At 37.3% G+C, this 72,089-nt stretch overlaps 3 protein-coding genes across 5 annotated transcripts in view; 2 read left to right on the top strand and 1 right to left on the bottom strand.

Annotated features, from left to right (window-relative positions):
* Positions 1 to 12,733: 12,733 nt before the first annotated feature.
* Positions 12,734 to 31,844, top strand: LOC135208638 (uncharacterized). Its single transcript, XM_064241023.1, has 7 exons — positions 12,734 to 12,780; positions 24,670 to 24,966; positions 25,347 to 26,265; positions 26,513 to 26,826; positions 27,148 to 27,760; positions 28,500 to 28,792; positions 29,392 to 31,844. The coding sequence occupies exons 1-7, from the start codon at positions 12,769 to 12,771 to the stop codon at positions 30,379 to 30,381; spliced, it is 3,438 nt and encodes a 1,145-aa protein (XP_064097093.1). The 5' UTR covers positions 12,734 to 12,768; the 3' UTR covers positions 30,382 to 31,844.
* LOC135208639 (fumarate hydratase, mitochondrial-like) lies at positions 31,367 to 51,415 on the bottom strand. Of its 3 annotated transcripts, XM_064241024.1 has the most exons (13): positions 51,252 to 51,407; positions 43,383 to 43,415; positions 43,087 to 43,107; positions 42,399 to 42,449; positions 40,373 to 40,507; positions 39,136 to 39,300; positions 35,202 to 35,327; positions 34,863 to 35,018; positions 34,289 to 34,465; positions 32,930 to 33,149; positions 32,369 to 32,513; positions 32,107 to 32,254; positions 31,367 to 31,981 (listed from the first exon to the last, which is right to left on the bottom strand). In XM_064241024.1, the coding sequence occupies exons 1-13, from the start codon at positions 51,345 to 51,347 to the stop codon at positions 31,850 to 31,852; spliced, it is 1,605 nt and encodes a 534-aa protein (XP_064097094.1). In that variant the 5' UTR covers positions 51,348 to 51,407; the 3' UTR covers positions 31,367 to 31,849. The 3 variants fall into 3 exon arrangements, with proteins under 3 accessions (XP_064097094.1, XP_064097095.1, XP_064097096.1); XM_064241025.1 differs by lacking the exons at positions 42,399 to 42,449; positions 43,087 to 43,107; XM_064241026.1 differs by lacking the exons at positions 42,399 to 42,449; positions 43,087 to 43,107; positions 43,383 to 43,415 and having other exon boundaries at positions 51,252 to 51,415.
* A 7,261-nt stretch (positions 51,416 to 58,676) lies between these two features.
* The window catches only part of LOC135208636 (DNA replication complex GINS protein PSF3-like), a 22,921-nt gene continuing 9,508 nt past the window's right edge, over positions 58,677 to 72,089 (top strand). The window contains exons 1-2 of the mRNA XM_064241022.1: positions 58,677 to 58,850; positions 61,430 to 61,574. Coding sequence (XP_064097092.1) covers positions 58,745 to 58,850; positions 61,430 to 61,574 — 251 coding nt within the window. The 5' untranslated portion in view covers positions 58,677 to 58,744. The remainder of the gene's footprint in view (positions 58,851 to 61,429; positions 61,575 to 72,089) is intronic.

The raw sequence follows: 72,089 nt of genomic DNA, 5'->3' as shown, positions 1-72,089 counted from the left end.
GATCGCCCCACATACTTGCAATAGCTTCGTCTCCGACTGCTTCCCCTACTCTCTGTGATAGCTTTTTAGTTTTGGGATTTAAAGACTGGATATCTTTCCAAAGACGAGGATAATCACCAGATTCTAAGTTTCTAGACATTGCATCGGCTCTTAGTTGTTTTTCATATAACCTGCAGTGCTTAAGAGCAAGTTTGAACTGCGCTCTCGCCTGTCTCATTAGCAATGCCGTGTGCCCTTCCCTGGGGCTACCATTTTGCCCTCACAGTAAAAACATTTCTCGTGAGTATGTATACAGATCTTTAACCAAGTCATTCCATCCAGGAATATTACGAGAATTACCTTGACGAAATCTGTAGGCAGTCCTGCCCGAAGCAAGCAAAGCGGAGATTATGTTCGAATAGAATTCATTCAGATCCCTCTTGTGGTGGTCATTTCTACAATTTGTGTTAGTAAAAAGTAAGGCGTCTGCCGGTTGAACTATTGACCGCAACCTGGTTTCCGTGGTCGCTCTAAAGTATCTGGTTTTCTCTTGGTTTTTAAAATCCCAGTTTACGCGGTGGGCGATCAGTTAGGGGGTTCACGGTAGGGGAGGGATGGGGTACTGAATGACACCTGTAATGGGATGTGATCGTAGCCCGTTGCAAGGTCATAGCGAATATTGCAGGTCATAATAGAATCATGAAGTTGTGGGGATGTGATGCAGTGGTCCAAACCAGGAAGTTGTAATAGCGTCCGCTCTATTATGTACATATGAATAAGAGGAGGGAGGGCAGGGAGGAGCATAACAAAATCGCCTTCTAATTTTGGAGAGCATGATTTTGACAGAAGCGAGTAAGTTCATTATAAAATTGTTTTGTGGGGTGTGAATTAAGGTCCCCTATTATACAAATATGATCAGCTGGAGAGTCATGAATAATACTGTGTAACTCCCTAGGATCATGCAGTAATGATCAAAATTATTGTTATTTTCCCATGGCATATAAACATTGATAATTAGGATTTTAGAGTTCCCTATTGTCACTTGAATCCCCAGCAATCTGTCACTCCTGTAGGTCATCACCTTTATCGTATTGTCTAACGATTTGTGCCACAGGAAAGAAAGGCCTCCTTTCGGGCGACCGGCTAGGATTTGGTCTGTAACTTGCATCGATGAAGTCGAGAAGGTTCTGAAGTCTTCATGAATTGAATCGCATATGGCAAGGTCATGTGGCCAGAGGAGCGTTTCTTGCAATGCAATGATGCCTTTGAAATTTTTACAGAACATGTTTAGGAGAGGAATGTTCCGCTTGAGGCCAAAGATATTCCAAGAGATTATGTTTAATGTATCCATGGCTACTCACGAAGATGGGAGATGAATGCGCTGATCATTTGGGTGGATGGGGGGTTGGGGGGTTGCCAGGGGGAGTGGGCAGTCACTCGCCGTGGGCGGTTGGCTGGCACTTGCGGTGGAAATGACCCTCGTTGGAGTGTCAGTAAGTTCCCCTGGGGGTGGTTGGTCCGGATTAGTCTGTATCTTGAAACTAATATATTAGGACCGAAATTCTTCGCCTTTAAGAACGTCGAGGTGTTGAAATAGGCAGGTAATCCTGTAAGACACTTTATGTTTAATCCTGCATGGGAGTTCGTGGAGATGAGTGGGTCAGAGCCAGTGAGAAACTTGACTCTCTCCACTATGGCATCTAGCGTCACCGATGAGCGCAGATTGTGAATTACTATGTGACATCTCTTCTCATGTGTCGGGCGAGGTGAAACACGAATGTTGGGCTCCGGTCCGGCGGCCAAACGGAGGTTCTTCTCTTCTTTCTGCTTGTTTGTATCTGCCAGCCGCCAGACCCCTCATGATCAGTTTTCATCTGCATCTACGATGGGGTTGGGGGGGAGAGATAGGGTGGGGAGGATTACGAGGGCTAGTAATCATCACCGGAGATATATCTTCCACCGGAGGTACTGGGGAGGGAGAAGCGGTTGGGGGATCAACAGTCCCCTCGGAACGGGGGCACTTCCGTTTGCCTGGGAGGCGAGGAACAAAAACTGGATGCTGCATTCGTAGTAGTCTGGTGGCTATCAGTGCGATTGTCTATCGATCCCTCACTCCTTTGATCGCATCCCAGATCCGTGTGAGATTATTTGTTTCCACAGTTTTAAGACTGTCTAGGGATTCCTGTAGTCCTTTGATCACGTCCCAGATTCTTGATAATTTATCATTTGTCTCCTCAATTTTTTCTGAGTTTGTTTTTTCCAATTATATCTGAGAGAGATTTTGCTGTTTTTAGTTTGCAAAAAAAAAAAAAAAAAAACTTTCATGCAATGCAACATATAATGCAACATATAAAAAAAGACCTTCGGAGAAAATCTCAGGACTTAAGAGAGGGTTGAGGAAGTGCTCCCAATAGAAAAATGCCTCGGTTGTTTTACGCTCCGGGAGTATATCAACAATGTCATTGAGCGGTAGGGGTAAAGGGAGGTGGGAGGGGGTTTGATTTCCGTGCTCCTTTACTCTAACCTTCCACCTGGTCGAAATCTAAACGACGGGAAATGCTACTCTCTCTCTCTCTCTCTCTCTCTCTTGGTAGCCTTAAAGATTAGTATTATTATTAAAATTGATCTCTTATCCCTTTGAAAGATAAGTATTAATGTTGAAATGGATCTTCTTTTTTTCGTAAGGATTAGCTTTAATATTGAAATGTCTGTCTTTGTAAAATAGTATTATCACCGAATTCTCTCTCTCTCTCTCTCTCTCTCTCTCTCTCTCTCTCTCTCTCTCTCTCTCTCTCTCTCTCTCTGACAGAAAAAAATAAGGAAAACAAAGAACAAGATAAAAGTATGGATGCAGAGATACTCATTGATACTACATATGAGGCATAAAGCAGCATACCTACGAAGAAATAAATTACGATATGACAACAGAAAAGCAAATCCCGAAGAGGCTCTACCCAGATCTATACAATGACGGGAAAGAGGAAAAAATAGACAAGAAAGACAAAATCTGCAACCTTTTGAAAAGAGGGAATTGCAGATTTGGAGAAAGATGTTACTACAAACATCCTAAGATATGTCAAAACTATGAAATATATGGTAAATGTGCATACTTAGATGGATATGGGGATGATGATTGCAGAGATCTGCATCCAAAAAATATGTAAAAAAAAACCTAAAGAGGAAAAGGATGTAAGTTCGACAAAAAATGCAAATATATGCACCCTGTAGCCATGAATCATAATCAAATAAATAACCAACCAAGTAATAAAATCCAAAATAAGAAAGAAACAAATAAAGAGAGAAATCAAGAATATCAGGTAAAAGAGAAAAGCAAACCACCAATGATATGCAGAGGTGTCAGCAAAAAATTTCAAAGCATCAGCTCCGAAATTCTACTCAAGAGATAATAACTGTATTTATTATGCAAGAGGATTATTGCAGAAACGGAGGAAACAAAATTGCAGATTCAGACACAAAATGAATAATTATGATGAAGGAAGATCAAAATATTATGGAAAAGTTGGATTTTTTAATGTCAGAATTTCTGGAAATGAAAAAAAGAACAACATACCAGAACAGGAAAGAGACATGGGAAAATCCTTATTACTACCAGTATTAAATGAAGGAGAAAACACGCAAACCATCATAGTGATGAATGCGCAGGGTTTAGTTACGAGTAACTCAAAAAGAAAAATAGAGTACTTAGAAGAACTAACCCAAAATGAAAAGAAAATAGATATAATGAATATAAGTGAAACCTGGTATTCCCAGAGACTGGGAATGATGATCAAATAAAAGGGTTCCAAACTTATAGATCAGATAGAAAAAAAAAAAATAGAAATCAAGGGGGACCGCAATATATGGGAAAGACAAAAAACAAGGAAAAATATATGAGAAATATAGTAACTCAGAATGTGAACTAATAGCGGTAGAATTTGAATCTGAAAAATTGATGAACATGAAATATAGACCTCCTAATACAAAGAGTTTGACTTAATAATTGAAAAAATTGGATGATATATGTAGAAATCACAAGGACTGGACTATTCTCCTATCTGGTGACTTCAACTTTCCTTTCGTAGAATGGAAAGAACGAATAGGAGATTGTGGTTGTACTTATACATATAAAAAAGAGAGTAATAGTAGTGCAGAAGATAAGAGGCAATTTGAAAAGCTATTAGATATGCTACTAGAATACAACATTCAACAAATAAATCACCTGCCAACAAGAAAGGAAAATACTTTAGACCTAGTATTTGTGAACGAGATGAATTATGTTAAGAAATAATAGTTTATAATGCGAATATTTCAGACCATAATGTCATAGAATTAACAGTTCATTCCAAAGCAAGTGAAAATAGAGATAAGCAAGAAATGAAAAAGTGGGAAGGATATGGAAAATACAACTTCTACAGTAAGAAAATATAAAATGGTCAGAAATTAATGAAGACTTTAAACAAAGATTGGGATAACATTTTCGTAAGTGATGACATAAGGGTAAATACGGAGATATTATATATATTGGAGAAAATAGTGGAAAAATATATACCGAAGAAGAAAAGTAAACATCATTCATGCATACCAACAGACAGAAGGATCTTGTTCCAGAAAATCAGAAAGTGGAAAAAAGGTCTTGCAAAAGAAAAAAATGCATGGAAAGTTATAGAACTAAAAAGTAAGATAGAAAATGCAGAACAAAAGATTATACAATCAAAAGAAAATGAAAAACGGGACTTGGAAGAAAAAACCCTATTAAATATCAAGCAAAAACCCCAAGCTATTATACTCATATGCGAAGAAGATGAATAAAAGAAGAATAGAAATAGGCCCTCTGAGAATTGAAGGGAGATTAACGAATGAAAAAAAGGAAATTTGCAACATACTGGCAGAACGATATAAGAGAGAATTCACCCCTAGAATAGATAATGAAGATAATGATATAGAAGTAAGGGATGAAAATAGTGAATATTTAGCTGACATAGATATTAATGAAGCTGATATTGTGCAGGCTATTAATGAATTAAAAATGGAGCTGCTGCAGGGCCTGATGGAATTCCTGCTATTTTGTTAAAGAAAGTAGTTCATTCTATCGCAAAGCCACTTGCAATATTATTAAGACAAAGTGTAGATACAGGCAAGATTTATGATGACAGAAATTAGCATATATTACCCCTACTTTCAAAAGTGGATCAGACTAGAGGCAAGTAATTATAGGCCTGTGAGTCTAACATCACATATTATGAAAGTGTATGAAAGGGTAATGAAGAAAAATATTATGAAACATTTAATAAAAAATAATTTGTTTAATAAAGGACAACATGGTTTCGTACCCGGAAAAAGTACACAAACCCAACTGTTAGTCCACCGTGAGAACATATTCAAAAATATGAAAAGCGGAAATGAAACAGATGTGGTTTATTTAGACTTTGCAAAAGCTTTTGATAAAGTAGACCATAATATATTAGCGAAGAAAATTAGAAAACACAATATCGTGGATAAAGTAGGAAGATGGTTAAAAGAATTTTTACACAACAGAAAACAGATAGTTATTGCAAACGACGAGAAATCGGATGAAGTCAAGGTAATATCCGGTGTGCCGCAAGGTACGGTGTTAGCTGCAATACTGTTTGTTATTATGATTGAAGACATAGACAATAATGTGAAGGATTCGGTAGTGAGTAGTTTCGCAGATGACACAAGAATAAGTAGAGAAATTACTTGTGATGAAGATAGGAACGCTCTACAAAGAGACCTTAACAAAGTATATGATTGGGCAGAGGTAAATAGGATGGTATTTAACTCTGATAAATTTGAATCAATAAATTATGGAGACAGAGAAAGAAAGCTATATGCATATAAGGGACCTAATAATGAGACCATCACAAATAAGGAAGCAGTTAAAGACCTTGGTGTGATGATGAATAGGAACATGTTATGCAATGATCAAATAGCAACTCTGTTGGCAAAATGTAAAGCAAAAATGGGAATGTTGTTACGGCACTTCAAAACAAGAAAAGCTGAAGACATGATTATGCTTTATAAAACATATGTTCGTAGTCCACTTGAATATTGCAATATGATATGGTACCCACACTATCAAAAGGATATTGCACAAATAGAGAGTGTACAAAGGTCCTTTACAGCTAGAATAGAAGAAGTTAAGGACCTAGACTACTGGGAAAGACTACAATTCTTAAAATTATATAGTCTAGAAAGGAGAAGAGAACGCTACATGATAATTCAGGCATGGAAACAGATAGAAGGAATAGCAGAAAATATCATGGAACTAAAAATATCAGAAAGAGCAAGCAGAGGTAGATTAATAGTGCCCAAAACTATACAGGAAAATAAGAAAAGCAGCACAGGACATTAATCCACTTACGCACCAGCATCGATAATGCAGCGTCTATTCAATGCGTTGCCAGCTCATCTGAGGAATATATCAGGAGTGAGCGTAGATGTGTTTAAGAATAAGCTCGACAAATATCTAAACTGCATCCCAGACCATCCAAGATTGGAAGATGCAAAATATACCGGAAGATGTACTAGCAACTCTCTGGTAGACATTAGAGGTGCCTCACACTGAGGGACCTGGGGCAACCCGAACAAGATGTAAGGTCTGTAAGGTAAGGTAAGGTCTCGGGTACCTTAAAGATTAGTATTATTATTAAAATTGATCTCTTATCCCTTTGAAAGATAAGTAGTAATAATGTTGAAATGGATCTTCATCCTTTTTTTCGTAAGGATTAGCATTAATATTGAAATGTCTCTATCTTTGAAAAATAGTATTATCACCGAATTCTCTCTCTCTCTCTCTCTCTCTCTCTCTCTCTCTCTCTCTCTCTCTCTCTCTCTCTCTCTCTCTCTCTCTCTCTCTCTCTCTCTGCTTGATAGTATAAAATTTCTTTACAAGTACTTGTATTCTAGTTTCAGCCACTACATGTTGAAGATCATACAGTAGTTTTTTCTTTTTGAAAAGATTTCACATGTAGACCTTTTAATACTGTACACTGGGATAGTTGTTTAAATTTCGCACAGCTCTCCTCTTCATGTACAAATAACTTTTATGTTCAATTTACTCGTCCCTGTTTGAAGCATGTATTTAAGGTGCTTTATATATGCTCTTCTTTGGTGGGATTGAATCCAAAGCCATCTCAACTCATCCCAAGATCCTCTGCAAAGTGGCTTCTCCCTCTTTTTCTACAGGTACTGTTTAAGTCAGTGTTCAATTGAGTTCGATAGGAAGGATTCCTCTCCTATCAGGTAGCCTCATAACACCCGTTTGGCCACCTTTTCCACATGGTCCAGTAAATCTTACAGCCTTTCTTTCTTTAAGAGCATGTTTCTCGGTAGCTGCCTTCATACTTAAGCCCATATTTATGCTGTCCTTTTCATTTTTATTTTATTCCGGCTTCGTTTGTTAAGCCCATTAATGCCCGGCCACCTTCGGTCTTGCAAACGTCAAGATCTACATACTTCTCTTTTTAAACTTTGGCAAACGAGACAGTCCATCTACAAAGAGAATATTCTTCTCTCTTGTCATCTGTTTTTCTGTACAGTACTTAGCAAAAGCTTCGTCTCTTACGTATGTATGAAGTCTTTGATTGGAAAATAAATTAAATTTGTTCAGGAATCGATGATGACAGGATTTAAAAAAAAAATGCATTTCTGTTCCAAATCACAAGTAACCTTTTAAAGTTGGTTTTCAAAAATTCCATATTCATTGTTCTTCACTGATATTATCATGTTCATGGCAACATAACGCCTGGGGCGAAAGGTCATATTGTTCTTATGAAGATCCGTCTCTGAAACCACCAGCCACACCTTTTCCCAACCCCAGTGGTCTGGTGATATTCCCGTGACTTATGTTTTCATGTTCCCCTACTTTTTGTGTGTTTTCATGTAATCCGTACAAAGCAAGACGGATGAGAAATGATTTTAATTCCTTTTACAACGTATATTTTGTTCCTCGTACGTCGAACTATACGATAATGATTTCACTAACTCGAACGCTGTTTCGAAACTTTGCCCGTTCGTTTCGAAACGCACAAGCAATCTGCGTGTCACGATCTCCTTCCCAGACGAGTCTTTTGCAATCAAGGTTAAGGAGCTATTAAGGCAGGTTATAAATCAAAGGTAACTTCAGCAGCCATTTCTTTTGTGTATGAATGAACACGCCAAAACCTTTTTCTTCTTCTCTTTAGTATAAATATGTTTTAAAGTGAAGGTCTTCCCGATGGGAAATAAACTGCCTTTCCATTTATGTCCCTGACGTAAAATAACATGTTAGATAATAGTACCATTTTCCAGTTACATTTGTGTGTTTTATGTCCAGAAGGATGGGATTATGTATAAATGGATGTGATATTGCTTAATTCTGCTAAATCCCCATCGGATACGAAACGAATAACTTCATAATTATACGTAGAGTATCTTTTTTGGATGATGCTGTTTAATCGTAGAACAAGAAGGGTATATAACTGGTTCGGGTAATGCAGAAAATATATATATATATATATATATATATATATATATATACTATAAAAATAGACAATATAGTAAAAGCACGTGATTTTTGTTTACCAGCAAAAGCCACAGGGAAAAATTTTAAAATTTTTAAAAAAAAAAAGAAAAGACAGAGTGCCAAGTACTTTCGTGTATTTACCACATCTTTGTGCCCCGAAGATGTGGTAAATACACGAAAGTACTTGGCACTCTGTCTTTTTTTTTTTTTAATTTTCCCTGTGGCTTTTGCTGATATTATATATATATATATATATATATATATGTTATTTATATATATATATATATTATATATATATATATATATATAGATATATAATATTGCTGTGCTATATTTAGTAAAAGGAGAATTTTGTATTCCGAAGCTTCAGCAACAGACTGAATCAGCCGGGTTGTATTGATTCATGATTTGATACAGGTACATTTTTTGTTAGAGAGAGAGAGAGAGAGAGAGAGAGAGAGAGAGAGAGAGAGAGAGAGAGAGAGAGAGGTGGGGGGCGTGGTATTCTCTGGCCTAAAGTGGTCCCACCTTTTTTTTTTTACCAAGTACGCCTTAAGCTCTGCGGTACATCTCAGTTTTCATGATTTAAATAGCAATGCATCTTTATTATCCTTTATTAGGTCCATTATATTGATAATCTTTCTTACTTTAATCACTTCGTACACATATCAAGCGTCTGACAAATGAGTTTTTCCTCCACCCCAATCGTTTTTGGTGCCTTATTTTATACTATTCGTAGATATTTACACATTGGTGAACATTAGCGTGGGGGAAAGACGGATATTTGCCAAAGGGTAATATAGATTTCTTGCATCGAGCTGGGAGATATACTCCTATCTGTGTTTGTATCTTATTTGTGGTTTGTTTGTACGTACGTGCACGCCATTCTCTGCTTATCGTTTGCTTCCGGAACTTGTAACTTGCCTTCGGTAACTACTTTAGCAGTAATAGGTTGGATACTTAGTGGCATTCCCCTTCTACTACAGTAAGTTAATTTAAGATGTAAATGAATGATATCCCTTGTCAAAAAGCTGCAATTTCAGACAGTGAATGCCATGCTATTAGGTATAATTTTTACTGGCTGTTATAAATGTTTGAATTTTTCATTTCCGTCAGAGAGAGAGAGAGAGAGAGAGAGAGAGAGAGAGAGAGAGAGAGAGAGAGAGAGAGAGAATTGTCTGGAGATTCCTATCACGACAACGTCACCAGTAATCAAATTTTAGGATATCTAAGTTCAGTATCTAGTCAAATTTCAGAACAGTATAGAGACCAACCTGCCACAAATGAAAACATATCAGTAGCCCTTATACGCCAATTCACGTTTCTCCACAAGAATCATGATATCCGCAGTTGGGTACTTTTATTTATAAAACCAGTAATTCATATATATTAAAAAAAAACATTGGACCTTATCCTTCCTTTTATATATACTTAAAAAAAACATTGGCCCTTATCCTTCTTTTCATATATATTAAAAAAACATTGGCCCTTATCATTCCTTTCATATATATTTAATAAAACATTGGCCCTTATCCTTCCTTTCATATATATTTAAAAAAAAACATTGGCCCTTATTCTTCCTTTCGTATATATTTAAAAAAAACATTAGCCTTTATCCTTCCTTTCATATATGTTTTAAAAAACATTAGCCGTTATCCTTCTTTTCATATATATTTAAAAAAACTTTAGCCCTTATCCATCCTTTCATATATATTTAAAAAAACATTTGCCCGTATCCTTCCTTTCATACATATTTGAAAAAAACATTGGCGTTATACTTCCTTTCGTATGTATTTATAAAAACATTGGCCTTTATCCTTCCTTTCATATATATTTAAAAAAAAACATTGGCCTTATAATTCCTTTTATATATATTTAAAAAAAAACATTGGCCCTTATCCTTCCTCGAATTCACTTTTCTCCCCGAAATATACCATGATATCCGCAATCGAGTACCTCTATTTTTAAAACCATCAATTCCATATTATATTTAGATAAAAAAAAAAAAAAAACAAAGAATTCTTGAATGCCCGGACTGAGTCACGCCGGGCAACGCCTTTCGAAACCACACAAAGAAGTCAGCCTCCTCTCTCTCTCCCTTTGGTGGTTGACCTCCAAAAGCGTCATCGGAGGATTTAGATTCTCGGTATCAGTTGAGGATGTTGATAATATCACGCTCCTAGAATTTTTGGTAGGAGATCGGAGAGCTGCTCTGTGGAGGTCATGAAGTTAGTAGCTGTATTTGGATGTCCGTAGTGTTATATCAAACCATTTCATCGCAAATTGCATGCGAAACCATTGTCGCGAATCTACGTTATTATTATTATTATTATTATTATTATTATTATTATTATTATTATTATTATTATTATTATTATTATTATTATTATTATTCAGAAGGTGAAGCCTGTTCATATGGAACAAGCCCACAGGGGCTTTTGACTTGAAATTCTATCTTATAAAGAATATATTATTATTATTATTATTATTATTATTATTATTTATTATTATTATTATTATTTTATTTATTATTATTATTGTTATTATTATTATTATTATTTTATTATTATTATTATTATTATTGATCGAACGTTAAGTATTGCAGAAGAGAGTAAAGACATGTAGTGAAAAATATCAGTTATATACAGTATACGTTACAAGAATACAAACGACAGTATACATACGTAGCATAGTTACAAAAGAGTACAAATTCAGAGTAGTTTATTGTCGTGAATAAGAAATAAACAACAACAACGATAATTAAACTAGCAAGATGTACAAGAACAAGAACCGGAAGGGGAAGATATAACAGTCCGAAAAATTAAATGCCCCTGGAAAATATTGCAGTACGTGACGTTTACTGCGTCCTTGACCTTCTGAATAACATTCTAGATCCCACTGGCGCGGTGTTGTCGCACAAACTGCTACTACAGTTACTACCAAAAAGAATGTTGCAGTGTTTTTAGGTTTTTGCTTTGTTCGGCATAGTAAGAGAATGTTGCAGTGCTTTTAGGTTTGTATTTTGTTTTGGCACAATAAGAAAATATTGCGATGCTTTTAGGTTTATATTTTTTGACACAGAAAATGTTGCAATGCTTTTTGGTTTGTATTTTGTTGTGACATAATAAGGAAGTATTTCAGTGCTTTTAGGTTTATATTTTGTATTGGCATATTAAGAAAATGTTGCAATGCTCTTAGGTTTATATTTTGTATTGGCTTAGCAAGAAAAGATTGTAATGCTTTTAGTTTGTTTTGACCTAATAAGAAAATTTTGCAGTGCCCTTAGGTTTATATGTTGTTTTGACATAGTGTCGGAAATCGTTTTCAGAAAAGAAAAATGTTGACAGATATCTCATTTGGGAAAGCTGCCTAAGAGGTATTGTTAAGTCTGAATTTATTTCTGAACCAGATAAATTTATGTTATTGGATTTTTTTTGTCTTTTTCCCTTCTGCTGAAGTGGGCGGAAGCGGATATTTAAAGGAAGCTTGAACAATCTTGTAAGAATAAAGTTTGGAATTGCTGAGGCTCCTTACCCTCCCACGGAAGTGGTCATGTATTTTACGTCTTTTACTTTAAATTTCCAGTGTGGGATTCTGGGATTCGGTGCATCTTTGTCACTGAAACAAATTCACAAGAAAAATGAAATGGGATCGAATCGTACAGGATTTGATAATGACAGAAATATTTTCATTAAAGTGTTTACAGGAAGGAGCCCATTTCATATAATAACCGAGGATGATTTTTCACTCTTTCGAAATTGCTTCTGAATCGTCTTCAACCTTTTCTGCAAAAAAAAAAAAAAAAAAAAAGAAAAAAAAAAATCATCCAGCGAGATAACTCTAAGGAGTTACAATTTATTCAAGATTATTTCACTGCTAGCAAAATTTATATGGTAATTGCACCGGCAAGTGCAATTACCTGTTTTTGTCAATATCAAATTACATCCTCTTTTGAACAATAGTAATCGTCATCCCATTCAAGTTATTCACGCGTCATTGCAATAGCAATAAAAACCCACCTCTTAAAAGAAAAAAAAAATGTCCCCTGATTGCCATCCGGTCGGTAATAACAGACCCTACATTTGTTTATCTTCGGACTCATCGTGGCAAATGTTTAAGGGGGGATTTAAAAAAAAAAAAAAAAAAAGGCGAAAAAAGGATCAATCGGCATCCCTGCAGTTGGTCAGGAAGGCGAGGTTATATATAAAGGTGCTGAGGCCAATTGGCAGAACAAGTCGAGTCGAGACCTCATCGAAGTCGGCGGCATGGGTGTGGCGGTGAGTTTGTAGTTTCCCGCCGAATGGCGATTAAAGATTAAGTGGTTTTAGTGGGTGTTATCGCGTGATACGTTCGCTGCATCGTGAAGGAAATATACACCGATGTTTGTGTGAGATGAATAGTTTATTTTAGTGATATCGTTGTGACTCGAGTGCTTTGATGTGGAACACATTTTTTTTTTTTTTTTTGGAACGTCAGGTAAACCCGATTTAAATAGATTTGCTAAAGTGAATCCGCAGACGTGTAAGACTTCATTTTCTTCAGAACAGAATACGACTGTAAGCATAAAAACAACTTGTCATCATTCTCATAACGAATTTCACGTTATCTGGGATGCAAACCGACCCCTTGACTATGAACGCAATGCACCAATGCATCTGATCTAACGCGTATGAGCAAGTCCTTGAGAAGGGCACTCGAGAATCTAAACGAGTTCGTCTTCAGAGAAGAGGAGTGATTACGCTACGAAACTGGAGCATTTGGGGCAGACATGAAGGATATTTATCGGGAGATCTTCATCGCCATAGCTTCTGCGTCTCTAAGCTCTCCGTCTCAATCTCTCCTTCGCATCACCCGGGCCACCTTCGGCTTGAAATATTTTCCTAGTTCTTGTTCGTGTTTGCAACTGGGTCTCTTCTGTTGCTATTGTTTGCTCTTGTTCTTCAAGAGCTGCCCGAGGCAGGCTTTGAAAGTGCTTGCGAGTGCATGTGTATTTCTTATGTGCGTGTGGATGTCTTAAGGTTAAAAAAACTTATTTACATTTGCCAGTGGATTATTCTTATGTATTCAACATTGATGGATCTAATCGTATATCGTCACATGTAATATAATAATCTTTTTACCAAATATGAGACCACCAGATTACAACTACAAGCATGAAGTAACGAGTACAAAAGTGCATGTATATGCACTCTTGTACTCGAGTTACTTCATGTTTGCCGATGGTTCACACATCACTTTACAGACCTCTCTCTCTCTCTCTCTCTCTCTCTCTCTCTCTCTCTCTCTCTCTCTCTCTCTCTCTCTCTGGCCATTAAGCGAGCACCCACGTTCCGATACGGGCATTGCTAAGGATGTACCTTGTCCCACCTGCAACTAAACAGTGTGCAGGTTTTGGTAAAAAGCGAACATAAAATACCACGAAATTAAATGAAACCAGTTCATAAGTACGAAACACGCCAAGGGTAATTTTTTCTTTGCGCCAAAGGCATCTCAGCATCCTCTTATTGAGAAACAAAACCCCGGCGACCGAATGATGCACGTCTGACCTTGAAGGAGAGAATCCTAACTTGCAGCCCCCTCCTACATCCTACGTGCCCCTAAAAAGATGTAGTTCGCCCGTTCAGGTTCCTGTGTAAGGACAACGCCTTTTGACTGTAACTGTTCCTGTGTAGTAGATGATGCTCTGTGCATAGAAATGCCCTTGAGATTTTGCATTCGTCTTGCTTTTAAAAGGTCAGCTTTTGGCAGATGTAACTGTTCTAGTTTTGGTCAACTTATAAAAAATATTGTGAATTAGACCACTAGACTGGCCACTCTCTGACAGTTGTCCCTTACAAGTAAAGGTTCCTTGCGTTTGGACTACTGCGGGTTTTTGTTTCTGCCACCGAAAACGGGAACACATTTTCGAGGTCTTCAAGTACTGCTTCGTTTATGACGAGAAATCCGTTGTTTAAATGTACACAGAATCGTCCAGTCGCTGGCTATGAAACGGGATTTTTATTAATTCTGTCTCAAAGGTTTTTGTGGGTTATACTTTGTCATACTCTGGATACCTGCACTGACCAATCACTGGCTATAAATCTGTTTTTATTTTTTGTCGAAGGTTTTTATAGGTTATACTTTTTTTTTTTTATCTAACTCTGGACAGTTGCTCCGATGCTCCAGAGTTCTTGAATAAAATGTCAGCCCTTAATATTTTCATAAAACGTCAGCTTTTTAAAAATCTTTGACTCTGTTCAATGTAACCTTCCTTATTTTAGGTGGCTTGATCATTTCCTTTTTTGTTGCTTTCTTGCTGTTTTCCGTAATCGTACTTGTTGGTTTTGTTCTCTCTTTGCTGTTAAATCTTATTTATTAATTCTTTGTTGGTTGCTTTGTTAGGCTTGATAAGGGTGTTTAATGACCACACTATGACAGACTAGATGCAACTTTGAAAAGAAATATTATTACATTATCGTCGTCTCTCTCTCTCATATGTATATATTATATATATATATATATATATATATATATATACATATATATATATATATATATATATATATATATATATATAGTACAGAGAGAGAGAGAGAGAGAGAGAGAGAGAGAGAGAGAGAGAGAGAGAGAGAGAGAGAACAATAATTTCGAAAAGCTAATGATTTCTTTTTCAAGGCTAAGTATTAACCATACAGTACCGCATAACTTATGAATAGCGCTCCGGAAATTGTTCCTTTTTTTGCATTACCCTGAACCTGAACCTTGACATTTTATCCGCCCCACAGGGAATGCTAACAACTTTTCGTATTTTTTGTGGTGATTTAAATTTCTTGCCTCCTGGTTGGTCATAAGAAAGTCTTTGGCTGGAAAATATTCCTTGATAAAATTCTCCAAGTTTAACTCCTCTAGTTAGAAAAAAAAATCAAATGAAAGTTACTTTATGATTAATAACTATCTGTTATATTACTTTCGACATTTATTTGTACGCATGGCCGTATTACAGCCAGATATTATTTCGTATATTAATGAATTGTAAGGTTAGTATTTATTGGTAAAAAATCCTTGGCTGAAGGCTATACAAAAACGTTTTCGTAAAGATCACAAGTCTCGAACTCAGACGTTCAAGTAACAGTAAATCTTTTATTTTATTTTTTGCAAAGCGAATGAAATAACTGACTTTATGATGAAAAACAAATAAAGGTAAACGAAGAAATGTGAACTTGAATTAGTAAAGAAAAACGAGAATGAAATTGATGACAAATATCATCACTTGAAGGTAACCACGCCCCTCTTATTCTCTTCATGATAAGAAAAACAAGATCAGAATAGTTAATAATTGATTTTTATAATGAAAGCAGTCAAGACCCGTAGATCAAGTTTCTTCTGCAGAGATTAAATTCTGATAGATACAAGAACTTAGAATATGAACATTTCAAATTAAAAGCCGCAAATATTTTACATTTGTGTGTGTAATTTCCTTTCAAAGATTATTTGAGATCAGGATTGTCCTTATTTCAATCATGATTCCTTATTTCGTAATCAGAGAGAAATATTAAAAAAAAAAAAAGACTTAACAAACTCTCCAGCATTTGTCCAAGTATTGTTCAAACAACCTCGAATACCTGAGATTTTTTTCTTAATCGCTGGGAGATGTGTATATTAGATTCTCAATAACAATAGAAACTAATATTAACAAAAATTTCTCCGTAAATTTGAGGTGGAGAGTCATTTTTGCAGGTATGGCGATGTGCAAACGATTTCTCTGCATCTCTTTAGTGTCTCTTTATCAGAGCGAAATTCTGCCTTAACCACAGCGTTAGATTTCTATTTTAAGAGGCTACTGAATAAGTAGGTCCATCTCTGTGAAAACTAATTTTCCTCCCTTCGGGAATTCCTGCCGTCTGAAGATATCATGAAAATCGTGCTTGTTGTCCTGGTTATATCATTAATATGCAGGCGCGATCTTGCGGTATCCTTCCTTAAGGCCCAGTCAGATTGTTACTTAGATTATCGTTGATAGTACTTATGGGTACCTATTCTTGTATGCAGGAACCGTTACCTTCAGTACTATTATTATTATCAATCTAGCATCCGTCAAGGACGCTGTGCAGGTGTATGAGAGAGAGAGAGAGAGAGAGAGAGAGAGAGAGAGAGAGAGAGAGAGAATCTACTGGTTACTTTTTTACCAGATATATACGTACGCGTTAATATTTAATGTCATCTCAATTTGTTCGCATTTTATATAGACACTTGCCTCTTCAAAGCCGTATTTTCTTCATTTGTGCGTAAGGCTTTATATATATATATATATATATATATATATATATATATATATATATATATACATATATACATATATGTATGTTTATTATGTATGTATGTATGTATGTATGTATGTATGTATGTATATATATATATATATATATATATATATATATATATATATATATATATATATATATATATTAAAACACGTTCACAAAAAATGTGACGACCTTTGCATAGATAGTACAGGAAACAATAAGTATATTCACTGATACATAACCTGCAAAAAATGGCTGGCTATTTACAATATGCGAAATGCACCTCGGTCACGCTTCCGTGCGCAGTCTCACTAGAGAGAGAGAGAGAGAGAGAGAGAGAGAGAGAGAGAGAGAGAGTAAAACTGGTACGATGGTTCACTTGCTTTAGCTAAAACTGGGATGGTTATTAACAAAGTGTTTTGGAGAGAGAGAGAGAGAGAGAGAGAGAGACCTTACCTTACCTTACCTTACAGACCTTACATCTTGTTCGGGTTGCCCCAGGTCCCTCAGTGTGAGGCACCTCTAATGTCTACCAGAGAGTTGCTAGTACATCTTCCGGTATATTTTGCATCTTCCAATCTTGGATGGTCTGGGATGCAGTTTAGATATTTGTCGAGCTTATTCTTAAACACATCTACGCTCACTCCTGATATATTCCTCAGATGAGCTGGCAACGCATTGAATAGACGCTGCATTATCGATGCTGGTGCGTAGTGGATTAATGTCCTGTGTGCTTTCCTTATTTTTCCTGGTATAGTTTTGGGCACTATTAATCTACCTCTGCTTGCTCTTTCTGATATTTTTAGTTCCATGATATTTTCTGCTATTCCTTCTATCTGTTTCCATGCCTGAATTATCATGTAGCGTTCTCTTCTCCTTTCTAGACTATATAATTTTAAGAATTGTAGTCTTTCCCAGTAGTCTAGGTCCTTAACTTCTTCTATTCTAGCTGTAAAGGACCTTTGTACACTCTCTATTTGTGCAATATCCTTTTGATAGTGTGGGTACCATATCATATTGCAATATTCAAGTGGACTACGAACATATGTTTTATAAAGCATAATCATGTGTTCAGCTTTTCTTGTTTTGAAGTGCCGTAACAACATTCCCGATTTTTGATTTTGCTTTACATTTTGCCAACAGAGTTGCTATTTGATCATTGCATAACATGTTCCTATTCATCATCACACCAAGGTCTTTAACTGCTTCCTTATTTGTGATGGTCTCATTATTAGGTCCCTTATATGCATATAGCTTTCTTTCTCTGTCTCCATAATTTATTGATTCAAATTTATCAGAGTTAAATACCATCCTATTTACCTCTGCCCAATCATATACTTTGTTAAGGTCTCTTTGTAGAGCGTTCCTATCTTCATCACAAGTAATTTCTCTACTTATTCTTGTGTCATCTGCGAAACTACTCACTACCGAATCCTTCACATTATTGTCTATGTCTTCATCATAATAACAAACAGTATTGCAGCTAACACCGTACCTTGCGGCACACCGGATATTACCTTGACTTCATCCGATTTCTCGTCGTTTGCAATAACTATCTGTTTTCTGTTGTGTAAAAATTCTTTTAACCATCTTCCTACTTTATCCACGATATTGTGTTTTCTAATTTTCTTCGCTAATATATTATGGTCTACTTTATCAAAAGCTTTTGCAAAGTCTAAATAAACCACATCTGTTTCATTTCCGCTTTTCATATTTTTGAATATGTTCTCACGGTGGACTAACAGTTGGGTTTGTGTACTTTTTCCGGGTACGAAACCATGTTGTCCTTTATTAAACAAATTATTTTTTATTAAATGTTTCATAATATTTTTCTTCATTACCCTTTCATACACTTTCATAATATGTGATGTTAGACTCACAGGCCTATAATTACTTGCCTCTAGTCTTGATCCACTTTTGAAAGTAGGGGTAATATATGCTAATTTGTGCTCATCATAAATCTTGCCTGTATCTACACTTTGTCTTAATAATATTGCAAGTGGCTTTGCGATAGAATGAACTACTTTCTTTAACAAAATAGCAGGAATTCCATCCGGCCCTGCAGCAGCTCCATTTTTAATTTCATTAATAGCCTGCACAATATCAGCTTCATTAATATCTATGTCAGCTAAATATTCACTATTTTCATCCCTTACTTCTATATCATTATCTTCATTATCTATTCTAGGGGTGATTTCTCTCTTATATCGTTCTGCCAGTATGTTGCAAATTTCCTTTTTTTCATTCGTTAATCTCCCTTCAATTCTCAGAGGGCCTATTTCTATTCTTCTTTTATTCATCTTCTTCGCATATGAGTATAATAGCTTGGGGTTTTGCTTGATATTTAATAGGGTTTTTTCTTCCAAGTCCCGTTTTTCATTTTCTTTTGATTGTATAATCTTTTGTTCTGCATTTTCTATCTTACTTTTTAGTTCTATAACTTTCCATGCATTTTTTTCTTTTGCAAGACCTTTTTCCCACTTTCTGATTTTCTGGAACAAGATCCTTCTGTCTCTTGGTATGCATGAATGATGTTTACTTTTCTTCTTCGGTATATATTTTTCCACTATTTTCTCCAATATTTTATATAATATCTCCGTATTTACCCTTATGTCATCACTTACGAAAATGTTATCCCAATCTTTGTTTAATTCTTCATTAATTTCTGACCATTTATATTTTTACTGTAGAAGTTGTATTTTCCATATCCTTCCCACTTTTTCATTTCTTGCTTATCTCTATTTTCACTGCTTTGGAATGAACTGTTAATTCTATGACATTATGGTCTGAAATATTCGCATTATAAACTATTATTTCTTTAACATAATTCATCTCGTTCACAAATACTAGGTCTAAAGTATTTTCCTTTCTTGTTGGCAGGTGATTTATTTGTTGAATGTTGTATTCTAGTAGCATATCTAATAGCTTTTCAAATTGCCTCTTATCTTCTGCACTACTATTACTTTCTTTTTTATATGTATAAGTACAACCACAATCTCCTATTCGTTCTTTCCATTCTACGAAAGGAAAGTTGAAGTCACCAGATAGGAGAATAGTCCAGTCCTTGTGATTTCTACATATATCATCCAATTTTTCAATTATTAAGTCAAACTCTTTAGTATTAGGAGGTCTATATATTACTATGTTCATCAATTTTTCAGATTCAAATTCTACCGCTATTAGTTCACATTCTGAGTTACTATATTTCTCATATATTTTTCCTTGTTTTTTGTCTTTCCCATATATTGCGGTTCCCCTTGATTCCTATTTTTTCTATCTGATCTATAAGTTTGGAACCCTTTTATTTGATCATCATTCCCAGTCTCCTGGGAATACCAGGTTTCACTTATATTCATTATATCTATTTTCTTTTTCATTTTGGTTAGTTCTTCTAAGTACTCTATTTTTCTTTTTGAGTTACTCGTAACTAAACCCTGCGCATTCATCACTATGATGGTTTGCGTGTTTTCTCCTTCATTTAATATGGTAGTAATAAGGATTTTCCCATGTCTCTTTCCTGTTCTGGTATGTTGTTCTTTTTTTCATTTCCAGAAATTCTGACATTAAAAAATCCAACTTTTCCATAATATTTGATCTTCCTTCATCATAATTATTCATTTTGTGTCTGAATCTGCAATTTTCTCCGTTTCTGCAATATCCTCTTGCATAATAAATACAGTTATTATCTCTTGAGTAGAATTTCGGAGCTGATGCTTTGAAATTTTTTGCTGACCCTCTGTCATATCTCATTGGTGGTTTGCTTTTCTCTCTTACCTGATATTCTTGATTTCTCTCTTTATTTGTTTCTTTCTTATTTTGGATTTTATTACTTGGTTGGTTATTTATTTGATTATGATTCATGGCTACAGGGTGCATATATTTGCATTTTTTGTCGAACTTACATCCTTTTCCTTCTTTAGGTTTTTACATATTTTTGGATGCAGATCTCTGCAATCATCCCCATATCCATCTAAGTATGCACATTTACCATATATTTCATAGTTTTGACATATCTTAGGATGTTTGTAGTAACATCTTTCTCCAAATCTGCAATTCCCTCTTTTCAAAAGGTTGCAGATTTTGTCTTTCTTGTCTATTTTTTCCTCTTTCCCGTCATTGTATAGATCTGGGTAGAGCCTCTTCGGGATTTGCTTTTCTGTTGTCATATCGTAATTTATTTCTTCGTAGGTATTCTGCTTTATTGCCTCATATGTAGTATCAATGAGTATCTCTGCATCCATACTTTTATCTTGTTCTTTGTTTTCCTTATTTTTTTCTGTCATTTCATTTTTGTTTACTTCTCTTCCGTTTTCCTCTTCTTCTTTTTCTTCTTCTTCTTCCTCTTCCTCTTCTTCTTCATCCTCAACTATTTGTACATTCAATCTTGATTTAATAACATTGTCTATCCATGATAGACATGTTTGAACAAAAAATCTTGTATCTTTTCTCAAATCTTGTATTACCTCAGCACACTGTGGATGGGTCGGAATGTTGCATGGCAGCACATTTTCTGATTAGGGTTTGTGGATTGACTATGCTATACCAAACCTTACACAGTTTGCATGCTTTTGGCATTCTTTTTCCTAATGCATCAATTAGGATATTCACAAGATTCACCTTATTCATTTTCTTTGTCGGAATATGTTGGTTTATGTATATTTTCTTTATGAGTCTCTTGACCACTTGGATTTTATTTGGAACTTCTTCAATTATTTTCAAGATGTTTTCATTAGATTTGTTCCAGTTTGAAGGATTATATCCTTCTAATATATCTATGAATGCTTTTGTATCTTTTTGGTTAGGACTGTTGCTGATTTCATAGATGAGAAATGCCAGTTCCCTTCCTGCTACCTCATCGTATTGCGAATCTGCTAGACACGCCAAATTACGCCACCTCTTCCCGCAGTTGGAACTTACTGCCATCTTGTTCTGATTTATAGTATTACACTTGATAAACTAACTTAGAAGACGCTTTATCCTACTATTTTCACACTAATCTTATCACCGATAGTTCACGAACACTTCTAGATATTTCTCAAATTCTAGTCGTATGTTAAACTTGTGATATCTGTTGATTAATCTGACTTCACGCGGGTACGACTCACCAAGCAAGATGGCTACTTACGGGAGAGAGAGAGAGAGAGAGAGAGAGAGAGAGAGAGAGCGAGAGAGAACGAGACGAGAGGGAGAGAGATCAGAGAGAGAGACGAGAAGAGAGAGAGAGAGAGAGAGAGAGAGAGTATAACTGGTATGATGGTTCACTTGCTTTAGCTAAAACTGGAATTGCTGATCACAGCCGACTTGAGTGTAATGCCTCTAGTTACTACATTGTCTTAGTTAAGTTACCTTCCTTGGGTGGCTTGCTATGACTTCCAGCTCCCAATCATCAGGCTTTGTTTCCTCGTTCCATATTCTGCAAAAACTGGTGTCATTTCAGTTTCAGCTAAAGGCTTCTTTGTAGTGATTCCATCATAAAGCTTATACCAACTTTGTTCTTTGTTACTGATCCCATTAAGGAAAATCGTGAATTCATACATTACCTCATTCACGTCGTCTTCAACTTCTGGTAAATCAGTCAAATTATCCCCCTCATATCTCTTATGACCTTACAAAAATGTTCTGTCCAGGATTGGTGTCGTCTCATAGTGTTATTATTGACCCATCCCTCATTTTGTCAGGCATTTAATATTATTATTATTGACCCATCCCTCATTTTGATATGCATTTTCCTTCTTTCCCGATTCCATGGATATTTTATAAGTAATTCTGCTGGCTACCCTAACACTACTCCCTAAATATGTGGTTCTGTCAGCATCATAAGCTTGCTTTTCCTAATATTCTTTTTTATATCCTCTTGTAGTTTACATAACTTAAAACATTCTACCTTGCACTCTTCATTTCTGTGGAATTTGTCAACAAGTGTCTTTTGCATTTATCTGCTCTTTATTGTGATCCAGGTCTCATCCTACATTCAAAGTTTCCCTCTTGTTACCTCGTACCCCAATACCTCTTTACCAGTGTTTTAATCCCAAATTCAAGCAACCTTGCAGCCAGTCTTGTTTTTCTTAGTAACAAATTAGTACCGTAACAATGCATAGGTCAACAGCCCTAGCGTATGGCCCGAGGTATTCAAGGACTTTTACTAAAGCAAGAAAAGTGCAATGTATAAAAAATTTGATACCCTTATAGTAGTTATGCCAATATTGAAACCAAATTTCCCTTCTCAAACTCAGTTAGAAAATGAAAGGGAAGGAGGTTCAAACAATCTACTATTGATGCAAATATCATGTTTTTATCCATCAACAAGTTGGATAACTACCTGCAGTAATACAGTTTTTAGATTTACCGAGTTAGTTGTAAGCTGAACATTTTTAGATTCGGTCTGGTTTGACTTGGAGATTTAAGAATTGTGTCAACTTGACGAAGAGGTTATCTCAGTTTCATGCTAATGCAGGACTTGCGTGACCTAAAGTGTAATGACGTCAGTTGGACAGTTGAATTAATCAGACAAATATAATCATTAATTACTTAGTAAAAATATAATCATTAGTTACATAGTAAGGTCCTTAGCTAAGCTGGTATATTTTATTTTCTATGTACAAGAATCTTTTATCATTATTCCATTTGATTTCAGTTTCATTTACCTGAGGTACAATATATATATATATATATATATATATATATATATATATATATATATATATATATATATATATATATATATATATATATATATATATATATATATATATATATATATGTGTGTGTGTGTGTGTGTGTGTGTGTGTGTGTGTGTGTGTGTGTGTGTGTGTGTGTGTGTGTGTGTATAGAATGATGAATTTGGTGTTGTTTAAAACAATTTTCTTTATGACCTCCATAACATTTATCTAATGTATGTAGTCAATTAAAAATATTACTTACCTAATTATAGTATACCGCATAACAAATTTAGATTATTTTCATTCTAATATAATCTTTTGTACCTTTTTTTATATTTTCAAAAACTTAAAATCCTAAAAGCTTTACAAGGATTACCATCCACATCAACTGAGGCACCTGTAATGAAAATCTGTACTTGTAGGAAAGTTTTGTTTAGTTTCATTGCTGTTTATTTAGCACTTCCGTTTAATACTCAAGTGGTTTTGCTTAGGGATGGAATGATGAAATCCTTAGTGTCCACTAATAAATTCAGGAATTTTGTAGATACAAACATGACCTTTCGTAAGGCCTCTCTTACAAGACCTTAAGACCTTGGTTTATTGTTACTCTCCAGGAAGGGCCATGGTAATAGTACGTGTTTTACCTAGTTAGCAAAATCATTTACAACTGAGAATTGTATTTGAAAAGCAGCTTTGGTTATTCTTCAAAGGGTAGACTGGGATGAATGTTCATGCTTCTTTAAGTTGTTTTGAGAAACCATTATCAATGTGTGATTGAACTTTTACCTCTATCTGTTGATTATGGTTTATTATGTATAAAATCACACCACAGAGAGAGAGAGAGAGAGAGAGAGAGAGAGAGAGAGAGAGAGAGAGAGAGGAGAGAGAGGAAGAGGAGAAGAGAGAGAGAGAGAGAGAGAGAGAGAGAGATAGAGAGAAGAGAGAGAGAGAGAGAGAGAGAGAGAGAGAGAGAGAGAGAGAATCTATTGCTCCTGCAGAACATGGAATATGATATATAGTACTTAGAATAAGCTTTGTAATTAAAACATAGTCAAAATTTATATCTGCTAATATTGTAATTATCACTTCCACATTCATTACCAACACTGTTGCTCAGCTCAGTAACATTTTACTCCCTTCATTGTACACAAGAAAGATCAAGTACTATAACATACAGGTGATGCAGTTTAAGGCTTTGTAATCAGAGCTCTTTTTTTTCCCAAAGGCATTGGTGTTTGCTGGAGTATTGATAGGCGGTGCATTGTCAGCTCCCACTTCAAAAGCCACTCTGCCCGAGCTCTTGCCCCAGCCATCAACACAGAATGTTGCTCCTGTGAACTACATTTCCCGCCATCATGCCCAGGATGAGTTAGGCCAAGTCAACTATGGGTTTTCTCACCCTGGTCAATCCAAGAACGAACTACGAGATTCCGCTGGGAACGTCGCAGGTGCTTATAGCTACATTGATGCTGACGATAAGGTCATTATTGTCGAATACACTGCTGGAGATAAGGGATTCCAAGTAAGTTCTCGATGGGTATTACTTTATTGATGGCGAAACTGTTAGTGGTATGTAAGAAGTTAAGGTATGATTCTCTGTCTGCCTGCATTGTTAGACATATTACAGTAATTAAATATGAGAAGTATCTAAAAATCTCTGAGCATTTTGCAATTTTAACAATGAAAATATAATTGAATTGGTGGTATGTGTATTATCCACCGTTGCAAAACTCAATAATAATATAAATAAAACCACCTGAAGGTCATCTTTTTTCTAAAAATTATATGCATTTACAGTGTACAGTACTCCATTACTAAGCCATAACTTTCACCGCCTAAAAATTTAGTATAAAATCCATGTAGGAAATATTAGAAAAGAAATAAAAATCATGCTTTTATCAGGTGACGAGTAACAACCTTCCCATAGCAGTATCCGATACTCCAGAGGTTCTTGCTGCTAAGCTACAATTTGTCGAACAATACAATGCTGCTGCTCTAGCCGCTGCTGCTGCTAATGATGCAAATAATGAATTGCCTGCTAAGGATTCCAGCACTAGTAACATTGCAGTTCCAGTTCAAGTCATTTCAAGTCCTGTCAGAGATACACCAGAAGTCATTGCTGCCAAATTGCAGTTTGTTGAGGCTTACAATTCTGCAGCTCTTGCTGCTGCTAATGCTCCTGATGACCCTACTGTACCATCCAAGGTTACAGAATACAGATCAAAGGTGCCAGTAAATTCTATCCCCATAAAGGACACTGCAGAAGTCATTGCTGCTAAATTGCAGTTTGTTGAGGCATACAATTCGGCTGCCCTTGCTGCTGCCAAAGCAGAAGAAAACCCTCCGACTGATGGTTCTGCAAAGGTCACCATTGTGTATGGTCTACCTGTGGTACAAGACACGCCAGAGGTTTTGGCAGCTAAACTAAAGTTTGTTGACGACTACAATGCAGCTGCCTTGTCAGCAGCATTAGCTTTAGATGACAAAGTTCCCAGTATCACTGAGGAATCCAGAGATGAAGAAGAAGAGCCAGTGACAGAACTTGGCATTATTGCTGAACAGGTACCTGAAACTACTCTTTCACCAAGGAATATTGATGAGCACACTGAACCTACAACTATTGTCCCTGATCAGCAAGGAACGGGCAAAGAAACTGTAAAAAAAATTTATCCTCTCATACCAACAAAAGTCGAGGGTTCTTCAAATGAAAAACCGAAAGAAGTAGAAGCTGAATCTGGTGTTGCTGAGGTCACCAAACCAGCAGCTGATTATTCTTTATACAAATATACACTCTCAAATTCTGGATTACATGTTCCTCAAGGTAACTGAATTGTTGGTTTCTGTTGGTTTTATCTTTCATTTTCTTCAGACCATCTATCATATTGCTTACATTCATTTGAATGTAGTTGTTTAGTTGTTATTTATGCTTAGTCAAACCTGATCTATTTGAATTTTTATTATAAATATACTCTTTGGGAACTAGTGGCTGGTTAATTAATCCATCTTTTTATGAGCATAAAGTACAAAATAATGAATTATAGTAACTATGAACCCTTCCATTGTTGCAGTCCATACCTACGATGTAAGTGTGCCCATAAAACCTGAGGCTCCTGAGACTCCAGCTGCTAAAACATCCGTGCTTCCTAAACCAGCCTATCATGCAAATACTGAGGATCAACCCATAGGAGTTCCTGTGACACACATAAATCGGCATCATGCACAAGATGAAGTGGGCCAGGTCAATTATGGTTACTCATACCCTGGTCAAGCTCAACATGAATTGCGTGATGCCAGTGGAAATGTTGCTGGTGCTTACTCATATGTGGATGAGGAAAATAAAGTTATTAGAGTTGAATATACAGCAGGGAAAGATGGATTTCAGGTACTATGTTACTACATTATAGTTTAATATGTGCTGTTAGTCCAGAGTAAATTGATTCCAGTCATAAATAGTAGCCAAATGATTATTAAATATGAGATAAATAAGCATACAGGAAGAGTTGAGCAAATAAATCTGATGAGTACAGAAGTCAGCAAACTATCTGAATGGATAGAAATACTATATTTGAGTCAAATACTTTATCCTTAACTTAGTGTAGTGTGAATAGCATGATGTAGCACTGGTAATCAAAATTTGATTTAATCTTATAGTTCACTTTAGATAAATGTTAAAATTCTTATGTATAAATTAATATCTTTTTAGGTAAAAAGCAATAATTTGCCAATAGCTGCTCAGGACACTCCAGAAGTTTTAGCTGCAAAACTGCAGTTTGTAGAGGCCTATAATGCTGCAGCCATTGCTGCAGCAAATGCTCCTGATGATCCACCTGAATATGCCTTACTGGATGAAGATAGCACTTCTGTACCATTCATTAGCCCAAATCCAGTGCAAGACACTCCAGAAGTTCTTGCTGCAAAACTGAAGTTTGTAGAAGCTTATAATGCTGCTGCCCTTGCTGCTGCAAATGCTCCTGATGATCCAGAAGAATCTGTCTCACCTGAAGAAGATTTTACATCAGTGCCATTTGTTAATCCTAATCCCATAAAAGACACTCCAGAAGTTCTTACTGCAAAACTGCAATTTGTGGAAGCTTACAATATCGCTGCCCTAGCTGCTGCAGGAGTGAAAAATGACCCAGGGCAGGAAGATATTCCAAAAACTACTACACTTAATTATGCTTTACATCCAGTTAAAGATACACCGGAAGTCATAGCAGCTAAAATACAGTTTGTTGAAGCATACAATGCAGCTGCATTAGCAGCTGCCATGGCTCCTGATGATGAAATACCACACAATGAGGAGGAAACTGGAGAAGGTATATCAGGTGTCTTTCATTACTGGTGATGTTGATTTAGTTTTCTTGTTCAGATAAATGTGATGTATGTATGCCAGTAGATTCTGAAGACCAGTCTGAGGTCAGTTGAAATGACATTCCTTATAAATATCCTCCAGTAAACTTATTGGGCAAAGGAATTTCCCTAAAGCATCAATAAATGAATCATATACTTTATGTTAAATGATCAAAACATCTAAAACAATGACACTCATTTTGTCTCTACCAGATGGTAATTTACTCTATTTTATGATTTAAATTCATTGTTTTTAAACTTCTTTCTTATAAATTCTGAAAGGCATATGGTGGTTGCTAAAGAATTTTTTTATTATATGTAAAAATATCGAATACAAACATATTCTGTTATCTAAGCAATATCAGATATCTATAGGCATTAATATGGGTTATTTTCCTTTAATAAACTAAATGAACCAATAAGATGTGGATTCAGTGAGTTGTAAGGTCCCATGAAATTATTTCAAGAAATGTTTTCTGATGCATTCATTGGTCGTACTTTGTATTATGATATGAGCTATTCTTCTGTCACTTCAGCCCATAAAGCTTTTTTCATATGGCTTCTATAATGTTACTTGGTATTAGATAACACTAAGAAAAAAAAATACTGGAATCATACTTGAGCTTTTAACTTCGTATGAAAAGAAAATAAAAATATCAAGAATCTGCTAATTCCTTTACTAACATCTGCATGTTTTAATTTCAGTTCAAAAATACGCTGCAGCAAACCCAGTTTCTGTGACAGACTCTTCTGTTGACATTCCAGTAGCCATACCAACTTCTCTCCAAGTTCCATCAGTTGCTGTCCCTGTCACCTACATTTCCCGGCATCATGCCCAAGATGAGCTGGGTCAGTTTAACTATGGCTTTCATCATCCAGGCCAAGTAAAGAATGAAGTGCGAGATGCCGATGGAAATGTTGCTGGTGCCTACAGTTATGTGGACTCTGATGACAAAGTTATCCACGTCAAGTACACAGCTGGAGAGGATGGTTTTCAGGTAATAATGCACTGCATCATCTTATTATGCTTCATGTACAAACATTGGTGATTAGTGAACAGGCTTTACTAATATTTCTAATCTTGTACTGTCATAGACTATATTAAGAGCTAAAGTGTAGGTGAATGCTCTGTATTCTTCATTTTTACTTTTTTTTTTTTTAATAATTTTCATTTCTTGACAATGTTCTTCCATTTTTTTTATTAAGCATATTTCATCTTTGTATATTACCTAAAATCTTAACTTCCAGTGTTTTCTGTCAATACATATCAGAATATAAACACTGGTTATAGAGTGTCATAATTTTCTCTTTGGGCCAGGGAAATTTTGGCATTACACAAACTGTTAATGATTGGAATCACTGACAAAGGATAAATAACACATACATTCAGTATAAAGCTGAATGATACTTAAAGCTTCATTTACAGCATAAGTTTGAAAATAGGGAAAATTTTGTAAAATCATAAAAGACTTAATTTATTTACCCAAGCAATCAGGTAAACCTTTAATGTCCTGTCATTGTAGAAAAATATTTATTATCTGTCTTGGCTTTATGTGCATTTTCATTGAAGTTATAATTATTTCTTTCTTTAAAACAGGTAGTTAGCAATAACCTTCCAATAGCACCTCTTGACACCCCGGAGGTACTAGCTGCAAAGCTACAGTTTGTTGAGGCTTACAATGCAGCTGCTCTTGCTGCTGCCGCATCTCCAGATGATGTTGAACCAGAAAGTTCTTCCAGTGATGTTAATTTTTCTGTGCCTTCTGCAGTCAAGGACACACCAGAAGTTCTTGCTGCTAAACTGCAGTTTGTTGAAGCTTATAATGCAGCTGCTCTTGCTGCTGCCAATGCTCCAGATGACCCAAATGTGGACACCATAGATGGAAAATCAGGTGATCAAAACCTAGTTAGACACACCCCTGAGGTTACTGAGGCCAAATTGAATTTTGTTGAAGCCTACAACAAAGCTGCCATTGCTGCTGCCTCAGCGGAGGCTCCTGACGTAGCTGCAAAGATTGCATATGCCCCTTATCCTGTGAAAGACACACCTGAGGTTATTGCTGCTAAAATAGCATTTGTAGAAGCATACAATGCAGCTGCACTTGCAGCTGCAGAAGCCCCAGATGATGATGTCATATATGATACAACAGAGGAACCTAGAGAAGATGAAGCTATCACTGTTCTTGGGGAAAAGAGTACAGAGGACCCTTTAACAGATGCAGTTCTAGAAAGCAAGACCTCACAGAACTTGGCAGTAAGTTATCTCTCCGAGGTGCCTCAGCCCTTAGATGATTTGGAAAAGAATTCAGAGATTACAGAAACTGTTATTCCCAGAACATCTTCACAGCTCCAGACATTCAACTTTCCTTTCTCAAGATATGCAGGCTACTTCCCAGTATCAGATGGCACTGCCCCTACAATGTATACATATTCTGTTCCTTATGGGTTGTATGGACTTCACCCATCAACAGCATCCGTAAAGGGTTACCCATTCTCTATTCACTTTGTACCTGCACAGTTGGTTAAGCAAGATCAGGGTCAGGTTAACAACCATGTTATAATGTATGCACCATCTCACACTTATTAGATCTGGTAGCTTTAGTGCGTATTGCAATATTTCATGATAATGTACATACTGTACTATTGCAGTATTGATGTAATAGTTAAGTGCTATTTGCCAAATAGATGATAAGTTTCAGCTAATCACAATGGAGTCAAAAGCTAGAGTAAAGGATGAAATAGAAAGCATGGTCATTCTTGAGAAAGGAGAAATTACAGTCCCCCATTTTTTCATATCTGCTTTGACAAAGGAAAAAATTAGTCCCCTATTTTTCCATATCTGCTGAATACTTCTGGTAGGTTCATCAATATGTAGAAGATTTTAAAATTCAGCCCTTTTACAGTACATACTATATTTAATACTACTGTATAGTTGAAATGTCATACCACATGTGCAGATAATTGTTCTATGGAATTGAATGGCACTGAGATATTGACATTTTTCATTACCTGTTAAGGTTCTTTAAATTTTTATTGCCAAATAACAGTCAGGGGCATTCTTTCCAACTTAAAAAAAATATTTCTTAGTAATAGCTTTGATTCACTTTGTATTTTCCTCCAACCCAAAAAAAAATATTTCTTATTAGCAGCTTTGATTCACTTTGTCTTTTCCTTCAACCCTTATTCTTTTGAATACTTCTCTCACAAGGTGACGAAGTGTTTACCACAGCTTCCTTACCTTAAGCTTGCTAATTCCTACATCAAAGGAGAATTTGCATGTGTAGACTAAAGCTTAAGGCAGTTTACTTGGCTGGTGTATCTTTGTCAATTAAACCTCTAAAGAATTCAGCTTAGCCTAAGAGTAGAACAGAAAAAATGTTTGAGATAGATTTGTGGTATTTTGCAAATTTTTCTCTTGTGAACTATTACTGAAAAAAGTGCCTTCTGAATACTGAAGCATGTGTATTAAAAAGAGCCGTTTCTGTTTCACAGAATCAACATACCTATTAGTATACTGTATTCTTTTCTTGAATTTCCATAGACCATATAATGGGAAAAAAAGAAAACCATACTTGATGAACATAAATTCTTATGTAAATTTTTTGCAACTAAATATTCAGACACCAAAGATAATGTTATGTACAGTGCTTAATCACCTAGGTGTTTTCACCTTGAAAAAAAAATATATATCAAAACAACAAAATAAACCTTTAACAACATTATCATTTAATATACATTCCTGACATAAGCCATATGAAAATAGTTCAAAATTTCTTTTAACATTATAATACATTTGCATAAAAAACTCTACCTACACTTATGTGCAGTGTTCTGTTATAATACCCACATCAAACATTTTACAGACTATCCTGTTTTTTCCAAAGAATTATAATATTAACATTAGAGATTTGGCCTCAAATGGATGACTAACTTTTGCCCCATAAAGAGAAACATGTTACAGAATCTATGATTGTATCTCACTGTTCAGGACTTAGTACAAATAATCTTATTTGTCAATGACCATTAAAGAGTATCATGCACCTTGTGAAATTCTTTTACTTAGGTCCCAGCATATCCTCAGGTCGTACCCACTTTGCGAATTCCTCTTCCGTTAGGTAGCCTAGGTTTAATGCTGATTCCTTCAAAGTTGTACCCTCCTTGTGAGCTGTTTTTGCAATCTTTGCAGCCTGAAACACATTGACATAAATTGAGGTAAATGTTTATAAACTTGGTGGATCGTTCATCATCTGTACAATTTCTTGTAAGTCTTCTGTATGCATAGAGGCAAATCATAAAACTTTCGTGACCTTACCTTGTCATATCCAATGTGAGGATTTAATGCAGTAACTAACATCAGCGACTCATGAAGAAGCTTGTGTATTCTTTCACGATTAGCTTCAATTCCAACAACGCAATTATTAACAAAGGCATGGGAGCTGTCGCCAATTAATCGAATGGACCTGAAAGAGATTTAGGAAGCAGTTCATATTAAAAACCACCAAAGCCACATATTAAAAAAAACAAAAATTTTACTCAGAAAATTTTTGTTTCAACTTATTTCTTATTCAACTCACCTCAAGACATTTGCAACCATCATTGGTTTAAAAACGTTGAGTTCAAAGTGACCGTTTGAACCTCCTACAGTGACTGCAACATGATTTCCCATTACCTGAGCAGCAACCATTGTAATTGCTTCACACTGAGTTGGATTGACTTTCCCTGAAACAAATGAAAATGTATTTTAGCTGCAAACCAAATAATACAGTATACAGATTATCAAAAATAAAAAATTGGGATTTCACATATCACAAGAAAGTTTACATAAACGGTAAAAATATTCCTTAGATACTATAAATAGGTACAAAAAGAAATCTAAAGGCAGAGCATTTTTACATATCTTACAATATCTTGCTACTGATTGCTACAAAGTAACCATGATTTGGCAAAGAATGTAAGTGATTGAACAAATAAGCTGTTATGGGTCCTACACTTGCAATTGCACATTCTCCTGACTGAAATAATTTTTTTGCATAGTTTTACATCAAGATGTTGAGAAATACAAAGAAACTTGATCATGTGATATCTTAAAAACCTATAGCAGTTCATCTTAAATAAAAAACTAAGTGCTCACAAACCTGGCATAATGGAAGATCCTGGTTCATTTTCTGGAAGAGAAATTTCTCCAAGACCACATCGAGGGCCTGAAGCAAGAAATCTGATGTCATTAGCAATTTTCATGATGGAACATGCCACTACATTGAGAGCTCCTGACACCTCAACCAATGCATCATGGGCAGCCAGGGCTTCAAATTTGTTAGGAGCAGTCTCAAAGGGCAATCCTGTAAGTTCTGACACCTACAAGAAAAATGAGTAATAATGAAAAAAAGAAAATTGTATTTTGACTTGTTCACTTAACTTCTAAAATTCACACCACCTTAATTATATCTTCTAAAATCAATATCTACTTGATTATAAAAATATGTGCTTTAAACATTCATGAAAAGTAAGATGAAATTCTATTAAGTTACCCAGCACACTCAAAAAGTTGCAGAAATTCAGATATTTAATACAGATAAGATATAAATTGCTTTAAAACCACTTGTATCCATCTAGCAAACCTAATCTTAACCAGAATAAACACCTAACAGTGTGGCAAAAGCTGTACGTATATTGTTTTGTAACAATGTAATTGCAAAATAAATTGATAAACAAAATAAACTGAAAGGTAATTTTAATAGGCTGATTCATGTTGCCAAAGACTGCTTCAACTTTCAAAAACTAGTTTCTCTAACTTTTGAAATGCAACAAGAAAAAGTGCAGTGTGGTAAGTGAATTTATAAGATACTTTCACTGATCTAAATGACCCTAGGTGAACCAGACAAAAATATGGCAAATAATAGTAAACCATGGTAAAATAATTGGATAAAAACAAAACTATTTTATACAAACAAACAATATTTAACGTAAGTATAAAAAGCAAATACAACACAGATAACAATCCAATTCTCCCAGGTTCACTTGGCTGGGAACACCTAAAATTATGCAGCACTGGACAAAATCACAAAAACTTTCCTGAGAGATAATAACTTGCAAGACCAGTGACCACCAATGCATCTTAGTTACTAACTTTTAAACTTATTACAAATGCAACTTCACCAAATATCTAAAACTTTACACCAAAATATAAAAGGGACAATACATGAAGTATCTGGAACATTATTTAATGTGACATGGAAGCAAATGCACTGTCTGGAGAATTCTCAAGTGTTGCAGAGGACTATCAACCTTGAAAACTCACTATTAATACCTCTGGGAGGTCACACAGACAATACAAGTGAGAGGAATCATTAAAATTCCAGTTACCATGACTAACTATTCACTTGAAACAATCACTGCCAATCAAGGTCTGAGTCATAGTTTCAACTTAAAAAAATGAATCTTACCATACCTGAAAACAATATCTACACAACACAGTTTCAGACGGTGTATCCTACCTTAGCTGCCACCTTTTCAGCAAAACCAATCCTTGTGTTTAGACCAGTGCCTACAGCAGTACCTCCAGCAGCTAGAAGATAAATTCTAGGCAGACAAGTTTTTACACGTTCGATGCCGAACTCTATTTGTTGTGCATACCCACCAAATTCTTGCCCTAAAGTTAACGGAGTGGCATCCTGAAATTGGCAAAATCCATAAATTAATGCAAAAAATTAACATCATAAATATCAAGCGACTGTTCCCTTTAAGTCATAATTGTTTAGTAGCGATTTCAAGATAAGTCACTAATAAAAAGCAATCCTGAAATGACCGAATTCATCATTACTTTTTATGGAACAACCATTACAACTATTATCCCTAAAAAGGTTAATTAAACTTTCTACACAGCTTGCAAATCCAATAACACTTAAGGCCAATTTACTAATATTAATTTACTTTACAAAAAATAACATGCAAATTCAATTTTGTTGTAATTAATGCTCTGTCATCAAATATTTTATCTTATAATTAATGCCTATAGTTGTTTAACATCAGATGATTTTGGTAGTTAGCTTCTGTAATTTAGAAACTTACCTGAGTATGGGTTCTACCAATCTTAATTATGTCAGCAAATTCTTTAGCTTTAGCATCCAAAGCTTTGTGCAAAGCTACGAGGCCGGGGAGAAGTGTATTATGAATTTCAACTGCTGTTGCTATGTGCATTGCAGTAGGGTAGGTATCATTTGAACTCTGTAAAGGAACATTTATCATTATACATTTAACATTATAATTACATATGCATTCCATTCTACTTATGTTTCCCATGTAAATTCCCCAAGTTACAGAAAATTGTATTTTGTATTTATTCATTATCATAATTAGCAACAACTCTTTTACAGTACACAAATTACATGCCATCAAAAAATGGCTAACCTGACTTTTGTTGACATGGTCATTAGGATGCACAGGTGACTTGGAACCCAGTTCTCCTCCAAGAATTTCAATAGCCCTATTAGCGATAACTTCATTAGTGTTCATGTTTGACTGCGTCCCGGAACCCTGTACGTGAAAAAATTGCTGTTATCATATGTTAATATTACTGTATTTAGCAAAACATTATAAAATCTTTGGAATTCACACCCAATTGCAAGGAAAACATTGACTAGCTTTACTATAACTTAAATGTTACTTTCTCATGCACCACAAATATCAATTACTGTAATGTGTTAAACCTGTTTCCAGTCATCTGAAAATAAAGAATGTAAGTATTATTTGTTTTCAACTACTTGCTGTAGGGCATTAGCATAAGAGTGTTATATAACTGATACTAAAAAATATTTGAATGTTTGATTAAATTTCCACTCACTAAAAACTGTTTGTTTGTATGGTGTTTTTATGTTGCATGAAACCACGTCGAGAGTGAACTTCTATCACCAGAAATACACATCTCTCACTCCTCAATGGAATGACCGAGAATCGAACTCGCAGCCACCGAGGTGGCACACCAACACCATACCGACCACGCCACTGAGGTGCTCTCACCAAAAACAATCACGTTTTGATGTATGGCTTTTACTAACCGACACATAATTTTAAAAACAAAGGACAACACTACTAAAAATGACAAATTTGTAACTAATTTGTATTTTTCCTAACTTACAAACCTGAGGTCTTAACATTAGGATAAATACTCAGCGCCAGCTGGAAACCGGTAAAGTTTAAAATAATTGTGTACGCAAGGGACTATTAGCATCTGTGCTTGGTCACGAGACATGTGGGGCCACCCACATACCCCTCATTAACTCATGACCCCGTTAGTTATTCTTCCAACCCAGGTTAGTTGATAGAGGGGTGGTTAGAGATGGGCCTCTGTATGTTAAGACCTCAGGTTTGTAAGTTATGAAAAATACAAATTAGTTACAAATTTATCATTTGTTCATATACGAAACAAACCTTCGGTCTTAACATTAGGATAGACTTACTCTTGGTGGGAGGTAAGTACTATTAACCAACTGGGAGTTTGCCACCTTTGATCAGTTTTCTGAATACCAGAATTCTACGAAACAACTGACCAGTATTTCCAAATCTAAGACATATATGAATATCATAGAGGCAGACTTCTGGGTTTTTACACAATGTCATAGTTCATTGCGTCCGAGGAAGATAAGAAGATCTGTTCCCCTAACAAACCAATTCATCCACTCATGTAGGTTTGTTATCATTCCTCTCCCCCTTGCTAAAGAGAGGAATGTCCTGCTACTGCTAGGTATCTTACTGATACTAACCCTAACAGTATGGCCACTTCACTCACCTGTACCTTGTCTGTTCCAGCTTATGATGGTACTCTCTTCTTACTGCCCTAAGTAAAGGAGACAGAAATTTGAAAAGGAAAGAGGCCAGTTAACTCCTCCATTTCACATTCATACCATCATCTTAGACAAGATACCAACTGACCTGCCAGCGGTACTGGATGAGTTACACCTTTGGTTGAGCAACCACCAAAGGACCCAAGGAAATTGAGTCCAAGGACCTCTGGGCAACCTTATATATATATATACAGGAAATTGAAAGTGGTTTTCATAACAAAGAACCCACTCTCAAATTTCAATGAACAGACAAGACACCTTCTTAAAATTGCTCAATTTTGAGCTTCGATACAGTCACAGACCAACCGTCACGATCATTTTAACAGATATGTTCTTAAATGCCAGAAGGCCCATATTCCTCTGATGACCTTCTCTTCTGTAAAACCTCATTGATACAACTTGGCAAACAAGGAGTAGGCTTGACCAATCGCCTCTGTTTGCCCTGTTCCTTTACGTCTACCACCTTAATGTTCTAGGTGACGTAGTTCTTTCTATAACCACAGAGTACTTTGACAAGTCAAAGCCGGCCCTGCTGAAGGTCCCTCACACATAATCACACCGTACTGAACATGACTAAGAAATGTATCTGTCATCATGACCTGTGCTGCATTGACTCATTATCTCGGATTCCGGGGCCAATTGGAACTGATGTTCCAGACTACTTTTGAGTCTATGTCAAAACCCTGGTTATTGAGTACTCCCACTCTACCAAGGTCAGAGGAAGACCCCCCATCCACGGTCAGTTTCCTATAACGTGACTGATGTATGTGCCTGGTGGTAGTCCGTCAAGGCTAATCATTTGCAAGCGGTCTTGGCTATGACGTCAACACGCTTGATGGAAGCGTGAGGCTGTTTATGGTACTCTTGCAGCCAAGATCAAGAGACCCAACATTCTGTGGCATTTCTACTTTACAAGGATGTGACAGTCCTGGCTCGAAGATGAAGAAGAAATTATTCTTCTCCTCTTGGCACGAGGATCAGTCATGAAGTCCCTGATTCTAGCCTTTTCCAACTCTTCACAGCAGCCACACTAGACTAACTTTCCATCTTTCACTTGTTCAACAATTACAACTACTTCTTATGCTTTCATATAATAGGGATGTAACAATCCTGGCTCGAAGATGGAGAAGAAACTTCTCCTCTTGGCTCTAGAATCAGCTACGAAGTCCCTATTTTTCCAGGATTGGCAGGAGAACGCACTGGCATCAAAGCCAGTCACCTAAGCTTGACGCCTAAGTGGAAGGATACAGAGGAAAGACTTGTCTCTTATCCATTATGTGACATATCTCCTAACGCTTGTAATTTCTCTCAAAAACAATGTGCATTAAAAACCTCCAATCCGAAAGCACAGTTATAAAGTACGCTTGTACCTCGAAATGAAAATGTAAGTATGTCTTCCTGTAGGCCGCAGCTGTGAAGTGACGTCATGGCGGTCGCCATGTTTATGACGTCACTGAGCAACTCGAATGCGAAGCCAGCACCCTACCAGAAGTACAAGGCTGTTGATGTTATAATGCGAAGCCAGCACCCTACCAGAAGTACAAGGCTGTTGATGTTATTCTCGTAGTCAGAGCAACCTGACATTAAAGGCTGCCTTGTTGCCCTATCTGCTTCTTTACAGATGGCGACGCATCCGACCGCCATTCAGTGCATGTCAGGATAAAAGGGACATCCATCACGTGGGATCCTGGTTGGCAGCAAAACGTTATACATCAAACCAACTGTCCTTCTTGTGTTGGTTCTCCTGATAAGCCTAACAGCGACCGCACACCTGCATCCTCTCTACCCATGTATCTGGAACGAAAACAAGACAGCGATGCACGCCTCTCCCCGCAGGGAAAGGAGCACAATTAGTCATAATTACTTCCCAAAGCACATCCAGATACATCAAAGCTTTGGATTACAGGCAATTCATATGAATATGTGATATTCCAAAGCACAGGTAACGAATTAACCGTACCTTAAGAGTTTCTTCACCTACGACTTACTACACGATGAGTACTTCGACGTCGAAACTGTCGAAGAAAATAACAGGGCGTTTATCTGCTTCTTGTGGTATCCAGGAAGTCTCGCAGCATGAGAAGGCTTCATGTTCACATACCCGGGAATTCCAAACAACAAACTGAAAACAACAGGGGGCAAACTAAACCGGCTTTAAAAGGACGGAGCAAAGCACGTCCTCACCTAAAGGCGGTAAGAAAATAACTAACGGGGTCACGAGTTAATGAGAGGTATGTGGGTGGCCCAACACGTCTTGTGACCAAGCACAGATGCCAATAGTCCCTTGTGTACACAATTATTTTAAACTTTACCGGTTTCCAGGTGGCGCCAAGTATTTATCCTAATGTTAAAACCGAAGGTTTGTTTCGTATATGAACAAAAGACAGTTCATAAAATTTCAAAAGAAATATATGTAGGTTTCATGCTGATCCTTTTTGTAACTTCTGCTGCTGTGATTTTTTTACAAATTCAAAAATACATAACTATATGACAGTACTTACTGTCTGCCAGATAACAAGGGGGAAGTGTTCATCATAGAGCTCCCCACTAATGACCTGATCTGCTGCTTGGGAAATAGCATCAGCTACGACTGGATCTAAGCCATATTCTTTATTAACTTCTGCTGCTGCTTTCTTCAGAACTCCAAATGCCTTTATGACAGGCAGCTGCAAATGAAATAGTCTATGAGAAATCCAGTATGTACAGTAATAGATATGCATGAACCATGCTGGATGAGCAAATTATTTTTCTATTCTGATCAATAATCTCAAGTACTATTTTATTACATTTACAATTAAATAAAACACTTCCATATAAGGTATTAATTTCAATTAAAACTAGAGTATTCAATGAAAATGAAACTAAGTGGAATTTACATTATATGGATTTGTAACTTGTTGATTTTCAAAATAATTGTCTTATAAACAAAAATACTTCTTTAAAAAAAAAAAAAAAAAAAAACTCAATCTTATTTTGCTTTTACAAGGCCAAACTGGTAATGTAGCTGATATTTGTGTGTGATATTTCTACAACTCTAACAGTAATAACATTTATTTCTGTTGTTACTTCTGGTGCAACACATTAAATGCTAGTGGCCCTTGCTAAGAAAAATGAATTTGAAAGCAGTGATATTCAGCCAATCACCGATTTATTTCTGAAGAGAGAGATAGATAGTTTACTGACCATAAGACTAGTCCCAAGATATCTTTGTCCTCCACCTAACCCTCATCAACTGATCCTATGGGGTAAGTTTGTACACTAGCTACATCTGTATTTTTGGTAATTACCCACATTTAATGGTTTATGTCAATCAAAATACGTGAAGTTAAATTTTTATATATGACTATAACTCCTTTTAAGATTAACAGGAATATAATTTTATTTATATTCAGTCAAAAAAGTTTAAAAGATCAGACTACCCTGTTTAGAAGTCTGTACATTTAACAACATCAGATATTCATCAATTATTTTTTAATCATGAAACATATTTACCTTTTAATGCATTATATGATCTTTACAACCAAAAACCAACTTTAAGTAAAAAAATATTACTAACTACCACTGGTGGCACTGGGGTATCTGGATAGCCAGAGTTGTTCTTTTTCTTTATTCTATGTTGCCTCTGGGACCCATAGCTAGGTTCTTGCAAGCTGATGGGGTTTGTTTGAAACAACTGCATTTTGTAGTGATAAATACCATATGATCTAAAAAGCAATTTATTACTTAAAAATAACTTACGGGCATACGCTCTGTCTCCCCACCAATTGGAAAATTCATGACAGAGCGAACCGTCTGGGCGCCATAGTACTTCGAGTTTGGCACTTCTAGTTCTCCAAACGTATCTGCTTCTTTGCGGACACCTTCCTTACTTCCCTGTAACAGAAACTTTCTGTAACACAATTCATAACAGTGGTTATTGTAACATTTACATATTAACACTGCTACTACTGAATATGTATTAAAATACACTTACTGTACAAATGTCTAACAGCCAACATAGGCTACTTAACTAAAACAACAGAAAAAACAAACTAACTAATATAATCTACTCTACTAAAGCAACTCCAATACTAATTGCCTAAGAACATTTTATACATGCTGTACTAACTACATTTAACTTCCCTTAACATTAACAACCCTGGCTCTTTAGTAACAAAGCATGTACTTCCACTTCTACATCAGTGCAAAGTGTGAAATTGCTACATTACTATGTATTTAATGAACAAAAACAATATTCAGAGCTAAAACTAATAGGAAAAGTATAAGTACACCAGAAAATAAAAGAAAAAGCTTTGATAACTAAATAGTGAGTGGCTTTTCAGTGAAATTAAATCTTCATATAGCCTTTATAGCAAATTCCTATACAGAAGAAAAAGCAGTACGTATATTTAATAGCAAGGAATACAACTGGTGTGTCTTTTTTGAAGCAGCATAAAAGCATGAAACCAAAGTTTTTAACCATCTACTTAAAATCTGAAATTTAAAAAAGGTAGATTAGTACATATACTAAAAAATATAATTTCTGTTGAAGTCAGTCATTTTTTGCAGACTATCAATTAATCTAGACTTTGAATCATCTTTTATTTCTGTTCTTTTTTTTTTTTAACTACAATATTAATCATTCACAAAAATGAACATGATCTAAAGATCATCTTGATACAAAATAGTTTGTTTCATATTGGAAAGTTACCAAAAAATCTTGATTGAACTTCAAACTATAGTAATATGTAAAAAATTTAATAATGTCGGAATTATTTCAGGGACCACATTACAATTTTTCATGTCTATAATACACCATATATAATTCAGATGAAAAATACTAAGTAGTACATACAATAATGATTATTGGAATCAAGGACATTTTTCAAACTTCTGATAGCTACATATTAGAATGACAAAGAAAAATTTTTAGGCCTGATGTCATGCATGAACTTTTATATCTGTATTCTAAATTGAAACCAAAGTGTAGCTTTGTTACTCTCATGGAACTAATTTAAACAGTAATAATATTTTGCAAATAAACTAAAGGTCCAGAATAAAACAAATGTACATTAGTACCATTTTCATAAAACATCCACATTAAGCCAATTAAAATTATATCAATAAATATCTAACTTACACTTCATTTGAATGAAAGTCAGTTACAATTTCATGAATCAAGTCAGTCAAAATTTGTAATGTAGTTCAGTAGTATAAAAAAAAAAAACCTAGTCACTAGCACTATACAGAATGTTCTTAAAATAGGAGAAAAATGAAACAATTTTTGGTCTGCAATACAGGATTTAAAGAAAAACATGATAAATGTGAAAAGCTACAAAAATGGATGCATATAAAAAGCTATTTATGCAATTAGCTTGAAACGAGGAAAAATATTTGTTGCACATTCTCTGTGGCTATTCATATTTGATCTGGTTGAAGATTGGTTTAGATTTAGATATGCCAACCTTACACTACCATGGGCCCAAGTCCTTAATAAACCCCTAAAAGTGGTAAGGTATTGGCTGGGACTAAAAGGCCTGATGTGGACCTCTGGATCAGTCCTTTCATTCAAGACAATTTGATTTATCAATCAAGACAATTTGATTTATATAACTTAAAACTTCACAATCTTTGCACACTAGAATAATACATCTGACAAGAATTGAAAAACTATAAAACAAAATCTTGTGCATCTGACAAGAACTTACAAATAAAGAAGTAAGTTCTTTATTGCATTAGCCAGCAAGACAAGGTTTGCTTTATTGGAAAAAAATGAAAGGCTTACCAAACTTCTTCCAAATTTGAGATCCTTTCCTGGTGTCTCAGAGGGCTTGAACTGCACTTCCAAAAAGCAGAGGGATGCCAAATTAACTTGACTAAAGATTATAATCACATATATTCTACTTTTTATGTTCTGCATTATTTCATTGTATTTGGATATTAGAAGTAAGCTTAAAGTTGGCAGTGCAGTCACATAATCAGTATAGTACAGTATTCCCTATTATAAGGCAGCTTTCTCAAATCAATTATTTGATTAAACCATTTTAAAAATTCTAAAATACTTCCAGAAAAAAATAATTTATGGGGACAGAGATGACCAACCTTCACATTAACTTTTTACTATAATTTTATATCAATCATGGCAAATAAAACATTGGATTTAAACAGAAAGGTGTCAAGTCAATTTTAATAAATGATTCTGGTTATGCGTAACCCACCAATGAAACAAGACTGTCAGAGATAAAAAAAAAAAACTCAACTGACTTTATAGAAAAGTATCAAATTGAACTCTCAATACTGTACTCTATAATAAATGGTACTGAATGCGTAAGTTGAACAAACACAAAGAAGCATCTGGGAATATCATTTTCTTGTAAAAATCATCTACAATATATCAGAGGAGACGCTTAATTTTCAGGCTCACCAACAATTAATGATGAGGCTATTCAAGAAATGGAAAAAAAAAACCTTACCTTACTCAGGCCTTCGATAAACTAGAGGGAGAGGGTTTTACTGTTGTCAGAATCAGTAGATATTAAAAGCTGAAAACTCCCTCAGTGAGAGTTTCATATACAAGTAGTACAGGAAATTACAGTATATCACAAAAGTATAAGTAACTTCACTATTAAGCTAAGACACTGATCTACTATACATATATGACATCACAACAATGATAACTACCAGCAAATGCATTAATAATCTTGAAGATTTTAACCACAGCCCCATGCAGCTTTCAAAATGCAATAATCTTTTTATGCTTACTGCTTACCTGCTTAACCTTTGTAGTTCCTATTTTAGTTTTCTGATGAGAAAATTTAAAACATTCATTAGGACAATATCATAATCTACTGTGTCACAAATAGAGCATGTCTATATTTGGTACACTATACAAGAAAACAGTGATAACGTGGCTGCTAAAACTATCTACTGCAATGTAAATCCACCAACCAATATAATTCTAAAAATTGTGGGTATTAATGTTTCTAGAGACTAAACATGTACTTAAAGAGTCCTATGTCACAAAAATCGAATGTGGGTGCAAACAATCAAATACGTATAAGTACTAGGTACATAAACATAAATAAATTTCTTGTTTCACAGGTACCAACAATTCCCTTAGAAATGCAATCATATTATTAATCTGGATTGGTATAATTACTTTAGTTGAGTTTTTTCAATAGAAGTGAAACCAAGCAAGAGGGCTTCCTACATTGAAAAGTTCCACCTCACAATTTGCTAGAAATCCCACAGAAACAATAGATCTGCCTACTGAAGAGATAAAATTACAAAACTTGCAGCAGACAGGACGAGAAAATTCCCAAAATATACAGTGAAGGATTGAAAATTTATACTGAATTGATGTAGAAATCATGGCTTGGTGGGTGGTTTTGGTTACCTAAAAACAGTACAGTATTTACAGAAAAACGACTGTATGGCCATTACTCGGGTTAAGAAAGGAGAATGATGATATGATGATGATATGAAGACCTGTTAAACTTTATGAAATTACACTGATTTTGTCCTTTGGAGAAGAGAAAAAAGAAATCATCCCAGAATAACATTCAGAGAAAGAGACATGATCAATATATAGTTTTATAAATCTAAATTTTTTATCTTCTCTGCAAAACAAGTCAGTAGCAATCTTTTATGATCTCTACAAATAGAGGTCCGTAGCAACCCTAACACTCAAAATTTTGAGGAAAGTGAAAAGCTGAAATACATTTTTTTCAGAAGAAATCCAAGGTATGAATGATTGAATAAAATTTGGTTTCGTTGAAATCAGTGTGCTGAAAGTGTACAAAACAAGAAACAGACAGAAAATTACATCCTAATACAATACAACTCTCCAAAAACTCATTGGATTATAATAACCACCTTATACTCTACACAGCTATTTGCTAACCATACTACTAATAATACTAACTCAGGCGCAATGGCATTGATGGTCACAATTTTTGCCGTGCCTGTTTATGAAAAGTTATCAATCAATAATTCACAAATTATTAAACTGCCTTACAAATCATTACTAGTAACTATTACTTACATTGTAATTCTGTACTACAACGGGTACATGACAAAAGATGTACCATACTATTGACTTTGCAGTAAAACAATACAGATTTAAAGCAATTTCTGAATACCTCAAAATTCTTCCTCAAAAATACCAAAACTTGAGATATCCTATGCAATAATCTTCAAGAGGCTGAATGCAAAACTTGGCCAACTGTAGTGATTAATCATACAGTATCTGCCAGAAGTACCAACCAAGCAATTTCAGTACTTTTTTACTGGTTGTAAACAACATCAAACTGGTATATATGTTTCAAAATCAAATTTTTTAAACCCCCTATCCCCACACACATAAGACTGCTTGTCAAATATAAACATACATTTTTTATTTAGTTTTGTCATTCCCATTTTCATACCAGTAAGCATACCTATGTAAAAAAGTCAGTAGTAGTTTTCCAAGTTTATTCAAGCCTTGGCTCAATACTATAAGCTATTCCCTAGCATGGTGTACCTAGTAGTAGGCTAAATCTACAGATTAATAGGTAGTTTGAATTAAAAAAAGTTGGTCTAGCATCCTATTCTGGCAACATATTGTGTGAATCATGCATAATTCAAGAGTAGGGTGGCTTAACACCAGTATAGGGTAGAACACCACGGCAGGCCAACCCTCATCACAGTGGACGGGTCTTATTCACTCGATATTTAATTGGTGAAACAAGAATACAATTGCAACTCTAAGCATACCATTTAAAAGACTGAAGTTTCGTCAACATAATGTGATATATGAAAGCCCCATACGAACTAAAATAAGCATGTGAGCTCTTCGTAAAATATGTTTTCAAGGCAGTTTTGAAATCCAATATGGCGGCTACGTTTTGCATGGAAGGTTCTCATCAGTAACGGCCACCATCTTTCCCCAGCCTTCCCAGCACTCATTTGAACAATGTTAGCGTATATATGTAACGTTTATTGATCTTACTCAAGATTACAGTTGTAATCAGCACAATAAAACAACATTTTGTTGCCTATATTAGTGAAAGTATGAAACTTGTTATTCCCGGGGTTATGGTTTGAACTGAATTCATTCTTACCTTGTAATCGGTGGTTTTTATCCTTACTGCCATCACAACTGAAACTCCACAGTGCTTATTTGATTGTAATTATACACATTTTGGTCTTAATTCACTCCACAGTGCACTTGAACCACGCTGTGGTTCCTGGTTCCTAAGCACTCACTCCACAAACACAGTTACGAGCAGCAGACCAACACTGATTATGAGATGCAAAGCTTTATCCCTTATTTGTTTACTTTACTCAATATTTAGAACTTTACTTCAAAATGTTTATTTAATTCATGTCTATTATCCCTTTTTTGCAACCAAATTAACCCCCAAAAATTACAAATGTTTCGGATGTATACTTATGAGCAGACGACGTGAGGAAAAATGACTCATCGTTGCCAATCTAGTGGAGCGTCACACATACGCCGATGCATTTACAAACTGTTTCGATGAATTCTAGTTGTCATAGTAATGCAGTAATGATAAAATTGCTGTAATATGTACGTATATATAATACAAATAGATACGCTAATTTCACTTATTTCCCCGGTTTTGTGTAAGTCTTATACCTAGTTTGGAGGGTAAACACATACCAATTGACAACACTGATAAACAATTGAAGAGCGCAAAACGCCGCAAAGAATGCCGTAGTCCCCTTGAATAAGTGCTGGTAAGAGGTTGGTTTACGATTGTTGTGATGAAAGTGCCCCAGCGTCTATGGGTACAAGTGGTGTGCAGATTTAGCACAGGAAATGGGAAGTTTGTTGACACAAGCGACTCCGTAAACATCAAGATGGCGTCAATCTTCGAAACATTTTTAGTTGTAAGTAAAAATTTCTAAAGCGTTTTGGTGAGGTTTCCACTGCCGTAGCCACCCTTTTCACTACCCTCTGTTTAAATCTTAAAATTTGGCCTTAATTTCTAACTTTGGAGAAAATACTTACTTCGAAAGGAGAGTAGAGGTCTTTAGCTCCGTTTCTCACCAACAAGAAGTCGCGACTGATGTCCATCTCCGGTGTCAGGACGCGTTATAATGTACTTTTTCAGAGGGTGGCAAGCGTTGATTGTAGGTGGCCTGTTTGGCCTGCTGTGATGTTTTACCCTAATTGTAGTTTGATAAAAAAACAAAAACAAAAAAACACAGAAGGTAACCATACTGGGTAGCTAGGTAGTAGTATACTACTATATCCTATACTGTTGTCATTGGTTACACTTAAACTTGGATACTAGGCTAAGCTTGGGTTAAATGACCTGGTATAGCCTATTAGCCTACCCATAGGTAGTGCGTCATTAGTCTTAGCTAAAAAAAATTCAAGAATGGTTACCTACTACCTAGGTAGTAAAGTACTACCTAGCTAATCAATAACTGAGAAAGGTTGTCAACCCATGTTAGCTGTAATTTCAAATATATTAACCAGTTACCTAAAGTTACGAATGTATCCATCTCCAGTAGTTATAAAAAGCCTAAACAAGTAGTCATTGCTAGGTAATAGCTACTGGGTAATACTACTATATAAACTACCTAGCTAGTAGTAGTACCTATATCTACCGAAGTGGAGCCCTAAAATCTAGACCATCCAAAATACTCTCCTGACATTTCAAGAGACATCTGGAATATAGTATACTGGATGGGCATGCGCTCACTACAATGGGCGTGTCCAGCCACACCAGCACACTTATCCTGGAAATGTAAGAAATCGACATTATATCTCAAAGAAAATACAACGGACCGGCAAAGACTCTGCAGACGACGGGTAGATTACAGTTTAGTTGACCGGACCGTGTAACACCATTTTCCTTTTTGCCCGGTCCATAATCCCTCCGCCAAGGTAAGTAGTTCTCGCAGATGACCAGCAGCCTACCAAACCCGACCCCAGCCGACCAAACCCGAACCCAACCCACAGGACCGAACCCGAACATGCATCAACATGAAAGCCGATTCTCTTCGATATTTTTAATCTTGCCCAACTAATCTTTAGGACCTCCAATTTAATTTACAGTATTCTTTATTTTCACCCATGCCCAACTGAAATGTAAGAGCTCCTCCATTTTTTTTCCCTTCGTTATTCTATTTTTTTTTTCCCATGCTTTGCCCAACTAATTTGCAGGAGTTCCATTTTTTTTTCATTATTCGATATTTTGACTCTTGCCCACGATAGTTTTACCCGTGCCAACATAATCTGTAGGATACATTTTTTTCCCCATTATTCGATATTTCTTTCCTTGCCCAACTCATCTGTATGACCTACATTTTTTTACATTCTTCGATACATATTTTCCAGGTACTAGTTCGTCCGCTAGGATACTAGTACCTGGAACGGACCTTTCTCCGACCTTCCTTCCTCGACCCTTCAGTCTGTTCCTGCCTTCTAGCCAGTTCAGTGTTTCATCATGTCTTCTGCCGACAATTTGTCAGGGTTGCCAGGCCAGCCGATTTCCGGCTAGATCTAGCCGATTTTGGAAGAATCTAGCCGGAAAATATTTCATCTAGCCGATAGCCGGAAATATCAGCCGATTTTCCCAGCTGCCTAGCCATTTTTTAGCCGATTTTTAGATTTATTGCTATTATTATTATCATTGCTAGTTTCGAAGAATAAACCAAAGTAAATATTCCAAAAGTTGGCAGTTATTGTGGCTTTTAACCATATAAGGATTATATATTGTCTCCCAGCATTGTGGGAGAGGCTAGATATGTGGCTGCGATACCAGAATCGATCATTTTGTCTCATTGAAACGATACTGTATTTAACCATTTATAGGTATATGATTCGCAAGCATAGCAGAATATACAGTGAATCTCAAAATTACTGTATATTAAGTAAAGATGTATAACATATATTACATAATCATTATAAACTTTATTCTAACAGAATAAATAACACTGTAGGCTACTATAAATGGGCGGAGGAAATTGGTCTGTATAAACTTGTGATTTGACGTTCAATTCATGTATGGGTTAGGGAAAGGAGGAAAATTCTTTTTGTATGTTTGATATTTATGAATAAAAACTATTAATGGATATGCAGGTTAACCTTTGTTGCAAATGAAAGGGTTTTCAGTCAAATGAACCTGAGAAATAAAATGAAAACAGACACTACAAATGCATTACTACATATTATACGTTATGGTTTAAACCGTATGTCAGAAACTTGAGTGTCATATAATTTTCCAAATGAAGTGTTTGATTTAATTCCTTCAAATGATAAGTATCGAAGTTCACAAAAAAGCACAATTGATCAACCTGGACCATCAAGTACCGTCACCGACGAAGCAGATATTGAGGATGATGATGATGATCTAAACATTATATTGCAAACTATGTAAATATAACAAGTGTGAGTAATTATGATACACTGAATATTTTTTTTTCTATTGTAGGGATTCAATTTGTTAATTACCATTTATTGAACAAATAAATATTTTCTTTAGATTAGTTTCAATTAAACTGAACATGTCACTTTTAGTGCCTTTGTTTACTTTCTGAGCTCAAATTGAGAGGATATATATATATATATATCATATAAAATATAATATATACTATATCTATATATATATATATATATATATATATATATATATATATATATATATATATTTACTTTTATTAGCATGATAAAATTATTTTCATTGAAACATATCTTTGATTTAAACAATTAAACAACATTTTCTCCATACTTTCTAAATCAGAAATGCTTATTACTTTGAAACTTTGTTCAGGATTAAAAAAAATGTAGTTTATAATGATTTAAATGCAAAAGCATTGATTTTGTAAAAATTATGAAGAAAATACCTTACAATAAAGAAAAAAAATTAGCCGTTTTTTTAGCCATTTTCTGTTAAGTCTAGCCGGAATTTAGCCGATTTTAGAGCTTGAGTTAGCCGATTTCGGCGAAAGGCAATCTGGCAAACACTGCAATTTGTCTTGTTCCGCACACTGGCGTTTCGCTGCCGCCGTTCCAGTCACGCTGGAAGACATTTACATTTTGTGTCAAGACGAACGATCCCTAGTCACTTATTTAATGAAAGCAGGCCTACTGGGGGATTTTAGTTTCAACACCCGCCAAATTGAAGGCCAATATCGCTGAAAACAAACAATCACGAGACGTCGCTCCCGCTGTACAAACGGATTCGTCACCTCCACCCGTGCCTCGTCCACAAATTCCCCTTGTTCAGTCATCTCGGACAACAACCGTCCCGCCAAGAAAGAAAAAAAAATCCTCTACCCAGAAGATTTCAGCGACTCCGATTTCTCTTGTTAAGTTCTTTATTTCTGGGGGGGGGGGGGGGGGGGGGGGGGACCTGGCCAATCATCGGACGACTAGCAACATCTCCAGGTAAGGTTATCATGTAAATGCACGTTATTTTCATTATTTTGACAAAATTAAGCACGCCATTGTTATTTCCGCTTTGCTGAAGTCAGGGACGCTCAACACATCCGAACATTCACGTCCGCTAGAAGTCCACGTGTTCGAACGCAGTCCATGTGTTCGAGCAAACAATTTGGCCTTGACTTTAACCAATGTATTCTCGGAAATATTCATCTTGTTTAGTTATCAGTAAGGATATACGGGTGCCAGCCATATGTATGGACAAGTTATATAGGTTAGATATTTATAACTGTTAACTTACTACACAGGGGGGTCCAGGGGGGCGAAGCCCCCCGGCCAGGTAAGGACATGCAGACTTAGTTTGGTTAGGTCGGTTCCTTTGGTTAGGTAGCAATCAGTGTTAGTATACTATACTGGGGGGTCCAGGGGGGCGAAGCCCCCCGGCTAGGTAAGGACGTGGAGACTAACTATGGTTAGGTTGGTTCCTTTGGTTAGGTAGCAATCACTTAATATACTATACTGGGGGGTCCAGGGGGGCGAAGCCCCCCAGGCCCAGGTAAGGGCACGCGGCCTAAGTTTGGTTAGGTTGGTTCGTTTGGTTACGATCACCGGAGCTCCTACAGTTTAGTTGGGACAGGAGCTCCTACAGTTTAGTTGGGACAGGAGCTCCTACAGTTTTCGTGGAAAGGGAGCTCATACAGTTTAGTTGGCCACTGGTTTTTTTTTTGCTAGGGTTTCGTGGTTTTTAGTGTTCATTGCCGTCGTTTGGTTAGCCTAACACAACGGGTGACGGGACCTCCTACATTTTTGTTGGTACGTGAGCTCCTACAGTTTACTTGGCAACGGGTTTCGTCTGCTAGGGTTTTGTTGTTTTTCGTGTTCGTTGTCGTCATCTGGGTTTTCCCCCACCTAAAAACCCCGGTTTCCCAATGGCTCCCCCATTACCGTTTTCATTTATCTACTCGTATGACTCCCCCACCCAAAAACCCCGGTTCCCAAAAGGGTCCCCCACCCCATTATCGTTTTTTATAGGTTTCGGGGTTTTTAAACCGGGCGCCAAAACAAAGCGTCCGCCATCTTGTTTGTATTGCTCCGCCGATTCCATAGCAGACGAAACCCGTGGTCAACTGAACTGTAAGCGCTCCCAGACGACGCACAGATTGACCGTATGTACTAAAAACAGAGGTCTTGGACGGGAAGAATGGTGTTAATAAAAACAATATTCCTTCAAACTCTTACCATGATGCTGGTTGTTGCTATGCCAGCAGTATTGGCAGGGACTGGTCCCCGTAGGCTGTTTACAATTCGACAAGAGGTGATCCTTAGCGCAGCCATGGTTCCTACGATTTCTATTATGCTCAGGACAGGGCCACCGGCACAACAAGGAAGGAAGGGAAGAAGAATCACGGTGGCAAGAATATTTTGGTCGCTTACTACACTAAAAATATTGATTTCGTAATAGAAAATTGATTGTAAAGGCATTTTCTTCAATATAGATCTTGTTCGGTACTGAATCATAATAATAAACAATCTCCCTGATTATGAAGTTTCGGGGCAGCCTTTTAAAGTAACATAAGGCAATATAGTACTGTATTACTAATACCCTCATATGGGTAGTAGAACATGAGGCTGTATCAATGTTTTGATTTATACAGATAAACATGTTTTATCTGATGAATTCTAGCAGAAGAAGATGGATGTGGCAGAAATGAGAATGCTTAGGTGGATGTCTGGGGTAACAAGAGTGGATAGGATCAGAAATGACTACATAAGGGGGTCAACTAAGGTGGTGGAAGTATCAAAGAAAGTGCAGGAGGGGAGGCTGAGATGGTATGGACACCTGTTGAGGAGAGATGAGGACCACGCTGGGAGACATACTATGGGGGTGGAGGTGCAAGGAAGAAGAAAAAGAGGGAGACCAAGAAAGAGATGGAAGGACTGTGTGAGAGGAGACTTAAATGAGAAGGGTTGAAATTGATGAGGCAGAAGAAGCACAAGATAGAAATGGATGGAAACGGCTCATCCGAAACGGCGACCCCATATAAAAATGGGAACAAGCTGGGAAGAAGATCTGATGAATTCTAGTCACGCAATAATTCGCGAGCATAATTTCCAGTGTTCAAAATATGTGATTAAGTAGATTTTTCATCATAAGGTCGTTTTCCCTAACAGCAGGCGACTGAGGATAAAGAGACAACACGATTGTCACTCAAATTCATAATGAAAGAATAAACTGGTCAGAATCCACCCAGCTATATCCAGCACTTTCCAGTCCTTTCCTATTTTTTTCTCCCCTTCAACACGTTTCAGTTTTCGCTGACCTATCATTTCCCAATCTTTACGTACTGTCGGCCAAAAAACTCGTGGCAGAGTTTCATAATTTTTCGTTCACCTGCCTGACGCACGATTCATGCCTTATTTATCTATTTTTCTTTTCAAAGATGGATGAAATCATGTGTAATGACATTAAAAACAGTCACTGATATCTTTAGAACATTATGTTATGTTATTGTGTAAAACTATTTTCCATATAGCAAAATTGACGTGAACGAAACGAAGTGATAAAAAACGTCATATCACAACCATAGATATGCATTACCAAATAGATAGGAGACACCTATCACTAGTAGTATCACATAAACATAGTCCTTAAATTATCATTTCAATATTAAGTTGAAGGTAGTTGAACTATTCCATTTGTTAAATTTTACAGAAAACATTGAATCTCACAAAATGCTATCAAATTTAAAAACAAAAAGAAAAAAAAAAACCATATCTTAACAATGTGAACTAGGCGACCTCACTCTATTGCTTTTGATGTTATGTGCACGGGTATCTAATGTCAATGTGTCATTTATCGGTCTAAGAAACATCCTTCGATGAGCGAGAGAATTATTGCACTGCATTCGGTGCAAGTTTCTGTGGAGAGATATCAAGAAAGCTTAATAAACCGGAGAGAATCATACATAGATGAATAAAATTGTTTAAAGGACGGCAAAGTTTAGAACATGGGCCTAGAGGTGGAATATCTCGAAGCACCACATGAGAGCAAGACAATACAGTAGTGAAAATGTTGCTGAGCAACATTCATTTGTGAACTTTGAATTCTAGTGCCTCGTCACGACATTGCTGAACCAGGGATCATAAACTAGCTTTACGACTTATGACTGGTGTCTGTGATGAATACTTTAGATGGAGAGGAAGAGATTTTTAAATCTACACTTGAAGTCTGATAGTTGTCTAATGAATAAGCAAACTTATCTTTGATGGATGAGAGATTCAGTTAGGCTTATTTTTTTTCTTACTTTTTTCTTTTTTTTATCGGTGGCCAGTGATTACCACGGATAGGGAGGGACACGGTTTCAATGATGCATGCATTTTTTTTTTTCTTCAAAACCTAAAGAATACATTTTATTGGGAGATACTTTACTAACACGGCCTAATCCTTCCATCACTCCTATATAAGCCACCTCCGCTCCGCTCTCTTCTACATCTCAGCGACTAGATCCGACTTCTCACTACGAAACTCCACCTCGTGAAAGCATCACTAATGATAACGGTTATTTTAAAATTCCCCGCACCGACAACGGACGCCTTAAAATACATGTTTGTAAAACATTTCTGTTCAAAGAAACTTTATCTTTCATTCCACAAAATGTGTGCATACCCTCGTGTTACACCCTGTAGCCGTCAAAGAGCAACCCTTGGATTTAAAGGCAGTAGGTTTTTCTTGAGATGAAAAAAAAACAAAAAAAACATGAAATAGACTTAAACGAGAACGTCACCTTTCCTATTTCTTATTCTTTCAGCTGCTTATAATATGCTTATGTAAGTAGGTCTAGTAGTTATACATGTGAACTAATTTGAATTAATTTATATTTAAAAGAAATGAATAGCTACAGAAAGATCATCCTAAGAAAGCTTTAAGGAAAGTAAGTCCTTCTTAATGTATTCGTCAGTTTTGACTCCCACAGCTTTCCAAGGTGTCCAAATGAAACAGGATGATATGCAAGGAATTCGATAAAAATAAGAAAGAATTATATTCGTTTGATTTTTTTATAATTGCTTTTTGACTTTGAATAGCTAGGTCTGAGTTAATTATGTTAAGCAATTATTAAAAGGATAAGAAGAAAGGCGAACATGGCTAATAAAACAAGAATAACGGGAATAGTCAAATAAAGCAGATTTATATATATATATATATATATATATATATATATATATATATATATTGTCGATTTAAATATTCATTAATATTACGTATCCGAGAGAGTATGCTGCTGAAAATAGACCTAGGCTTATCATATGTGGGAAAATCAGAAGTCCAATTTAGGCCCACTAAACGTGTCATGCAAATTATTTTATTGATCAAAGGAACAAAATAGTTTAACTAAACATCGTTTTTCAAAGAATGTTAACGCCTTGATGTATTATTTATCGGCTCTAGAGACGAAATGACAACACTTCAGTGCAGTACATATGTTGAGTCAAGACTCGAGCGGCAGCAAAGCCAACTTCAAAATCTTCGGAATGCTGTTACGAAGCTAGAGTTGAAAATAAAATTAGAAATCGTGGACGGTGGACCCATCGGTATATATTTTCCTTACTTTGCAAAATAATTATCTTTCATACGTTGAATAAGTCTACTCAGTTCTAATGTCATTTATTTCAAGTATAGCACCTTTGAAAGGAAATTTTATTTATTGTTAAGTAAATATTCTGGCACCTGCATATGGCAATATTTCCATAACGAACAATGAATTAAGAAACTACGCCAATTCTTTGTTGGCCGTCTGTACAAAGGCATGTACCATCTATAAATATTCAGGATATTCTGAATCATTTTTCCATCTATAATAACCTTATTACCATTGCCCGCATAGAGACTCATTTTCACCCCTTGAACTCTGTCATATAAATAATTTGAGGACAAATTATCTCAACAGTTTAACATATTTCTGTAAGCCCCTTACCCCACCACCTTGACTTCCATAGCCACCCAATTCTCATCCAAATCTTTTGCAAATGTCATGCTGTCTTCCTTATTCACCTATTATGTTACTCCCTGTTCTCTCGCCTAATCATCTGTTGCTATATTTATTAATTTTTATAATCATTAAACTATAATCCTGATTTCCATTTACCCTCACAACCTTGAAAGTAAATTGCTCACAACTTACTTTGAACTTTGCAAACACTTTTAACTCTCTATTACAGTGTTGCCAAAGCGCGGAGAAACGACCAAAAGTGCGGAGAGGATTCGAGGGGGAGTCATTGAATGCAGAGCTGCGGGACTCCACTCCTCATGTATGCGGCGCTGTAGGTCCGCATATATATTTATGCTTTTAAAACTTTTTTCCATTAATAAAAATGATTGAAATTATATAATATTTTCTGAAAATACTAATATTTTTGAAAAATGAACCATTTTCACTATATATATATATATATATATATATATATATATATATATATATACACACACACACACACACACACACACACACACACACACACACACACACATATATATATATATATATATATTATATATATATATATATATATAAAGTTAGTAAAATTTGGTTAATTTGGGAATTAATCTTAGGGTGAAGACTGACTTACATTATTGTAAACTTAGTCATGTTTCATGAGTTTTTATTTATTTATTTATTTAGAAAACAATTGCAAATATGTATTAGGCAATTACATTAGTTGAAGTTATTCAACTGATTATAACCGAATAAGTTTTGATATCAGTATGCTATGAAGTGGTGTATTATAATCGTGGATTTTCTTTATATTAATGTAGCTTATTGATAAAAAAAGGGACCAATTATGATGTGCTCTTTTCCAATTTTTTGAAACTCATAGCCCCAAATAGGGCATTCGTTTGGCTTAGGATTGCCACATGTATACCATAAATCATGCATAATATGCTGTCCATTCTCTTGGGGAAATATCTCATTTCAAAATATCCGTATCATAAAAGGGGGCATATAGACCTACATGTTTCATATCGTTTTTGTCTGTTTACAATGCTTATGGCATTGATATTAAGCCTAGACCTACGTTATATATTAGGTTGTTTATTATTATTATTATTACTTCAGCAAACGTTTTGATTTAACATACAGCATGTTACCTAAAGTGATGAATGTGGCTTAAAAAAGAAAAGAAGGAATAAACTACTTATGAATATCGAAGGATTTATATAGCTTGTCAACTTACTCTGTGGGGAACGCAAAGAAATGACTGTGGGGAACGCAAAGTAATGAATGAAAAGCAGCCGTTTTTAGTAAAGAAATACATTTCGGTGCAGTTTTTTTTAAACTTCCCACTTTTTGCTGAAAACTTTATGAATAAACTTACTTGCCGTGTTTCACTTTGTGGCCTAATTTACGCATCAAATCATATATAACATTCAGAACTATAACAAAACAGTAATTATACACACAAACAACATATATATATATATATATATATATATATATATATATATATATATATATATATATATCGAATGTAATAAATCAGCTTCAAGACTGAACACTGTCCGCGTGTCTCGTTCGATTCTAAATTTGACTATCATTAAAGTTACGTAATGTTTCAGAAGATATGAAGCAACTGAATTTCGGTAACTTGATCAAATATTTTCAAAAGGCAAATGTTGTTTTATTTACATTCTTTTGACACTTGAAAGATCATATTTTCAAAATCATTCTCTTCTAAAAAAAAAAAAATAAATAAATAAATAAAGGTGTCTTGACGTGTGTTAGACCTACGGTCTTAATTAATGGTTCTCACCACCACGCTCCCTCAGAGGACGTAGGTGCGCAGAAGAGGCTTAAAATTAGGGAGCTGTCTGGCTGACCTGTTATATTTGGACCGTGGATTCTAAATTTGACCATCATTAAAGTTACGTAATGTTTCAGAAGATATGAAGCAACTGAATTTCGGAAAGGGGAAACTCTAACCCTAAAAAGGTTTAATTAGTAAACCCAACTCATATACTGGTAAAGATACGGTTAATATAATATAAGCAGGGTGACTATTTAGTCTAGTTAGTGTAGTAAAATAACATTGCTTGGCAATTAGCACTACAACTCCCGGTGCGGAGCTAGTTTCTCGGTGATGTGCGGACTTCGCGGCAACCCTGCTCTCTAACTAGTTTGTAGTGTTTCTTTTCATTACCGCCGTTCAATAGTACATTATCGCACATGCTTCAGCCATGCATGCTGAATGCTCATTTTGTAAACAATAACCTATCGATCTTCCACATTGCCTCCTTATCAATTCTATCCTAAGGGTTTTTTTGGCCTACGTATGGACACATAACCCTTTCAGTTTACTTTCGAATTCTCGCATAGATTTCCCTTGATTAAAATTATTCCGCTCTTCCCCCAATAATCCACCACATAGCCATCCCCGATAAAGCAACGGTACGTCCTATAATTCTCTCTCTCTCTCTCTCTCTCTCTCTCTCTCTCTCTCTCTCTCTCTCTCTCTCTCTCTCTCTCTCTCTCTCTCTCTCTCTCTCTCCACTTCTAAAACATACTTTAAAAATATATATATTACCACTCAATCTCCGAAAGAAAATATAATGAAATTAAGTAGTTATAAATAGGCCTAAGCTTTCATATGAACAGATTTTGCCTCTCTCTCTCTCTCTCTCTCTCTCTCTCTCTCCACTTTTAAAACACATTTGAAAAAATATTATCACTCCATCTCTCAAAGTAAATATAATGAATTAAGTATTCCCAAAAGATAGGCCTATGCTTGCGCTCTCTCTCTCTCTCTCTCTCTCTCTCTTCCAAGTTTCTCTCTCTCTCCCCACTTTTGAAACATTTGAAAAAATACTATCACTTAATCTCTCAAAGTAAATATGATGAATTAAGTATCTCTATCGATAGGTCTACGCTTGTGCGCGCGCTCTCTCTCTATCGTCATAATATTTCATTCTTTATTGTATTGTTCCTCACGATTTCCACAAGTACTGCCCAAATTTTAAAACCCTTTCTGTCATTGTTTAAGATCCGTCTTTAATTAAGTATGAGTTTAACATCAGTTTAGTGTCAAACATTACTAATAAATAAGGTTTCACAATAGGTTTTAAAAAAGGATGATCGATATGCTACCCTGAACTGGCGTTACCAAACCAATATTAACGAATAATATAGAGCCTGTTTCTACATTCAAGTATAAATGATTATAGGACCTCAACAGTATCTTTATGGTGCAAAGTTGATGGAAATCTAGGAAGCAACAAACGCTATGATTTTGAAGCTCCGCCCCCTTTCAAGAATTGCCAGGTGTGGCATTAATGTATAATATATGTCCGAAGATTTAAAGAAACGGTATCTTAACTTTCCTTGCCGAGTGTACGTCCTATAATTCGTCTAGTTGCTATTATTACCTACTCGTTCAGAGCAACAGAGCAGATAACATAAGAAGTATGATCGTGTCTTTATAATTCATACAGTCGCCTTTTTACATTACTGCTACAGAATGCAACAATTATTCCTGTTTCACATTGCTTCCAGAATTTATTAACGTAAGCGAAGACCATAAGGTCTGGAATGATGCATGATCAGAGACATCTAGTGGTCAACATTTTATAAGGCAATTCCCGTAATCTAGTTGCAAGAATTGACACTAGTCGCCAACAGCTGTACTTCTAAATCTTCTCTTGTCATAAGTGACGTCACGGCTGCCCGCCCAAAATCAAAACAATGCCGCTGTCCCTGAGTTATTTCCCCAGTTATTTCTCTATTAGTGATATTTTGGCGACGCAAGATAGGGTGCCGAGTAAATTTGAAGTACCTGTTTACGGTTTAGGTAAGAGCATTTGCGTAAATTTATGGTAAATTGGGTAACTAAGGTAGGTAGTATTAATAAGGCACTCGGGCCGTTTCCCTTAGGCTACACGAAAATGCATGCCAAGCCTAGGTCCTCGTTAGCCTACCAAGTGCTGTAAATGAAGCTATGGCCTATTAGACAAGGCGTAGGTACATCCAAAGTATCCTGTTCCTGATGATATGTAACTGTTAGGACGGAGGTAGGCTAGTAGGCTAAACCCTATCAAATGTGACGAAAGTCGACTAGCCTACCTACCTACCTACCTACCTACCTACTACCTAGGGTAAAAAACCGCATGGTACAGGGGTGGACCATGTACGATCAGCGTGAACAACCCCAAAAAAAGTAGTAGGTACATTACTAGGTATAACGCGTCCTGACATCGGAGATGGGCATCAGTCGCGACTTGTTGTTGGTGAGAAACGGAGCTAAAGACCTCTACTCCGGTGTCAGGACGCGTTATAATGTACTTTTCTTGGGGTTGTACACATTGATCGTACATGGTCCACCCCTGTACCATGCGGTTTTTTACCCTATAGTACTCTGTTTTTTTTCATCTGTCCATCCGCCTGTGGTGTTTTTGTATGGTAACACTGCATCCCGGGCTTTAGATAATAGTTACATTCAGCTTACATTCAACGATTATAATAGGTACTATCCTATTTCGAATAATTACGGTGTAATTCGCATACCGAAAATTAGGTAGGTATTAAAACACTTCAGTTACAAATGTACACCCAGATATCCTTTTATTTACCTAAAACTTACAATTAGCGTAACTATCTAAAGCCCGGGATGCAGTGTTACCATACAAAAACACCATAGGAGGATGGACAGATGAAAAAAAACAGTATACCTAGTAGGTAGCTACCTAGCTACTACCTAGGTAGTAGCTAGGTTATCCTAGACCTAGACAATTCGGTAGGCCACCTTGCAGGTCGACTGCATACAGTTGGCCCGGATCAAGATTAGGTAGTCATTAGTAGTAGGGGTGGGGTGTGGGTTACTTAGGCATCTAGGTAGGTACCTAGGCTATACCTAGCTAGCTAACACTGGTATGACATGCAACAGTGAAATGCAATTTACCTTGGTAACTACTAGCTTACTATCTCACATGGGGCCTAGCCTACTTGGAAAACTTTTATCTTAAGGTCAGGTGAATAGTCTAGCCTAAGCTAGTAGTTTATGTTAGGTCAGTTCATGAAAATTCCTTTAGAAGCCCAATATTCTAGTGAGATTCGAAGTGGATATTTTGCCGTGGTCATGGAAGGCTACAGTTTTTACTAGTATTTAGCTAGCACTTCCGGTGCATGTGTGCATGTGTTGAGGATGACGTAATTGCAGTTGTATCTGAAGTGTTTTGTGCCATTTAAAGCCAGTGATGTCATTTTGACACGTACTAATGTTTGAGAAAGATGGTTCTCATGATAGGCGATGAATTTTCACCTTTTTTTGTGGTTAAGGAAGCGATGAAACTATTTGAGAAGTAAGAAAAAATATCTATCATATCGGTGAAGAGACACTAGAACATTTGTAGCCGCGAAGATGAGGCTGAAAGTATTATAGCATTACCAAATATTCCCAAGTGTTTGAATTCTTTTGACCTTGGAACCTCAGTAATGGGAGTTAACGTTCACATCATTAGTCTTTATTCAATCAGTTTGAGTTGTGATGTCAGAATTTAGTCTAAAATGTTATTTCTAATGGCTGATCATGTAGCATTTACGTGCTGCAGACCTGAGGGTCTAGTTGGGCATGTGCAGTACTGTCACTGCTCTTTTTCTGTCTGTTAAACAAAACTAGACTGTGTTTGGGACATTAGAAGACCATGAATAGGCTGTATTTGATTAACAGGTTTATATGAAAAAAAATAGAAATGTATATTATAAAAAAGTTGGTGATTGCAGTGTTTATGAATGGGCTGCAGTACTCTTACCAATAGTCCAGTAATCCCAACTTTGTTCCCAATCATCGCTGCTATTGTTTCTTGTCTTTTCACAGTGTCGAATGTCACCAAAGTAAAAGAAATGTTGTACAACCTCCAAGGTCTCTCCATCCACAATAGAGTTTTCCACTTCTTTGTTGTCACCATTAGTTGTTCATATATGTACTTTAACACACATTGAAGATTCCTTTTAAGGTACCATTTGTTATATGTACATAGTACATCATTAAACCTATTCTACAGCATAATCATGGCCATGACTTTTTTGCTTCCTTTCCAGTCACCGCATATTTTCCTTACAATGATTTTCAGTCCTTTATTTATCCTTCTACATTTCATCTTTTAAATATTTATGATTCTGCTGTTGTAGGAGATCATTTACATATAGCATATTAAACTGTAAAGAATACTGTACTCATGAAGTAGAGCTGCTTTTTGATATATAATAGTATGGTAAATATTTATTTATAATTTTGTGAAAGTATTAAAGGGTTTGATAAAGAAATAAAATAATTACATGAAAATATATTACAGCAATAATAATTTAAGAGAAATTTATATGTATTATTTTGATAATTAATGTAAAGCTTAGAAATATAATTTATATTTTCAGGTTTTTTGGACCAATCTAGTGGTAATACAGACATTGAACAGGGAACTAAATTGGAATTACCATGTTGGCTAGCACGGGCTCTAAGCTCAGCAAGACTTCGTATAGTGAAAACTCAGTTGCCTACCAGTTATAAAGAAAAGTTCAGGTAAGAGTAATCACATTGACATCACTAAACTTGAATAAAATGCCAGTTTCCAGTATGGTACTACAAGCTTGCTTGAATGTGTTCATGCAAAGTACATTCCATGCCATTACAGAATGCTCATCTTGCTTGTTCCAGCAGTGAAGGTTCATTCTTGTGTTAAGACTTTCTTGTAAGTGTGGTTAACTAGCAAATGACATAGTTCTTTGGAGCCAGTCTCTCTTTTGCATGGGAAAAGTTTTTTTTCCTGTTCCTTGCTCTCTGTAGTAAGTCATATAAATGCCAATGCTTTTATAATTAAAGTCCTTTTTTATTTTATGTTCTAGGTTTTTAGTGTTTTTTTATAATTTTAATAGAATGATTGAATGAATGGCTTCATTAAGCAATATACTTTATGGTGTGTTTGTAAATTATTGAGTTTAATACCCTTCTCCATTGGGTACTTCCTCATCCTCACTTCACCAACACCATAGCCTTCTCTGAGTCTGTCTCCAGAGACTGCTATTATGGTTATTTTCCCATTAATTTATTTTGCATTGTTGATGATAGCAGAGTTGGAGTGGCATGAAAATTTTTCCAACTACTGTCTTCCCTCCTCTTATTTCTGTGTACAGTGTTTCCTTTTAAATTAAACTATCATTTATTCCTATGAGACATCCTATCTTTTCTTCTTATACAGGAGTATATCGAGTCATTCTGACTGATTCAGGATCACAATTATCTTTTGCTAGCTATGGTGTTGAGAGCTGTCATGGTTTTGAGTTGGTGTGTTTAGGTGGGTTGTTCCTCAGTATCATAGCTAGCAAGATAACATTTGCTCCTACAAAAATACAAAACATCTTTTATATGGATATACCTTGGGCTAAAGCTAGTCTGTTAATTGGAAATTGGCAACTAGGTAGTCGGCTAGTAGCTTGTGAGGGAGGAGGTGGCAGTGCTACCCACTCACTCGGCTAGTATTGATATTCTTTCTTCTGTGGCAATGCTACTATTATTTAGAAATATTTGCTGCTTTAGGACCAGTTTGCCATTTCTTTTCTTTGTTATAAATAAGGTTTCCTTCAAGAGGTACTACAGGTGATAAAACACTTTTTCTTGGACTAGCCTTTTTAATAACATTGTTACCATAAATGTGAATGTGGAGCCAAGAGATCATCCCAGAACTGATATACAATGACTGGCAGTCCTTTGACAATTGTTGTGGGAAACAAGAAAGTTGAGTCTTGTGATCGCTATCTGCTTGTTTAAAATTAGGGGTTTTCTTTTCTTTATTTTTTTTAGTTGATGAGGAGTGGATTGTCTTAGAGTCTAGTCAGTATTTTTCCCTTCAGTAAGCCCTGTGTAGAGGGCTTATTGCCACCAGTGCAACTCGCAAGGTACCGTTAGGCATTACTAAAGTACAGGGTGTCCTGAGCAGTAGTAGTAGTTTTTATGCATTCAACTTACCTGTCAGATATATACTTAGCTATAGACTCCGTCGTCCCCGATAGAAATTCGAATTTCGCGGCACACTCTACAGGTAGGTCAGGTGATCTACCGCCCCGCCGCTGGTGGCGGGAATAGGAATCATTCCCGTTTTCTAAGACAGATTTTCTCTATCGGCCGTGACAGCAACATTGTTGTTGTTACTCCTGATTTGATTTTCGTATTTTTTCATCGCTATTGATCTTCTAAGCCGGTTATTTTGGTGACGTATTGGATCTTTGGTTTGGCATACTCTTTCGTGGACTGTTTTTTGGACTTGGTTTTGGATATTTCTCATGATGTCGGATTCTAGCTTTACGGTTAGAAGACAGTGTGTAAATGAGGGATGCATGGTGAGGATACCGAAAGCTTCGGTAGACCCTCACACAGTTTGTAAGGGGTGTAGAAGGAATGAATGTTCAATTTCTAACACCTGTGATGAATGTGTAAATATGAATGAGGAAGAATGGAAGAATTTAAATTCATATTTAAGGAAATTAGATATGGATAGGGCTAGGAAGGCTTCCTCCAGAAGCGTAAGTAGGTCTCGCTCTAACGAGCCTATTAAATTAACACCTAACCCTAAACCTCTATCTTCTTCCTCTAGTACTAAGACTGCAAATCCGGCAACGGAAATTGCAGAATCTTAAAGCTGCGCTACAAAGGATGGAACGTCAAATGCTGACGTTGAAAGGTAAGCACAGTGATAGTGAATTAAGTGTCCCTAGTGCAGTGGAGGGTGCGTCTGATCGGCTCTGTCTCGCTCCCAGGCCTAGACCTCTTCCAAGCTCACAGGCCCAGAGGAGAAGGAATGTCGAAAGCCTTACGGAGGTTACGGAGAATCCCCACCGATCAGGCGTCCCCTCGGCAGATTCTGTGACGACCCGAACTGCCAAGGATCGCTATTGAAAAAGCATCCTAAAGAAGTGTTTTTCTTCGTCAGATTCTTCACCGAATGTAAGGGGATGGAGTTCTGATGAACTGTCACGCCCCTTAAAGAGAAGTTGGAAGGCTCCCAACTTTGGATTCAAGCCCTGAGCTTTTCTCCGATCTATCACCTTGTGAAAAGAAGAAAAGAAGATTGGTTCCTAAACGGAAATCGGAGTTTCCTTCCGTTTCTAGACATCCCTCACCTGAATCAGGGAAGGAAAAAGAGAGTGCGGCTGCAAAGATTATCCTAAATGTGCAGGAGCAACTTTCGGCCTTAGTAGGAGTTTTTACTAAGGAAACTCCCAGGAGAAAGGACTCTTTCCTTCCTATAAAGAAGACGAAGGGAAAGAAAGAAGAAACGGAAGTTTCGGCTTATACTCGGAGGAGTATGAAGAATGCGCCAAAAACGCCAACCTGGCGCAATGCGCCAGATGCGCCAGATGAGTTTGAGACTCCATACGAGTCAGAAGAGCCAGAAGCGCCAGATGCGCCATATGCGCCAGAAGAGCCAGCCTGGCGAAATGCGCCAGAAGCGCCCAGATGCGCCATATGCGCCAGAAAGAGCCAGTCCTGGCGAAATGCGCCAGAAGCGCCAGAGGCGCCATATGCGCCAGAAGCGCCAGCCGGCGAAATGCGCCAGAGGCTCCAGATGCGCCAGGAAGCCCACCCTTGCCGAAATGGCGCCAGATGCGCCGAAGCGCCACCCTGCCGAAATGCGCCAGATGTGCCAGAAGCGCCACTCTGCCGAAATGCGCCAGAAGCGCCAGCTTGGCGCAAGGAATCACGAGCGTCAACCCGGCGCAATGAGCCACAAGTGACAAATAAGAGACGGACTTCTTCCAAAAAGACAATTAAGCCAGGAAGATTTGTTTGGCTTTCGGAAGGATAAACCTTTACCTGACAAGGACTCTAGTTGTCGCACAAGCGGCCGTATTCCTTGTCAGGACATAGGTCGTTCCGGAGAAAGCGATAGGAGAGGACATCCTTCGTCTGACAGAGGAGAAAGGTGTCGCACAAGCGGCCATCGCTCTTGCCAGGAGAAGGATAAGGTCGTTTTGCAGGATCAACTTATCTCTCGTAGGGACGCAAGTTATCGCACAAGCGGTCGTCGTTCTTGCGAGAGTGGGGTGGATGTTGCAAGAGGCCAGTCTCCTACTGGAAATAAACAATCCTCTTCGGAATTGGATTTGGAAGAGATTTCGGACTCTGAAAATCACTCGGCTCCGGGTTTGTCAGATTACAAGACGCTGGCAGCCCTCTTACTTCAAGAGTTTTGGGGACTCTTTAAGCCCTACTGCTCCTCCTTCTCCAAGGTCCTTGTTTACAAGCACGAAGGTCCCGAAACAATCATCTTTTATTAAAATGAAGCCAACCATTTCCATGAACAAGGCTCTCCGATTCGTAGGAAATTGGTTGGAATCCAAGGAGAAGGCGGGGAAGACAGTCTTTACCTGCCCTCCTTCCAGACTAATCAGGGAAGAAGGAATTTGGATACGAGACGGGCAAACCACGGGGTCTAGCTCTCCCGTCCACTGCCGAAGCAGATTTTTCGAATTCGGTAGATTCGTCTAGGAGACAAGCCTTGTCATCAGCAAAGATCACATGGGGGACTTCTGAGATGGACCATCTCCTCAAGGGATTGTTTAATGTCTTAGAAGTTTTTAACTTCTTAGACTTGGTTCCCTTGGTTGGGGTGGTTGGCCCAAAAACAAACAAGAGGAGGAACTCTATTAAGTCCAGAAGGCCTATCATAGTGTTCTTTCCTGTATGGACAAGGCGGTTCAGGATGGATCAGGAGAGGTGGCCTCTCTGTTTGGTACTGGTATTCTGAAGAAGAGAGTCTTATTTAGCTCTTTTCTGACGAAAGCAGTTACTCCTATCCAAAGGTCATCTCTTCTGTATGCTCCTCGGTCGGACCAATTGTTTTTCCTTCAAATCTTTGTAAAAGATATTTCTCATTCTTTGACAGAAAAGGCCACACAAGAATCTTGTTGCCCAATCTGCAAAGAAATCGAGGACTTCGGGGTCCTATTAAGAGAGAGACTCGGGCTCCTCAACAGCCCTTTCGAGGAAGTACCTCGGCCAGACCCTCTTTTAAGAAGAGAGGAGTGCAGAAAGAGAGGTAGGCCTTCCTTCAGACCTATCAAGAGAGCTAAATGAGACAACAGTCCTTCAAGCACCGGTAGGAGCCAGACTTCGGAAATTTTCCGAAGAATGGGCTCGGAGACAGGCAGAAATTGTCCCTTTCCGTGGTAACAAAGGGATATATGATCCCATTTCGAGACAGACCTCCCTTGACTACGAACCCGAGGGAACTGTCAGCCCAATACAGGGACCCTGCCAAGAAGAAGCATTATTGCAACTGGTAGAACAGATGTTGCAAAAGGAGGCCATACGAAGTGGTTCGGGATCCGCAATCCCCCGAGGATTCTACAACCGTCTTTTTCTGGGTTCCGAAATCCTCCCGGGAGGGTGGAGACCGGTCCTGGATGTGAGCGCATTGAACCGATTTGTGGAGAACACAAAGTTCTCTATGGAAACATCAAAATCGGTTCTTGCGGCTCTTCGTCCAGGAGATTGGATGGTCTCCTTAGATCTACAAGATGCATACTTTTCATGTCCCCACCCCCTGCATCCATCATCGAAGAAATATCTCCGATTCATGATGCAGGGAAAGTATACCAATTCAGAGCCCTATGCTTCGGCCTTTCAACGGCCCCTCAAGTGTTCACGAGGCTAATGATGAACGTTGCGAGATGGCTACATCTAGAGGGGATAAATATATCCCTTTATCTGGACGATTGGCTAATAAGAGCAAAATCGGAATTCAGTGCTTGAAGGACTTGGAGAAGACTTTGAACTTGACAAAATCTCTGGGACTGCTCGTGAACCTCGAGAAATCACAATTTGATCCCCAGACAGAACCATCAGTCTATCTGTGGGATACCAGATGGATTCTCGGGGTTTTCGGGCTGTTTCCATCTCAAGACAGAATTACTCGAGGCTTAGAAAAGATCTCGAACTTCTTAGGGAAAGAACGGACCTCGGCGAGGGAATGGCTCAGTCCTGCTGGCACCCTTTCCTCGTTAAGAGCATTCATTTCCCTGGGAAGATTAAATCTCAGACCTCTGCAATTTTATCTAAAGAGGATGTGGAGTCAAAAGACAGGAGACTTGTCAGACATTTCTTTTTTTACCCATCCAACACGGGGATAAAAATCAGACCTAAAGTGGTGGTTAACCCCATTAACAAGGAAACAACGAAGGGGTGTCCCTCTTGATTCGGAACCCTCACCGAGTGTTGTTTTCCGATGCCTCGGAAACAGGTTGGGGAGCAACACTGGGTCCAAAGGAAGTAGCAGGTGTTTGGACCAGACAACAAACTACTCTGCACATCAATGCGAAGGAACTCCTGGCAATTCATCTAGCCCTGGAATACTTCGAAGCGGAAGTCAGAGAGGCGGTAGTTCAAGTCAATTCCGACAACACCACAGCTCTGGCTTACATCCGGAATCAAGGGGGCACTCACTCTTTCTCTCTGAACGAAAATAGCGAGAGCTCTATTAACCTGGACAGAGGAACGGGGCATTATTCTGCGTACAAGGTTTGTCCAAGGAGTAAAAAACCTAAGGGCAGACAGATTGAGCAGAAAGAACCAGGTTCTCCCGACAGAGTGGATGCTCCACTCAGAAGTCTGCAGACAAATATGGTCACTCTGGGGAGAGACCCCAGATCGACCTGTTTGCCACGTTCCTCTCCAGGAAAATAGACAACTTCTGCTCGCTAGAAGAAGATCCCAGAGCCACAGCGATCGATGCCTTCCTCCATGGATTGGTCAGGCATAGATGCATACGCCTTTTCCCGCCCCCATTCAAATTGCTGGGGGAAGTAGTAAGAAAATTTGTGGCATCGGAAGGAATGAGAATGACTCTAATTGCTCCCTTTTGGCCTTCCCGAATCTGGTCACAGAGGTACTGGAATGGACGGTGGGACTTCCCCAGATCTCTACCAGACAGGACAGATCTGCTCAGACAACCCCACTTCGAGAGGTTCCACAAAAAAAACATCCAAGTCTCTCCCTGACTGCCTTTCGACTATCGAAAGACTGGTCAGAGCGAGAGGCTTTTCAAGAAAGTGGCAACTTCAATTGCTAGAGCCCGCAGAGCCTCTACCCTGCGGGTCTACCAATCGAAGTGGGAAGTTTTCCGTTAGATGGTGTAGGTCGAAGAAGCTGTCCTCTTCCAATACCTCTGTAACCGAAATCGCGGATTTTCTCCTCTTCTTAAGAGAAGAATCCAAATTGGCCGTATCAACTATTAAGGATATAGGAGCATGCTCTCAGCTGTTTTTAGAAACAGAGGGCTGAATCTCGAGAATAATAAGGATCTTCATGATCTCATCAGGTCTTTCGAGACTAAGAAATTGAGATCATCGATTCCCCCGAGTTGGAACCTGGACGTTGTCCTGAAAGTTCTTGATGTCGGACGGTTCGAACCTATAGATAAAATCTCATTCAGAGATCTTACTAGCAATGCATATTCCTGTTGGCTCTAGCAACTGCTAAGAGGATCAGTGAATTGCATGCTTTGGACTCTCGGGTGGGATTTAGAAAAGACTCGGCTGTCATTTCTTTCCAGGATCTTTTCCTAGCGAAGAATGAGACCCTTCTAAACCTTGGCCTAGAAGTTTCGAAGTCAAGGACTCTCTTCTCTGGTAGGAAGAGAGTTGGATCGGTCCCTTTGCCCAGTCAGGACCTTAAAATTTTATTTAGAAAAGAAGACACAGCTTCAGGGAATGTCGACAAGGTCTTGGTGTTCGGTAAGAAAACCCCAATAGACCGATGTCAAAGAACGGCACTGGCATCATCTTTGTCAGAAATGTAATTACCGAAGCTCATAGGAATTGCCAAGAGAACTCTTTAAAGCTGCTGAAAGTGAAAGCTCACGAAGTCCGGGCTGTGGCAACTTCCCTTTCTTTTACGAAGAATATGTCCATGAGAAACATTTTAGCAGCAACTTATTGGAGGTGCAATTCAGTATTTGCATCCCACTATTTAAAGGATGTTAGAATAACATACGATAAATGTTTCGCTCTTGGACCTCTTATATCAGCGGTATACTATGCTGGGAAATGGAGCAGACGCTGATCCTTAAATTTGTTTTTAATATTTATAATAATTAGTTTTAATATTGTTGTTGAGTTGTGGGTTGCTTGAAACGGATGTTCGGGGATGACTCTTCAATCGTAGTACTAACCCCAATAAGGATCAGGTGATCGGGATTAGTGTCGTGCTCTATGATCATGCCAATAGGCAAGGTGTTTTGTCATGTAAGTGGATAGGACCCCATTGACAAAGATCCTCAAGGTTCTGAAGCGTAAGTGGGTAAGACCCCGGTAACAGACCATCAAGAACTCTTAGCATGAGGTCACTACCTCGCTGAGGCTCTTGAAGCGATACGGGCTCCTAGGCAGTAGCCATGAAGTCTTTCGCTAACACAGGTAGGAATCAAGGTTTTTAATTTTATTACCTACAACATATGTTGTTTCCTGTCTATTTCAGTAGATTAGCTGTCTCTTACCCTCCGCCAAAGGTGCCAATCAGCTAAGTATATATCTGACAGGTAAGTTGAATGCATAAAAATGTTATTGTCATGATACAATAAAGTTTTATGCATACTTACCTGGCAGATATATACGGTGTATGGCCCACCCGACCTCCCCTCAGGAGACAGGTGGAAGAGAAAATCTGTCTTAGAAAACGGGAATGATTCCTATTCCCGCCACCAGCGGCGGGGCGGTAGATCACCTGACCTACCTGTAGAGTGTGCCGCGAAATTCGAATTTCTATCGGGGACGACGGAGTCTATAGCTAAGTATATATCTGCCAGGTAAGTATGCATAAAACTTTATTGTATCATGACAATAACATTTTTATTACCTACAACATATGTTGTTTCCTGTCTATTTCAGTAGATTAGCTGTCTCTTACCCTCCGCCAAAGGTGCCAATCAGCTAAGTATATATCTGACAGGTAAGTTGAATGCATAAAAATGTTATTGTCATGATACAATAAAGTTTTATGCATACTTACCTGGCAGATATATACGGTGTATGGCCCACCCGACCTCCCCTCAGGAGACAGGTGGAAGAGAAAATCTGTCTTAGAAAACGGGAATGATTCCTATTCCCGCCACCAGCGGCGGGCCGGTAGATCACCTGACCTACCTGTAGAGTGTGCCGCGAAATTCGAATTTCTATCGGGGACGACGGAGTCTATAGCTAAGTATATATCTGCCAGGTAAGTATGCATAAAACTTTATTGTATCATGACAATAACATTTTGTTCATGAAACTTACCTGTCAGATATATATATATAGCTGTATTTTCCGAAGTCCGACAGAAATTAAAAAACTTACGACACACGTAGTGGGAGTCAGGTGGTTAGTACCCATTCCCGCCGCTGGGAGGCGGGTATCAGGAATCATTCCCATTTTCTATTCATAATTTTTCTGTCGCCGGTGTTGTAAACACAGTTTTCAGCACCTCCGTCTTGAATTTAGGAAACTTGGCTACTATAAGTACCCCTTTTTGATTTTTTGGTATCTTGACTTTTGGATCGGTGGCTAGGCACACGTTAATTGTGGATTTGATTGATTTTGGCTTGATTTCTCTTTAAATAAGATGTCTGGTTCTAGTTCGGCTAGCGCCAGGTTTTGTACCAAGAGTGATTGTCGAGGTAGGCTACTGAAAGCATCAGTAGACCCTCATACTTTGTGTAAGAGTTGCAGAGAGCATGATTGTATGTATGAAAGTCGCTGCAAAGAATGTGAGTGTCTTTCTGATTCTGGATGGAGAGCGTATGAGTCCTATCTGCGTAAGCTTGAACGGGATAGGTTAAGGAGGTCTTCCTCCAGGAGCGTTTCAGGTAAACGTCAGGAAGTTCATGTTTCTCCTATTAACCCTCCTTTAATCACTACTCCTAACCTGTAGTGTTGCCTTCGGGCCCTGAAACAGTGTCTGTGGAGGTAATACCCTTACACTTATCTTAGAGTCGATTCGTAATTTAGAATCTAAAGTGCTCGCCTTAGAAGGCAAAAGTGAAGGTGCAAAGTGTAGTGACAGTGCTCCTTCGTTGGTGGAGGGTGCGTCAGATCGGCCCCATTTCGCCTCTAGGCCTAGACCGCTGCCGGACTCCCAGGTTTCAGGGAGAGGGCATGTCGAAAGCCGCAGGAGGGTTACGGGGAACGCCCACCGATCTGACGTGCCTTCGGCAGTATCTGTTGACGTTACACAGACTGCCAAGGAGCGTGCGCGTGCACGCCTCCTGAAAGAGTGTTTCTCTCTCAGAGGCTTCCTCCCCACACAAGGGGTGGAGCTCTCATTCTATTTCACGCCCGCTGAAAAGGAGCGTTGTGATCGTGACGCTTCACGTCCAGTTTGGCTCTCGAGAGGCGATCATCGCCCGGGAGTGTGTTCGCAGCCCTCCCCCCCCAGAAGAAGCGTAAGGAGTCATCGGATGATGACTTTGTTTAGCGCCCCAGTCGCTCCCGAGCGCGTGCTACGCAGTCAAGTTTTCTGGGAAGAAGGGAAGAAGGCGTCCCCTCGCCCCTCGTCTTCTCACAGGATCAGCCCGTCACCTGACAAGGAATCCTCTCCTACTGAGAAGATCCTGCGCTCTTTGCAGCAACAGCTTGCTGATGCTCTTGCTAAGAAAGGGACGCAACCACGTCCCAGGAGGAAGGATGACCGTCTACCTGTGAAGAGATCTAGAAGGTCTCCCTCTCCCTCTCCTCGCTCGTCTATCTCTCCACTTTCTTCGCCTGCTAGAGTTCGTGCGACTCCCCAGCGGCTCTCTGGAGGACGTGAAGAGGATTTTGCTCGCTCTGCGCATGAAGCGGTATTACCCGCTCGTAAGCTTGCGGTGCGAGAGCTCGATACTTGCGTGAACGCTTCGGTGCAAGTTCACGTTCCTGACGCTCGGTCGGAAGCCAAGCGAACGCCAGCGGAAGCAGAGCGCGCATGAGATGTTAAGCGCGCTTTAGTAAATGTCATTCGCACGCCAGTGGACGCCAAGCGTGCGCCAGCGGACGCCAGCAGCGCGCGAGTGGACGCCAATCCCGCGCT

This window comes from Macrobrachium nipponense, chromosome 35, assembly GCF_015104395.2.
Source record: "Macrobrachium nipponense isolate FS-2020 chromosome 35, ASM1510439v2, whole genome shotgun sequence".
Classification (NCBI taxonomy): domain Eukaryota; kingdom Metazoa; phylum Arthropoda; class Malacostraca; order Decapoda; family Palaemonidae; genus Macrobrachium; species Macrobrachium nipponense.
Note: the sequence above shows the minus strand (reverse complement) of the source record. Positions and strands in the feature narration are given on the sequence as shown.

Excerpts from the sequence above, each read along its gene's own strand:
- LOC135208638 (XM_064241023.1), top strand. Across the intron at positions 26,266-26,512 it reads TGGATTACATGTTCCTCAAG|TCCATACCTACGATGTAAGT; the intron begins GTAACTGAATTG and ends CCATTGTTGCAG. Across the intron at positions 26,827-27,147 it reads CAGGGAAAGATGGATTTCAG|GTAAAAAGCAATAATTTGCC; the intron begins GTACTATGTTAC and ends ATATCTTTTTAG.
- LOC135208639 (XM_064241024.1), bottom strand. The coding sequence starts at position 51,347 with ATGGCTGCGCTAAGGATCACCTCTTGTCGAATTGTAAACAGCCTACGG. Across the intron at positions 43,416-51,251 it reads TAGCAACAACCAGCATCATG|AAAACTAAAATAGGAACTAC; the intron begins GTAAGAGTTTGA and ends TTTTCTCATCAG. Across the intron at positions 42,450-43,086 it reads TTATCGAAGGCCTGAGTAAG|TTCAAGCCCTCTGAGACACC; the intron begins GTAAGGTTTTTT and ends TTGGAAGTGCAG.